This window comes from Heterocephalus glaber, unplaced genomic scaffold (genome assembly GCF_053883595.1).
Source record: "Heterocephalus glaber isolate CG9 unplaced genomic scaffold, H.glaber_assembly_v1.0 deba00000621, whole genome shotgun sequence".
Taxonomy (NCBI): domain Eukaryota; kingdom Metazoa; phylum Chordata; class Mammalia; order Rodentia; family Bathyergidae; genus Heterocephalus; species Heterocephalus glaber.
The window spans coordinates 21,190,803-21,262,891 of NW_028258153.1; the positions used below are offsets into that span (position 1 = coordinate 21,190,803).

Here is a 72,089-nt window from a genome sequence, read left to right on the forward strand (position 1 = left end):
CATTGGTTGCTTAACAGTTTCTCAGTGTTCCAAGAAGTTTCAGTACACATTCCTGTCATGAAACAGCTTCCACCTTCGTCCAAGTCAAACAAAGCAAAGAAATCCTTCTTGCAACATCCCCGCTAAACTGTAATCCATACTACCTAATAACAAAATTCCTTTTAAAACAATATAGCAAAAGGTTTAAGTGCAGACGATTTATGTGCACATGCTTAGGGATCACAAAGACTACCAGGATTCAAGATCTGGCTCTGCCCCTTGCCATTTGTGTGTCATTGAGCAAGTTACATAACTTCTCTAAGACAATTTCCTCATCTGAAAGTATGTGTATTGATAGTACTACCACAAATGTGGTGGTTCCAACTGTTTCAAGAATTTAGCACATAGTAAGCACTTATCATTTATAAGCACTCACTAAATACTCTGTTCTTGATATAAGAAATAGGGCTGGCAAAGCTGGCTGGCGTTCACTCCACAGGTAAGAGTGGGACCTGTTAATTACAAGATCCCCAGGCAATGCCAGGGCCCCATATGTAGAACTTCTCACAAGCTCCCACAAGGTGTGAACAACATAAAGAAGACTGGATGCTACAGAGAACTATATCATGACTTCCCATGATACCCCATGTTGCTTTTCCCAGATGGAGCATGTACTTTTATTTTTGTTTTTATCTTCTTTTTCTCTTGTTCTGTTCAAGTTCACTCTGTAGAGCTGGTTTCTCCCATACCTATTCACCCCTCACTTTTCAAATAAACTTTTTGACACTGTTTTGGCCTTGTCTCATTCAATGTTTTGTTCAAGGCAAAAAGGACCTGGAATACTTTTGATTGGCAAGCCGTTTCTAAAGGAACTACCAGATAACATTTTGAGATAAACATCTCTATTGATAGTAAATTCTTTCTTACAATAAATGGATTAAAATTTTTCTCAGAGTAACACCATAATTCTTTCTTCCTAATTCTGCATTTTAGAAGAGAGCAGGGAGGGAAAAGGAAGAAAGAGAAGAGAAGGAGAAAATGGAAACAAAGCTTTTGTAAATAAGGAGGGGAAGAAGGGTTGAAGGGATGGGAAGGGGATGGGGAGAAAAGAAGAATCAGGACATATTAAGTACAGGTTACAAATTCCCTATGATGAATGTGATCATTATGTATATCAAAAATGTACCAATAAAATTAATTTTTAAAAAATTCGGTTGCTGTGGCAGCTGACATGAATTACTCTGGTTCCCAATCTGGTATCTGGGCAATTCATTTGTTTGGGCTTTAATTCAAAACTTTATATTCATTTCTGTTAATTTTCAAAAATAAAGTCATGAATTACTGACCTGTAGAAAAGTACTAGTTCATAAGAAAAATAATTTAAGAAATTTTCACACACTGAATTCACATGAATAACAAAAAAAGAGAACATTCCCAACACCCAATATTATATTTGTGAAATTCATCCACATCGTCATGTGTGGTGATTTGTTAGTTTATCCTTATAGATAGATAATAGTCCATTATACTGCCTTGTCATTCTCTTAATGGTATGTTTGATAAAAACAATTTCTTAATTTAAAAATAGTCCAATTAACCAATTTTTCCTTTATAATTAGATTATTTTTATATTGTTTAATTTTGCCTATTTCAGAATTATGGGATTGTTTACATTTTCTTTTTAAAAGTTTATTATTTTGCCTTTCAAGTTGGAAGTGGTGACTCATCTACAGTTAAATTTGGGGATATGAGGTAGGGTCCAAGATGTAGTTATTTTCTTCTTGGATATGGTGTTGATGCAACACCATTTATTGAAAAGCCCCTTCTGTGTTGGATTAAATGACTCCTTTGTCATAAATCGGGTAACATGTATATGTGGATTTCTGTTTTATTACTTCAGTTAATTTGCTTCTTCTTGGTCACTACTACACTATTTTATTTTAATCAACCTTGACATATCTGATAATGTTTATCCTCCTACTTTGTTCTGCTTCTAAAACTCCTTTACAATTAATTCTTGGTTCTTTGTGTTTCCACGTGTATTTTGGAATTATCCAAGCACTCTCCACAAAGTAATCTATGGTGGTTTGACTGGAGCTTTTTGAATCCATATACTAATTTGTGTAGAAATGGCTTCTTTACAATTCTGAGCTTCCAATCCATCAGCCTCATCTCTTCCTCTACTTGTTCAGGTGCTCTTTAATTTCTCTCAGTAACATTTGGTAGTGTTTAGGATAAGTCTTGCATGTATTTTATTAAGTTTATTCCTAGATATTTAATGGCTTTTATACTGCTACAAGTGATGTCTTTTAAAATTTCATTTTGTTTGTTGCTGATACATAAAAATACAACTGATTTTATACACATGCTTGTATATATATATATTTATCTTGTTAAATTTACATATTAGTATAATTTGTAGATTGTTTTTAACTTCCTTCGCTTGCAAATGTGTTATCTGTGAATAATGACACTTTGTTTCTGCCCTTCCAATCCTTCTGCCTTTCTCTAATGCATTTTATCTTTCATTTTTAAGTCTAAATTTCAATTGGTTGAAGTAATTTAAATCATGATTTTATAACCCAGAATATTATCTTCTTCCCTAGAAATTTATCAAGCTCATAGAAGATAAACATCCATTCCATGTGCTCCTTCAAATCAGTGTCCAAGAGAAATTTTTAAACAAGAAAAGACTGGAAGCAAAAGAAAAATTTAAAAAGAGGGCCAGGGATTTAGCTCAGTGGTGCCACCACCTGCCTCGCAAAAGCAAGGTCCTGAGTTCAATCCCCAGTACCAAAAAAAGAAAGAAAGAAAGAAAGAAAGAAAGAAAGAAAGAAAGAAAGAAAGAAAGAAAAGACTGCAAGCAACCATACCAATGTCTTTAAAGTTAGACTTGCTTTAAAGTTAAACTAACCATTAATCAGTACTCTTTGGATGCAAACATTCAAACTATCAGGAGATCCACTTAAATGTCTCAGCATCCATTTCTTCATTAGAATATCACAAAATTTTTGTGAAATTTTATTGAAATTCATACAGATTATGGACCAACAATTATCTACTTCTTTTGGCTATTACTATTTAGAAACCCTATATAAAATGTATAAACTTTACTTCTTTCTCTGAATGATTCTATGCTAGTTTTTTTGTAACTATGCTCTAAGTAATAATAAAATGTCTATGCAAAAATTCATTCTAGCATTTAGCTAGGAGCTTATGTTCTCATGGATATGAACTTTTTGGAAACAATTTCTCTCTCCCTTTTTGGAACTTCAAGAACCATAACTATCCCTCCCTAGTTTCCTGTCATGCCTCTTGCATCATTGATGATAATTTCTACAGTCTTACTGTTGCATCTTCATTTAGTATGTCAGCCAGGGTCTTAGCAGGACACACAGAATCCCTGAAGAATAGCATGAAAAGACTTTAATAGAAGAACTACTTACTGGGATTTGGACGGAGTTAAGGAAACACAGACATGTTGAAACATTCAGAGAAGTGACAAGCAAGTAAGACCCTGAATCAGTCAGGGTACCAGCAAGAAATAGATACACATTTGAACTATATTACTTTACTCTAAAGAAAGGGCAACTCTCTGCACATAGATGCTGGCCTTAGAAGAACTCGCTACATCATCACACCCTCCCTCTCTCACCTTTCTTCCCCTCACCACCACCCCTCCAGTCATACATAGATTTATACAAAACCCTTTCAATACTGTAAGTTTGGACTTACCATTTAGATGTAGAAGTCTAGGGCTCAAATCCTCCCTTCTCTGTTTGTTGCTACAATACCCACTTAAACTCTCAGTGTCTCAGTCACTTTATCTGTGAAACTTGAACAGTAATGTCCACCTCAAAGCAACTGTCATGAAGGTTAACAGGGAAGTATATGGGACAGCATTTCATAAACTAAAAAGCACTATACAATCTCCAGTCATTACTATTGCAATTCTCAGCTTCAATCTGGATAAAACAAGTATCATCAAGCTTCATGAGGAGTCAAGTGTTGACCCAGGAAGAGTTCTGGACCAATTTCCAAAATGTGTTACAAAATATGAGTTCCATTAGTGATTAGTAGATACTGGGTTTAGTAAAGTTAGAAACATCGAAGTTGAGGGAGCCACTCCCTTTCTTTCATTCAACTATAAACACCACACAACCCTAATGATTATCCATGTCTAAACTTAGGAAGTCACGATACCCGATGCAGCAGATCATGGACACTAATGAGAGACTGAATCCGAGGCACTGGATTACAGATGTCTGACCCTTTAGATACTAGATGCCAGAGTTATTGAGGGTTCTTCTTCCTCCTCCTTTTTCTCTTTGCTCTTCTTCCTGTTCCTGCTGCTACTGTCCTGTGATCTTCAATAAACATAGCTACTTACTATGAGTTGTACACTTGGCAGTTCTTTCCTTGTTGTGTACAAGAACCTGGACTATTTTTGGCCCAATCAACTTTAACAAGTAAAATATTAAATTTAAAATAGAGGATCAAAATGAGTTGGAAAGCATTGATTTCAACCTGCTTCTTTAATACAAGACTTTTCAAAACTTTAGCATGCTAATGTACACAGTGACTATCTAAGGGGAAAGTTATCTACAGTGTTTCTTCCAATTTTTGACCTTCTGTCCTCTGTCTTTTTGCAAACTACTATCTTTAACAAGTACAACTTTATCTTTTTGGCCCTTCCTCTTGCATCTCAATATTCCTGACTCCTGTTAACCTAGTCCTTGAAACATGCTCTCTATTTTGTTATATTGGATTTCAGTTAACAGGGATAACAAATTTTCTAAAACAACATTTTATTGAAGTAAAACTCACAACTAAACTCACCATATTTATACTGTATTATAAGCAGGAATTCAGGGAAACAAAATGTTAGCAAGAATCTAAAGCAACAAAGATATAAATTATACTGCAGCAATACTTCCCCCTTCCCAATATAGGGCAGAATTTCATGAAGGTAATTAATGAACATACTTGTGTGTATGAAATAAGCCTATGGCATTAAGTCTTAATCACAAATATCTTTACATGCAATTGTTAAAACTTGATGTCTCAGTTACATATTTTCAAGTTATGTAGTAGTTTAGCACAGGAGTCAATATTCAAAGGTTTGCATGTTAGTATAAAAACAGCACATAGTCAGTTTTTTCACTTGGCACATTTCAGACCTCAGAACAACGTAAATGGAACTTACTTCCTTATTTGGGGTATGAAAAAGTTCTAGCACACTCTCAAAGTCACAAATTTTCTGTCTTATGTGTGTGTACTCATATCCTCCTAAAACACACACCTTCTTTCAAATGTTTTCAAGTCTCTATGAGTCAGATCCTAAGTTCTTGGGCCATACCCAGAGCCCTTGCCACCCCCCTTTTTCCCTTTGTATCATATTTACTACTTACAATCCTTCGCATATACAAGGAGGCCACCTAGGTGTAGGACACCTGTGACTGCAGTAGTTGTCTCTCTAAACATCACCTACACCTCCTCCAGCATGACCCCCACACTCCCACAGCCCTTCATGGCTCATTTTTTCCACTCCAGCTAAGCACCCAAGCTCAATCTTGCCCTCATTTATAAATGATCACATTCTACAAAGGCCCACCTAGAGTAGAAAACAGCATTGGATTTGATTGAACGTGAAAACCACTATAGTCACCTGTTTGCTAAGAGTTATGATGTAGTACTCTTTTCAATTTCTGGACCCATTGTTTCCCTCAAAAAATGAAGATAAGAAAAACAAGTGGGAAGGAAGCTTTGTACAGTAGTATAATTTCATCTGCTTTTGCCTTGATACAAAAGTTAGTCAGCTTGAAGAGTCTGAATTAGAAGGGATTTAAAGTTCAAGGTGGTTTAGGCACCTAACTCATAATTAAATGAACCTGTGTACTCCTGAAGAGAACAGGCTTGGAAGCAGAACAAATGAAGTTGGCTTTGCCATTTCCTAGTCACCTGGCCTTGAGCAAGTTATTTAACCTCCTTGAGTCTTGATTCTCTCAGCTAAAAAAATGGAGAAATTAGACTGTGTGTAGGGTTATCATGAAGACATAAGGTAATACAGGTAACATTGTACCTACCACCAGGCAAAAGGCAGCTATTTTATTTATTTACTTATCCAAGTGTTACATACTTTACAAATAATCATCCAGCTACCTTAAATTTCCAATGAGGAGAAACCCATTTCTTCCCTTGTCAGTCCATTCCATCCTTGGAAGTTCCTCCAAAGTACATCCTTGTCTTTGTGATTGCCAAAGTGGGAGAGAGTACAGGTAAGTAATAATGACTAAGAGGGGAGGTTGGAGATTTAGATGGGAAAAGAAAATAAAAATTCAGGTTCAGTCAACTGAGAGTCTGCTTATTAGCTCTGTTCCACATCCACAGCTTTCCCTCTATCCTCCACCCCCAGGTTTATTCAAAGAAATCTGAAAGAATTTGGCTGCCAAGTTGCTAGTACAAGTGTACAGGGTTGAGGATGGTGAATGCTTTGAAACTTCCAATATCCAAACAACACATACAACCTGTAATCAAGGAAAATTAGTAAATGCAGCATGTCTTCCCTAGCATTCCTCAGAAAGCAAATAATGAAATAAAGACTTCCATATAAATAGTTTACTGGGGAGTGGAATCCAGGAAGCAGGAGCAGTGGCCAAGTGACACAAAACTGGGAAAGGAGAGAGCAAATTCAAGAATTAATTACTAATTTAGCCACCACTACATGTGACTTGTTCCTCATTCCCTGATAATGGGACATGGTCTGCAACCTGGAAATAGAAAGGGAGGAGCACTTAACCACTGCTTCTCAATTCCCGTTGGTTAGAAGTTCATACGACAAGACATTATACCTCACACTTGCAGGTTGCACATGTATTAGCTACCTATTGCTGCAAAATGTTGCATAATAACTCCAAAATTTCAGTGACTTAGAAAACGAATGCTCATCTTTGTCACTCATGGGTCGGTGAATTAGCTGGCCAAACTCTGTTCCAGGCTATGAGTGGATTGTGTTTAAGTCTGTTCTATATGTCTCTCAGGCCAGAAAGTCACTGGTACATGTTCTCTCACAGTGAGTGGTAGAAACACCACACCTAGTTAAACAGCATACACACATTAAAAGCCTTTGTCTGCATTCTATGCATTATATTTCACCAGCCAAAGCAGGTCACATACCAAACCCAAAGTGAACAAGGCAGAGATAAAATCTTCATTATTTCTACCGGGAAACACTAAAAATAAAACCACCTGACAATGAGGTTTGATGTATAATTCTATTATAGGGAGGAAGTGAAGACAGAGAGCAGTAATTTAATCTAGTAAGCATGTGTGGGCTCCAAATGTGTTTCTGAGGAATCTGTACTAAAGTATCATCACAGAAGCCCCAGGGCAGAGGAGAGGCACTCAGGGGGCGTCTGACATGAGGTATTGATAGGATGAAACTGTGTGAAGCTGTTTGCCTTGAAAAGGAGGGGAAGGGAGGCAGGCATGGTTGAGAAGATTTGAAGTGATAGGTAAGAGATGACCAAGGCATGCAGTCAACTCTAATATCAATTATTTCATAACATGACAAGGATAATTACTTCATCATATTATGTAAGAAAGAAGTTCCAGTGCTAATGGGAGTTCCTACTCCTGCTTTTCCTTTGTAGATGGGGGGGAAATTGTGTAAATTAAAGTAAGGAATCATTATTCCCTTCACACTGCTACTAAGCTTGGAAGTGGAGCTTAGAAGTATCCTTCTAAGAAGAAATGAGTTGCTAGACCAGGCTCTGATACCAGATAGAGGAATACCCTTAGTATCCATTAAGAGACCAGATCTCTCTCACACACACCAAACTGGGGTGATGAAGTTGAGGGTTAATACTCCCTGGTCCCGTGTTTTGAACAGATCACTTCTCCCAAGCCAAACCAGAACACCTCATTCTTGCCTTAAACATACACTCTTGACATTTTTGAAATGAAAAAAGTGGAGCTTCAATTTTCTTAAATTATTTCTGGGATTTCAAGTCACTGATCCACATTCCATACCTCTGGGCTTCATAAGATGGAACTCACCTCTCTTCTACCAAGAGACTTTCAAAATTAAAAGCAAACTCTCAAGTGTCTTCTCTACAGTATGTCAAACACATGTTATCTGGAAATATATAAGGAGCTAACTGAAATTTTTTGTTTGAATATCAATGACTTTAATCTTATATATCTTACTATTACTTCAACATGATTATGGATTCAAAAATATACACTCCTAGGGCCAGGAAGTTAGCTCAGTGGTTCTGCTGCCTGCCTCGCAAGTGCAAGGTCCCGAGTTCAATTCCTGGTACCAAAAATAATTATATATATATATATGTATATATGCTCCTGGGGCAACCAACAGTAGATTCCTTGACATTTTGTTAATATGTCCAAATTCATATCATTGTGATGACATACAACTTTCTTTCTCAAAATGTGTCCTCTGTATTGGCTTATTCAGGTGTATTTTCCCATAACACGCCTAAGGACTATAATAAATACTATGAAAAAATTGGAAAGATTTTGTGTATATATACTTTTTTTCTGGGAATAAATTTCATGACTTTTAAAAGATTTCCAAAGGGTCCATCTTTATCAAAAGATTATGAACTCTTGAATTTGGTGGTGATTCAGATATACGATATCAGCCAGCCCATAGTACCCCTTGTATGAAAACAAATAGAAAGCAGGATTCATGAAATGTTGCCAGTGAGTGAGACAGTGTGACATTTCTTACGATGAACCAGATATTTCTTGGACCTGTGTTAAACACATAGGGAGCAGCAGCTCAGCTGACAGTGATTTCTCTAGAAAGCATTCCTGTATTCTGTTCCTCTTCTCCCAACAAAAGATTCCTTCCCATGGCACTTAGTCCAAGCTGAGCAGGTCAGAATAATTCCCTGAGATTCTTTAGGATTAAACTGAGAAAATGATATGCTTTTTCCCTCTTTGGTCATTTTTCTAAAATGATGTAGGCCCCCAGGCTGTGTCTACCAAATATGTCTAATCTGGTGGAGAAAGAGAAGGAAAGAATGGAGCTTACATCTGGAAGGAAGCAGAAGCAAGAAGCAGAGAATGAGTTCCAGGAATATGGAGGCCCTTTGGCCCCAACGGAGGTTCCATTGTCCTCTCCCTATCCCAGACATATGAGCTACCAAATCACTTTTTTCTACTTAACCTAGTTCAAGTCACGTTTCTGTCAGTAGCAACCAAAAAAGTGCTGACCTCTTTATTTTCAGTATCATCTTCATTTTCAGGCCACTTCTCAAAAGGAATAGAGGTTTTTATCTTATCATAAAAATTATTGCCGAAGCTGCCTCACAAGAAGGGGACATCTACTCTGGCATATTCTTAGTGGATTCATTCTCTAGCTAAGTGACTTATCTGCACATTTGAACCCAGGAAGAACAGCTTCATACACCTGAGAACAACTGCAAATTGGCACAAGTCATGGGCCTTGATGTCTTTGAACAAGTTGATAAAAGGACTATGTTAAGCAAAATGGTACGAATCTGGCTGCAGAAGTAAATTCCTTGGGCTTGAGATGTTGGCCCAGAGTTGGACACATCACTTATATTTCCTGTTCCCTCACCTATGAAGGGAACAAAATAATAAAGTCAGTGACATGGAAGAACTGTGAAGACTGGATAAAACATATTTGTAATACACATCCTAACTACTTGTCCCACAAGAGCATTAACCATAATTATTATTGTTATTACTACTATTGAAGCTTTAGATCTTAGCTCCTTAAATGCTAGTGTGTGAAAGCTCTACAAAGACACATGACATTAAAAAGGACCCTAGAGGAGAAGCTGAGCGAGTCCCAACACCTGGAAGGAAGCTCTCCAGCTGCCATTCCACACTCCTAGGACGGAGAAGCTGAGCCAGTCCCAGCACCAAGAAGGAAGCTCTCCAGCTGCCATTCTATGCTCCTAGGGTGGAGAAGGTGAGCTGCATGGGTGCCAGAAGCACCCACCCACCCACCCTGTGGAAATGAGGAGACACATAAACAAGCCTCAAAAACAGACTTCCAGATCACCTACAGCAACCCCAAAGGGAAATGCGATGGAACAATCTGATACTCAACCACTTGGACTCTCTGAACTGGCAACAAAAGAGGATCGGGGAAAAATGAAATCAGAAATAATTACTCAGATAATAGCAAAGATTGTGCTCATGGTGCAAGACATGATTAATAAATCTAGAGAGGACACAGATAAAAAAAATAGAAGATCTGAGGAACATGATGGAATCCCAACATAGGAAACAAATGGAATCCATAAAACAAATGCAAACAGATTTCCAGGAGATTGAAAACTCCATCGAAAGTCTGCTCAGCAGAATGAACCAATGTGAGGACACAATTTCACATATAGAAGATAAGAATGCAATTAGTGACCAGGAAAAGAAAAATTGCTTTAAAATTGTGAGGGAACATGAGAAATCAATCCAGCAGTTGCTAGACGATGCAAAGAAGAATAACATAAGACTGATTGGAGTCAATGAAGAAAGAGGAGAGAGTGCAGATAACATAAAAACAACTGCTCACAGAAGTGATGGCAGAAAACTTCCCAAGGAGGGGAAAAGAACTTGACATACAGATAAGTGAGGCATATAGGACTCCAGCTAGCCTTAATCAAAAAAAATCTACACATAGGCATATAATAGTTAGGATTCCAGAAATCCAACAGAAGAACAAAATTCTACAAGCAGTGAGAGAAAAGAAACAAATCACATACAAAGGAAAGCCCATCAGAATCACAGCAGACTTCTCAATGCAAACCCTCAAGGCAAGAAGAGCTTGGAGTGATGTATTTCAAGCCCTAAAGGAAAACAGCCTCCAACCCATATTGATGTACCCTGCAAAACTATCTTCCAAAATGGATGGAGAAATAAGATACTTTCATGATAAACAGCACCTCAGGAACTTCATGAATACCAAACAGGCACTCCAAAAACTTTTAGACAATACCCTAGGAAAAGATAATGAGGATCACAACCCCAGGAAACTCAGCAGAATGAATCCATTGGGTGTGACAAATTAAACGCAAAGGGGGAGAATCCAACAAAAAGAAAAAGTCATGACAAGGCTTTTAAAACTTTTAACTTCATCTCCCTAATGAGTGTATAATTCAATCTTATTATTGTACTGATTAGTATTTTTCTGATTCTCGAGTTGCAAACCTTTCCTTGTGCTATACTGGCTATTTATCTTCTTCTTATGTCTACATTTTAATTGGGTTGTCTATTAATGAGTTCTAAGAATTCTTTATATATTCTGGTCATAGGTTATATGCATTGTACATGTGGTCTGTTTAAGGACTACTTTTCATTTTAATGATGTCATTTAAAGTTCTAAATTTTGAGGGAATCTCATTTATCAATTTTTTTCTTTTATACATCATGTCTTTTGTATCCTAGGTAGTCCTTGCCTACCCTGAATTCATAAACATTTTCCCTTATAATTTCTTCTTAAAGTTCTATACCTTTAGGCATTCAAATTTAGGTTCATAGATCCCTTCAAGTTATTTTCATGTATGGAAATAAAGAGTTGAGGTTAATTTTTTATCTACGGATACCAGGTATTCTAGTGCCGTTTGCTGAAAACACTATCTCTTCCTCAGCTCTTGAATTGAGTTTATATTCTATAAAATGCTAATGTTAAATAATCTTTCAAAACTCAGTGGACCATATATGTGTGGTTCTATTTCTAGATTCTCTGTTTTATTCAAATGATCTATATATCTTTCCTTACACCAACACTGCCTTGATTACTGTAGCTTTAGAAGAAGTCTTAAAATTAGGTACTAAACGTCTTCCAACACTGGTTTTGTTTTTGTTTTTGTTTTTAACTTTTCTAGGTCCTTTGTACTCCTACATAACTGTTCAATTTCAATATCCAATTCTTCATTTATAGCAAGTATACATAGACCTGAATTTTTGTATGTGTGTTATGTTTTCTAATCCTGCTAAATTCAAATACAAATTCTAGCAGCTCCTAGAGATTTCTTAGTATTTTCTCTGTAGATCATTTCATCTACATATAAAGATTTTGCTTCTGCCATGCCAATCCTATCCTAATTGTGTCATTTTATTGCCAGACTATTTTGCTGGGGACTAGGTTTCAAAGTTTAATGGACAGATAAAGAGTAAGCATATCTGCCCTTGTTCCCCACCTTAAGGAGAAAGCATTGTACCTTCTCCATTCATATAATGTGTTCTCGCTGGAAGTATGGAGTATATGTCTTTAATCTGTTGAAAAGGTTCTGTTCTACTTCTAGTCTCCTGATAGCTTTTACCGTGAACAGCTATAGAATTTAGTCCAATACTTTTTCTCCAACTAGTGACTGGATCATATGTCTTTTTTCCTTTCCTCTGTTAAAATGATGACTTTCGGGGGTAGATCTTCCAATGCTGAACCAATACTGCCATCCCTATAACAAAACCACTTTCTACATCCTGCCAGATCTGACTTCCAATAGTTTGTTTTATTAAATGAATTTCTATCTATGTTCATACTTTTTTCTTCTATTATCTTTATCCAGTTTTAGGATTAGCATAGTGTTGACTTCCTAAAATGAGGGGAGAAGTGTTCCTTCTTTTTTCTGCTTTAAATGTTTGATATAATTTATCAGTTAAAATGTTTATGAGCCTGCTGTTGTCATATAGGTAGGTTTTCAAGCTAGGAATATACCTTTTTTAATAGGTGCTGTTCAAATTTTGTATTTCCTCCAGAGTTAGTTTCATTAATTTGTCTTCCAAGGTACTTCTTAGAAGTTGTCAAATTTATTTCAGAAAAGACTTTTGTAATATGCTTTCTATATCCTTTTAAATTCTGTAAAATCTGTGGTAATGTCTCCTAGATCTTAATACTATAATTTAAAAAATGTATAACTGATATTGTGTAACAGGAAGAAAAGGTCTAAAAGAGCAGAGGAATTGGGAGGGGTAGGGGAAGGGAAAAAAGGGAAAGGTAAAAATATGAGAAGAGGAAAAAAAATGGAAACAAGGTCTTTGCAAATAGGCAAGGGTGGAGGGGGTGAAGGGAGGGCAAGGGAAGGGGAAAAAAATAAGAACCAAGAGACTCATGTAATGGTGCAAGATCCCAATGATGAATGTAACTGTATTTTATACCTAAAATGTACCAATAAACTTATTGGGAAAAAAAAAGAACATAGAGAGTACTTAAGTGGACTTAAATAGCAAATTAGTCCCAAGTCAAGTTCCCTGTTCATGAGTCCTATGGCCTTTTCACTTCACCATGTTTTGTTTCATTGCATTTTTATTGATTTGGAATAAAGCTATTTCAAGATTCTTTGACTCTCTTCCCATCTTGAATGCCAAACTATTAGGGAACCCCAACTGTATGGAAAAGGTCTGCATAGCCCAACAGCCTCAAGCTAATAGCCTACCCTGAAATCCTAGCTGGCAGCCAACATTAGCTGCTAGATCATTGAAGGAAGATTCCAAGATGACTCCAGAGACCCTGGGAGAGGATAAACAAGCTACACTATACACTGTCAACCCCTCAACTATAAGCAATAATAATAACAATAAGTTGTTGACTTGAGCCATTAAGTTGAGGATAGTTTGTTAGGTATCAATAGATGATGTAATGGAGGTACAAAGGGCATAAAAATCACCTATCCCTTTGGGTGCTATTCATAAGTAGACATTTGAGAGCCAACCATGATCCATTGCCATGTAATCTGCTAGACTCTGGAGTTGCCCTCAAGGAGCTCTCCGAAGAATAGAGGGACTTGGATGACAAGAAGCTTCTCCTCACAAGGATGCTACTTGCCATAAGTCACACTGTCTTGGCCTCCTGTTCTTCACTGTCTGATCACGACTGTCCTTGCTAAGACCTCACTCAGTCTAGCCCCACCATCCCACTACAACTAGTCTTGCCAAGATCTTGGGATGCTAAATCTAAAGAACTGATTTCATCCCTTACCTTATTTACCCAATGGACACTGTTAACCACACCCTCTGACTTAAAGTTTTCTTCCCCTTTAGAGTAAATGTGATTATTTCTCTTTAAAGTGAAATATATGAAGTAAGTTTTCATACACTGAAAATTGTTGATAGCCAGGGATATAGGGGGAGAGATGGAAGAATACACAAACCAAAGGAACTTTTAGTGAAGTAACACTATATTGTATAAGACTGTAATGGTGGATACATGTCACTATCCTTTTGTCAAAACTCATGGAGTGAAGTACTACTCAGTCATAAAGAAGGATAAATTTGAGTCATTTGTAGGAAAATTAATTAATATTGAGACCATAATACTAAGTGAAATAATCAGAACCAAAAGGTTAAATATCATGTGGTTTCTCTAATATGAGAGACAAAATAATTTATAGAGTAAAATAAAAGAGAGAGGATAAGAAACAGGGAGATAGACTCTGTGGAGGTAGGAAGGGAATCTGGAGAAGGTGTGAGAAGGAAGGACAGGATGGGCAGGGAGTAAAAATGATCAAGATATACTATGAATATGTACTCTAGCCTCTGCAGCCTCAGAGTTGCAAAGGTGAAAGACATCGACTTGAGGTGAGAGCCCCAGAGCATCAAGTTCCAGAATGGCAGTGTGCCTAGGGAAGTTGTTCCTCAGGATTTGGTTCATAGGCACTGGACCCCTACAACCAAAAGAGAAGGAAGCCTGGCTACTGCTCCAGCTGGCAGCAGACCCTGGCATCATCCATGCAGTGCTGGTTTTAGGTGCATGCAGAACATAAGAGTTGTGGGGTCAGGAAGACTTCCACCCAAATTTCAGAAGAAGGCGTGAGAGGCCAGGCGGTGTGCCCCTGAGAGGGCAGTGTGTGAAAATGTGAGTGCGAAGCCAAAGATGCAGTGGAGACTCTAGAAGTTTGGAGAAGCCAGGAACATAGATTGTCTGAAGAAAACTGCAAGGAGGGAGCAGAGGTGGCCCAAGAGAGAAGCCATGGGATCTACAACCACCAGCAGTGCCACAGGGACAGAGCCACCCAAGAGTTCACAACTTGCCACAGATTGCCAGGGATGCTGAAAGTGGAAATGTGGGATTTAATGTTTGCCCTGCTGGATTTTGGACTTTCTTCATTCCCATTCCTTGCTATCCTTTGTTTGTAACTTTTGGAATGGAAATGCCTAAATTGTGTCACTGAATGTTGGAAGTGTTTGACTTTTTTTTCATTTGTACAGGGGCTCACAGCTAAGAGTTTGCCTTAAATCTCAGAGGAGACTTTGGACTTGGACTTTCCAGCAATACTGAAACTGTTAGGACTTTGGCAACTCTTAGAGACGGACTAAAGGCCTTTTGTATAAAGGGATATATGTGAGTCTTTGGGGGGCCCTGGGGCACAATGTTATAACTTATATCAAGATGTCTCTCCAAAGCCTCATATGGTCATAGGTGGGGCTTTTTCAGGGATGCCTGGATCTAGAGTATGTGATGCTAGGATTGATTTATGGTGCAATTCTAAAATCAAAGGCACTAGGACTAAGGGTGTTTGCTACTTCCTCTAAGTAGACTGGATAAAATATAAGGGATGTAAAGAGCTGTGTTTATCCCTTGCTTGTTTTGCTACCCCCCTCAGTGCTTGTTTGCCTTGCCACTTTGCCTTGGAGCCAGCCATGTATGGACTGAAAGAAACCTCTACAAACTGTGAACCAAAGAAATCTTTCTTCCTTTAATTTTGAGTGTCAGGTATTTGTCTCAGCAATGAGAAAAAGTAACTAAGGCAAACAGAAGCCATGCAATATTTAAGATCATGTGTCTGGTAGATTTCATTTAACATTAAGTTTTTTTTATTTAAAGTAAATGATTTTTCTGTGTATAAAAGAAACTGCATGTGAAAAAAGGCAACTAATGTGGCATTTTGGTAAAATATAAGGAAATTAGATTTTAAAAAACAGTTTGATTGGATGTGAAAGCAAAGACCTACCTATGAGTAATTCTGACCAGATTTCTCTGGAGACAATTTCCTGGCCATTTCAGATAAAGACCAAGAGCCCAGGGTCAATTGAGACCAAGAGCCATAATAAACAAAGACAAGTTGTTTACCTTAATGTTGCAGTCACCAGTGCACAAATTATGTGAAAACAACATCATTTAGGCAAAGCAAGAAAAATAAATATATGACGTAAGTGTTTGATTAATTTTTTTTTTTTTGGTACGGGTGATCGAACTCAGGACCTTGCACTTGCGAGGCTGGTGGCAGAACCACTGAGCTAAATCCCTCGCCCAATATTTGATTAATTTTTAAATGTTTTGCTACAGCATAACCACACAGAAAAGTACACAATTCACATGTTAACAGCTCAGTAAATTTTCAGGGTGACTAGTGACCAGCACTCAGTTTAAGAAGCAGAATGTTTTATCTTTCTTAATTGTAATACTCCTCTAATAATTTCAGACCAATAATAGGAGATCCAGACGTGATAAAAACTATATTCCATTGTCACTGATATTTTGGCAACTTTCAGTCTTACTTTACACACATGTTTTAATTTTGCCATTAGGAAGATATACTTGGGAAAGTAGGGGAATAGAACACATTCATTAACATTCTTGTTGTCTTGATTAATGATATCTAGATATTTAATTGGTCTCCATTGATTATACTTGATCCTAAGCTCCACAAAGATTAGGGCTGGGCCTTCCATGACTTCCCCTTCAAATGCCCTTGCTCTTTCAGCGCCTCTGTACCCAGCAGTCTAGGCATCGAGAAGATTTGCCTATCCATATGTTTTCCACCCACCCCTCCATCTAAATTTGGTTGATACTCTTACTCTCTCACATAAGCCCACATTCTTTTTTGGAACACCTACCACAGTCTATAATTACATATTCATTTGTGAGCTTATGTGTTAATGTGTATCTTCCTCACCAATTTAAAAGCTCCAAGGAAACCTACCTGTTCTTTCACCATTTTATACCCAGCCTGTGGCTCATAGAAAAGTATTTGATAAATATGTATTAAATTGAATGAATAAGAAAGTGAACCTAAGCTGGGTATGTAGCTTATTGCTAGAGCCCTGGGTTTGATCCCAACCCTGAAGAGAAAATGAGAGAGAGAGAGAGACAGAGAGAGAGACAGAGAGAGAGAGAGAGAGACAGAGAGAGGGAAAAAAAGAGAGAGAGAAAATGAACAAACTCTAGGGTGATGGCTGACTCACAATCTATTTCCCTATTGTCCCTGTTTGCCTCTGAGAACCACAAGTCTGTGTCCAATTGTGTCATAAGTCACATCTATGTAGATTCCCATAGGCATGTAAAATTCAACAAGTCCAAAGTAAAATTCATCCTCTTTCCTCCCCGTTGAGGCGAACTTTCTTCCCTTGCATCTATATCTCAGCGAGAGTTAGTACCAACTTCTGTAGGACCTGTCACATCCCAAGGGGTGAGGTTACCCTTCCCTCTAACTTCTAGTCAGGGCCCAGTAGACCTTTCTCTCCACCAGGAACCTTGCACTAATTCATCCTTCCAACTCACATCTTGTTTGACATACTGCAACAGCTGCCAAACCACCCTTCACATGCTAGCAAAAAATGTTATCCAAAATTCAAAGCTAATCAGGTCCCTTTTGTGCTTAAAACCCTGTCCCACAAAAATTGGGAGCGTAGAATTAATAGAAGTCTTTCAAAAACAGAAACTTCTGAAGAATAGAAAAGTAGGGTAGAGGACAAAGAAGAGAAAGATTTCATAGCTTTTAAAAATAATATTATTGATTATATATGATAAATAATAATTTAAAATGTATCTTTAATTTGCCAGCCTTTTTATCACTAGCCTTTAGGATAAACCCCTAATTCCTTGGCATAAAGAGTGTGTCTTAGCATGATACATTCCATATAACTAGTCTCATCTCCTGCTCTCTCTCAAAATTGACCTTTTCTCGAGCACCCTCACTTTCTACACCGAGCTCCCTTCATCACTTGGTTAAGCCTCCCTCATCTTTGGAGACTGAGCTAGTGTCACTCCGTAAGTACTCCTGAACCTCCACTACTCCTCTGAGTTAAGTGGTGCCCCATCTTTGAGCTACAATGGCTTCGTATGTATAGTTCTGTCACTCAAGAAAGTCGTGTGAGAAATACTGTATTTGTCACAGCCAGGGAACTTCCTGAGGACAGAGGTTACAACTAACTCCTGTGCCACATTCAGTGCCTAGCATGGAATAGGTGTTTGGTGAATGCTGATGAATGAATAAGCTTAATCTGTCTCTAAAAGGAGGAAGTTACAAACAAAGGGGATAATCCATGAGATCATATATTTACAAAACCAACCATGCAACTGAAAAAAATGGGCAAATATGAGTAGACAGTTCATAGAAAAATAAATACAAATGGCTTTTAACCATCTGAAAGGTGATGCATCTGATTCATAAAAAATGAAATGCAAATTATCTTGATTATGAGATAATGTTTTAAACTATCAAACTGGCAAAGATCAGAAGTGTTGATAGCAATGTGTTAAGAATAAATGGGGTAAAAGACTCTCTCATATGTGACGGATGGGAGCATCTATCATTAGTATCTCTATGCAAAGCAAGTTGGCAATATTTCTAAGGATTAAAAATGCAAGTACTTCTTGAAACAACTCTATTTCCCACAAGTTTGAAAAAAATGTATATTCATTCTAGTCCAGGACCAGATTTGGAATTCCTGTCCACAGTAATTTTTACCTTTGATTGTATATTCCTTTATTGGAATTTAGTATACACTGCCAGTTATTGCCCCAACCAGATAGTAATTTCAGACATCAAGACTGTGTCACACCTACCTCTTTCTTTCTTTCTTTCTTTCTTTCTTTCTTTTTCTCCCTTCATTCCTTCCTTTTTTTCATTCATTCTTTCTTTCTGAGAGTCTCATAATACTGAATAAATATGATTCACAGAACATAGGATATCCCTAGGCCCCTCCTGAAGTTAACATCTCATCCCAAGCCTCTCAGAGAAGACTGGTGTTCCCTAAGGTGTCACTGTCAGAAGCAAAGAAAGGCTGAAAGTCTGAGGATTCAGGCCCGGTAAACCTAATTCGGGGTTCTGATAAGATTTTATGTGAAGAAAAGAGAGTTTCATTTATTGCCAAGGAATGATAAGCAGTTTTTTATTTCTGATTGAACAATACTAGACTAGAATGCAATGCAACAATTTAAGAAATTATAAATGCTTACCAATAGGCCTCCATTTTCCCTATTTGATCTAAACTGGCAAAAACCAAAATAGCTCTCAGATAGTCACCAAATGAAAGATATTCTCTTATCTATTCATTTATTCATTCAGTTAAGATGTTCTGAGCACACTGTCATATTCAAGATACACTTCACTATGAAAAAGTCCATGCCTAAGATTATATCATCTAGAAGTTTATAATTTGGAAAATGCTAAACTCTAAAATAGTTTAATAGCTTCTCATGCTATAATGTGAAGGTGCCTTTCAAATTAAATCTGTATCAAAAAAGTTCACAAAATTTTCATAATTTCTCATCTAAACTTCCAAGTAAATTTCATGGCTTTATCACTTAAGAGAAAGTGATTCATTCACAATTTTAGCAAATAAGTGGATGTGATAGTCCTAAGAAATTATACACTTATTCAAATAATCCTGATTGACAAATCTCAAAAATAAAATATATAAGTCTATATTACTCAGAAATGTGACAAGGGGCAAAATCCAAAGCAATATTTATTTAGGGAAGATAATTTTAGAAGAGCTATAATATGGAGTATAAAAACAACTATAGGAATCAAATTTGAAGTCATTTATTCTAGTCCCTTCATCTACAGCCAATTAGGAGATAAAATGGGCCCTGCCATTAAGTGAAAGTTTCCATGGACATCACAAGAACTAACCCCAAACTCAGTATTTTAAGATCATGAAAACTTGTTTTTCCTCCAAGATCTGAATCAGAAAGTTTATTCTCACATCACTAACCTCACCAGAAATATGTCAAGATAAACCAACCAAATGAAAGTGTCTAAAGATGAGAGAAAGAAACCTTCAGGGATTAAATATGTAGCTCAGTAGCAGAGTGCTTCCTAGCACGTGTGAGGCCCTGTATTTAAACCCTAGCTCTGGAAAAAAAAATTTTTTTTAATTAAAAAAAAAAAAGCACAGAAGGGACCTGGAATACAGAAGAGAAATACTTAAGGTACTAAGAATATTTTTACTTTGTTTTGTTTTTCTTGTTATTCATCCTACATAACTCCCCATTTTGAGATGAGGATATAACTTAATCTATAAAGCTCAGTAAGCAAGTCCCAGAAAGGCACACATTTCTTTGGGACCACAGTAGCCTCTACAAGAGGGCGTTGAACAGAAACAACCTCCCATTTATTAAGCACATGTGTAATTAACTCAAGAGGGCCTGCCTAGATTTCTAACCACTTCAGTAGGGACCCTTGTTGCAGGCCCATGGTGCATAAATGTACACAGTAGCTCCATGTTCTGGAGAAGAACAATCTCTTTGTCCAAACTCAGTGTTTGAATGCTGTATTTGTCAGCTTTCTGTCACTGTGACCAAATACCTGATAATATAAACTTAAAAGGGGAAGATTCATTTTGGCTAATAGTTTCAAAGGGTTTAGTCCATGGTTAGCTAGCTCCAACTGCTTTAAGGCTGGGGGACAAAACAGAAACATTATGTTGGAAAGGTGTGACAGAAGAAAGCTGCTCAATTAATGGCAGCCAGGAAGGAGAGAAAGAGGTCCCATTCCTGTTTCCTTCACTTCCTAATATTGCTATCTGTTGCCATTGAGTGGGAGAATTCTTTCATCAACACAGAAAGAAGTATAAGGTAAAGAGTCAGAAGAGGACTGAGCAAATTTATTGTACAGCAAGAGCAGAAAGCAGCATTTATTGTAAAGTGGAAGCAAAAAGCTCCCAGGCAAATGAACCAGGAAGGGGGCTCAAAAAGGGTTGCCAAAAAGTCTTGGGTAGGAGTTTTTAGGCACAAAATAACTACATTTTAGCCAAGTTGAGACTAATCTATGGTGTTACAATCAGGAAAGTTTTGCATAAAAGTGGGCCTATAGGAGCTCAGGATATGTAGAAGGTGTACTCTTATAAGTACCATTAATTATAACTTTAAACAGAACAAAGACATTCTTTAGAAAGGTATGATTATCTTATTTCTGGGCAAGAAAATCCCACCAATCTAATGAGGCCTTTGTTTATCAGGTCTCCAGGTGTCTGGCCTTGATCATCAAAGCATCCTTCACTGAATGTTTCTGATACCCTTTTTGGCTGGAACCTGCCCTGGCTGCCTGTCTGGTCTATGGACCACCCTCTACCAGAACATTTCCCACAGTTCCCTCTGCTCATGGGCCACTGTCACTCTGAAAAATCTTCTCACGCTCTCACAGAGCCCTGTTCATCCTCAGTGATTACTGTTGGGAGCCTCTTGTTAAGTTAGGATAATGACACCCAAACCTTAGAAAAAGTGACCTAAGTCCAATCATGCCAGCACAGAGGGCCCCATAGTCCATTCTCTCCATGTCTCTTGTTATTTCCCTGCTTCATTACCAAATTATGATCTCATCAGTGGATTACTCAAATGATAAGTTAGGCCTCTGGATCCAATCACTTCCAAAAAGCCCATCAGTAGCCAAGTCTTCAACACAGTGAGCCCTGGGGAGAATATGTCATACCCACACCCTAACAAAGCCATGTACAGAGTCAGCATAAATCCATCTGGCAGAGGCTGTTCAATTACTGACCTCCTGGACCGTTGGCCCGATCATGTTAGTCATCTGACCTTTGGGAGGCAATCTTCTCCTGCTCCTGGCTGGCAGACCAGGATAAACGCTCCATTTGACCCTATTTTTAAATTGCCCAGATGGTGTGAATGGGTGAGTGGCTTGGGCGCCCCCATGTGCTGGGCTGTTTCCAGAAGAACTATTTTTACCCTGGGTGTAACCAGCAGCTGTAGATGGGACTGAGAGGCAGGGACAAGGGATGATGAAAGTCTGGTCAGTGCCTTTCTGATATGGGTAAAAACAATTTCACCAGTTCCCTGTGAAATCCTGAGCCTTAGTTTAGATTGGGGGGTGGAGTTACTCTTGATCATCTACAAAAATGGTGCCTCAGTGTAGACTGATACAATGAGATAGATTGAAAGTCAGGAAGCCAGTCCTGAGACAGCTGCTTCTGGTCTCCACTCCACCCACCCCAAGTTGCATTTGGGTGTGCTATATGCAGAAGAATTAGCAGGGAAATAGGTACTTCTCATTACATGGGACATAGCCATTTTCTCCCTGCCTACTTTAAATAAAAATTAACTTTGTTTCCTTAACTATTACAAGGACTTGATGCCTAGAGAGAGACAAAGGAACAAAGAGGACTTGAAAGAAGTATAACCACAATTCTCAAGATTTTTTAGGCTTTTAGCAATAATTTACAGAGGAATCTGCCATATTGAAACAGCTTTGTATTTCTTTTAACTTCCCATTTCTTCTTCCTAAAATGGCTTTCCCTTGGATGAAGTTCCTCTTCCTCTCCACCTCCTCCTCCTCCTCCTTCTTCTTCTTCCTCTTCCTCTTCCTCATTTATCTCTGTCCCCATTTCAAAACAGACACTTGACACCAGTCCCAAGAACTTTGCACACAAACAGCCTAGAAGGTCTGGAGCTGGAACACAGGACTGTAGCTAAAATTGTGGCTTAGTGAACTGCAGTCCACAGGCCAAATCTAGCCAACTGCTTGCCTTTGTCCACACCCCTTGAGCTTCAGAATAGATCTTTCCCTATAAATTGTTGGGGGGAAATCAAAGGAATAGTAATATTGCCTGACATGAAAATAATAAGAAATTAAAGTAACAATATCCATAAATAAAATTTATTGGAGTGTAAATAGCTCATTTGTCTACATACTGTCTATGGCTGTTTTCATGCTTCAGTGGCAGACTTTTGAGTAGTTGTGGAAAGACTATACAGTCACAAAGCCTACAATGTTGATCATCAGGCCAACATTTCAACTTCGTGGGGAAAGTTGCCAATTTCTGGTCTAAAACTTTAAAGATGTTAGACATGTTAAGTAAAGACATCTTAGAGAAATAAATTTCAGGCAAACCAAAAGGACAAAGGCTAACAAGTAACTACATTAAGACCCAAGTCTCACAATCAAGATTGAATAATTACCCTGAGAAGCAGAGTATAATGAGAAGAAAGGAGAGAGGAGAGGGGAGGAGAAGAGAGGAAAGGAGGGGAGAGAGAGAAAGAGAGAGAATATACTCTGTACACTTTATAAAAACAGAGACTAAACACATCTGCTTTGCCCACCACCACATCCTAAATACCTAGCCTACTTCTCAGGACTGGGGAGATGTTCATTAAAAAGTTGCTGAATGAATGAAGAGGAAGAGAGGAGGGACAAATGTTAAATAAGGAAGGCACGGGGTGGGAGTCAAAGAGGGCTCCCAGCAACAACCTCAAGTTGGTCTGCCCTGTGTAATACATCACAAGTTCCAAAAGTTAGTGAAAATCCCCACTTTGGAACCCAGCTTTTCAATGCTTCCCAAGAGACTGAGGAAAGTCTAAATAACTATGGCAACTTCCCTGATGTTTATTCTAGCCCACCTTTTCCGCACTTTTCCTCAATCAGCAGATGTTCATATACTTAGTCCAGAGACTCAATTCAGACATAGAAGTTAGCAAGCAGAAAACTGAATGTAAAGTGCATGAAATAAACAGCATCATTGTCACTATTGATCTTTGTTAACTGCCTCTTCTTTCCAGAGCCCCCAGGCCCACTCTCTGATCATCCCCTCTCTCTCTCTCTCTCTCTCTCTCTCTCTCTCTCTCTCTCTCTCTCTCCCTCCCTCCCCCTTGCAAGTGACACCCACACATATCCTTCAGTGTTGGCAGAGATGCTCACTCAGATAACAACTGGAGTTCATGCTGCACATTTTCATCTTCATGTGTCATCATCACCATGTAAAACCACAACTATAGGAAAACAAAGCTGTTTGCTGCTCTTCTGTTTCAACTGACATTTCCACCCAGCTCACAGTTTGTTCTTTGGAGACAGAGGAATTTAAATCTGTCGCTGAGATCTCTCTGCCCAACAAAGTCTAAGTAAAATCCAGCATGTCCTACCCTGACATCAATGCATCTTTCCACAGCTTCTTTTCCCCATGAATTTCCAGCACTCCTTACACTTTCACATACTTTAAACAGGCAAATAGAACAGGAAGATGGCCCTTCGGCAGCACATGTTTCGGCCCTCAGCATTGCCCCAAGAATAAAGTCAGCTTGGAAAAGATGATACATTCTTGTATCACCCAAATGTTATCCCAAGCAATTTTCGAGCATTAGGCTAATATTAACACCCTCAAATGAACAAAAAGCATGCTGAGAAAATATGCCTTTTCTGCTCTGAAGCCTTGGCCTGGGTTTCTAAGTACAGGGAGCCTGTGAATCTTTGAAGGGAAAGCACACCTCTGCAGTAGGATGCTAAATCAGAGGAAATAGAGAGGTTCAGTCCTTCAGCTGTATCCCTGAAGAACCAAACCATCGCCAGAAAGGCAAGCTTGCACCTCAGCTCAGGAAACGCAAATGTACATTAGAAATGCCAAGTCACCAAACAAGCCTCCAGTGTGGTTCCCGGGCCCTTTGCTGCTGCTTAGTGTGGTGGTCAGGCTCCCATCGAAATCAGGCGAGAAGTTTCTTTGACTTTTCTACTCATGATCTCTGTTCAGAGAAAATGAAAGAGGACAGAGGATGCTGCTTAAAGGAATCCATCTATTATCAGACTGGGGGGAAAAGTGAACTCAGTGTCATGGACAATGACACACTTCATATGGTTGTGTAGTAAAATTTAGTGGAAGGTCTGTTAGGTAAAGTTGTTTAATTTTCATTTTATTATGTTTTGAACTCATGTATCATGGAATTAGAACTTTTTACAGAACTAGCTTATACAATTTTATTGAAGAGATTTATTTAATGGCTGATTTTTTTTCTTTTCTGGTTTATTTTTTTTAAATCTATCCGTTCCCTTTCCAACTTTTTTGATGTGTCCTGTTGAACAATTCATGAGTGACTATCTGAGTTCAGTCTTTTTTGAGTAGTAGGAGACGTGTAAGTTCATCTTTTTCAAGTGTCAACCAAGGAAACAGGTCGCTATGTGAATTATCAGACAAACTATTATAGCTGCTGTTCAAGGGCCTTCCCTTTTCCACAGGATAATAGCAGTGTGTGAATGTATGTGGAGGAATTAATATAAGTCTGTTTAGAGTTTGCAACTTACTCCAAATGCCACATTTTGTTTGTTGTTATTCTCTTATTTTGAAACAATTGCAAGCTATTAGAGTGCTCAGTTATGACAGGAAAGTGACAGGCAAAGATTCTGATATTTTCTGTCCTCAGCAAGGCATTCATAGAATTTGTTGGGGTAAAATTATTCCATAGAAAAGAGAAGAAGTTCAGTAGTAGGATAAAATTTTAACTATAAAAACATTTTTGGAAGTCTTAGGCTAAAGACATGTTTAACACGTCATCAATAGTTCTCCATTAAGAGAGAAGTAAGGGTCTTCCACGGAAAACCAACTTACTTCTGACTGTGGTTCATTTAACATGACTTGTCAGGATGATTCCTAAACAGTATTAGTTTTTCATACCACACAAAAAATTTCTAAAATGTAAAGGAACTTGCATCTATCACATTTTCTTTCACCAAATTTGGTTATATATATACATATATATACATATATATATGTATATATATATATTTTACCTCACATCTCTCTAATAAGATGAATTGTTAGCCTTATTAACAGGAAAGTGGAAAATAGTACCAGCTCTCCATTAAACCATTAAGACTGACCATTAATTCATAAACCCAAGTGAACTTCATTTATTCAATCAATAAATATTTCCTGTATACCAGGCACTAATTGTAGGCACTAAAGTTGCAGCAATGAACAAAACAGATGGAGGTTTTTCCTTCATGAAGCTAAAGTTTGAGGAACAAATAAATAAGTAAAATACCTAGTATAACAGATGGCAAAATGCTATGGAGAAAAACAAGCAAAGAAAGCAGTCAGGGTGTGGAGAAAGTTAATTAGGGTAGAAGGTAACACTTGAGCCGGACCCTACGGAGGTCAGGAAGCAAGCCAGGTGGATATCTGGGAAGAACATTCCAGACAGAGATGATAGTATATGTAAAGGAGCTAAACCGGAAACATGTCTGTGGTGTTTTGAAGAGAAATATGCCAGAAAGCATGAGTCAACATACCTATGAGAGATACAGATTTTCTGAGCTTCAAAAGGCCTTGCAGATGCCACATACTCACTCAAGCAGGTCTTGAGATCATCCATGCCATTGTTGTTGGCCTAAGTTAATGGGAGGTTTGTGGCAGCAATGATCCTGGTTCTTCATTCATCATTGGCACCATCTCCAACCTCCAGCATGTAATTGAATTTCATACTTTGGGATCAGTCCCCAAACCTGCTGTAGTTCCCATCTGGCAGTAGAAAAGGCTGTAATGAGGGATCAGGCAGCCATTTGGCCATCAACATGCCTATTAAAATAGCGATGCACACTGATAACTTGTTTAGTTAACCTGAGGGAATGATGGATTCAAGACTGCTGTTCAAACTCTCTTGCAGCGCACCCACATTATACAGAACGCACAGGTAAACTCAGCTTGACATCTAAAAGAGGTAAATCATTGGTCTCATGAGAAATTGTGGCCAGAGCCAAACAAAATACCAGAAGTGTAGCTCTCTTGAGGTGAAATTAATATGTGAATGTCTAGCCTTAAAAAAAAAGACTAAATCAGACCTATAAAAGAATTTATCCCACACCTCTTTTAAATAGAAAGCATTCTCTAGATTCATTGCCAAAGTGATGCATATCTGCCCTGAAAGACGATATTAAAGTACAAATTTTAAAACAGACACATGATAGTCTAGTCGTTTTATCACTCAGTACACAGAATGTAATGTACATTTGGCTTCTTTAAATTGGCATACTCAGCCTCAAAAATGTAAGTTCACAATTCCAGGAATACCATTAATTATAAGACTCTTACAATAATAGCAGCAAATGACATTGTTTTCTTTATAATTACCATACCTGGAAATGTAAAAGCATTCAACTACTATTTTTAAATCATTTCTTGGTTCACATTAAAAGTGAAAATGGGCTTTCTTGTATACATTTCTACTTTGGTTCTGTTCAAAGTGAGTAAGAAAAATATCAAGTGTGATTCATCTTTGGCAAACCTACTTTTCCAGTTAGAAAACAAAACCTTTTATTACCAAAGATCAAATTTTTCCATTTAAAAATTATTTATTTGTCTCAGCCCTTTCTAAAACTTCCCAGCTCTATCATTTTCAACACAATCTGATGACTTGGATTGAAGAACTCTATGTGCCAAGAGGCTGGCCACCATCACAAATGCAAGTCTGTACTCAACAGTCCTTTGTCATCCAAGTATTTCTGAGTTTTACCTTCTTTGAATTAATTAAATTCATGGAATGGAAGTCCATTTAAAAATCAACCAGAGTATAATATTTCTTGTCTGGAACAAAAAGATTCCTCCCTGTTTCCTACTCTCCCACATTTTAAAAAAAATCTTAAAACCCTCTTATATACAAAAAGAGTAGAGTAGGGATGCCCTGTTTCTTCACAAGATAAAATAGTCTAAGAAACAGGAGATTGATGGAAATTAAAAGGTTCTTATTTTTTATAGCTCCTCGTAACTTTTAGTTTAAATTTGTGTCATAATTTCCTTCCCTTCTTAGGTCACTGTCCAGTTAAATTTATATATATATATATATATGAGTTAACATCATATGTTTTGGCATGGTACTAAATGTCAAGGACAAGTAATGAAAAGACAGACATAGTCATACCCTCATGGAGATTATAGAAGTAACAGACATTTGTGATCATAATCTCCAGTTTTGAGTTGAAAAACCAGTCTTGGATAAGCAGTGACTTGCCTGAGGCCATTCAATTAGTAATGGGATTTGAACCAGGGTTATCTGCCTCTAAAGCCCAGGCTCTTCTAATGCCCAGATAAACCAAAGTACTGAATAGATGGTAAAGGTTACAGAAGAGACATTTTCCAAGGTTCCCAGGCTTATTCCATCTGACCCAAATTGGAGGCAGGGAAATATCTATGGTCATTCCAGAGTTGAGCCTTGAAGAACCTCTTAAGAACTGTAAATTGTCTCCAAAAACACACTCCAAAATACCCTTCCATGTTGATGGACCTCAAGAGCATATGAGCAGCTAAGCCCACAGAGTTCTGTAACTCTGAATCCCAGAGCACATAAAGTCCCTGTGAAGGACTTCTCTCCAGGGATCCTCTTTCTGATGCCTTCCGGAAAACTTCCACCCAATGCCAGCCACTGCTTAGCACATAGCAAGAATTGTCTCACTTTCTTCCATTCTCTTCTCTTCAGAAAAAGCTTCTTGGAACTCATGAATGAATAAATGATAACATCCCCTTTCCACAGTATCACTGCATCTATCTCCTGGGGATGCTCTGTCACCATCCTGCCTCAGATCTCCACACAGACAATAAAGAGACCAGCTATGCAAAGTTGAAACTGGTATAGTTTGACTGGGATGAGTTTCATAGTACACAACTATTTTTAATACAAAGCAATCATTTCCTGACACATTCTCCATGATGTGGGAGGACTATTTCATCCTTTTGAAATCATGCTGTGAGCATTAACACTGAATTCCCATCAGAAGAAGTGAAGAAAGCAAGTTGGTTTGCTTAGCATTGCTTTGAGGGAATTCCATTGGTCAAAAATTATTAAATATGTCCAGAATTCTTCAAAGACAATGTCTACATCTCCCTAAACTGAGAGAAAAACAGCATTAAATGGGAAAGAAGTGGCTCATTGCATAAGTGGGAAACAGTGTTTTAATGGTTTTAAAATATTTAAGTATCCTTACCCTCTCCCTCATTCTAATCTATCCCTACCATAAACACACATTTAACAAAAGGGAATGATTTCTGTGGAAAGTATCCTAGATATCATACACTGCTTGACTGAGATATACAGGTGAGAGAAAGGAACGAAGCTCAGCCAGCAGCCTGGAAGCAGATTAAAAGACTAACAGAATCCACTCACTTTTTGTTTTCTACTCTAACTTCTCAACCAAGTCAATAAATATATGATAAATGTGAATTTAGGTCATGGCACTGCAAAATTTAGCCTGCCACAGGAAATTTCTTTAACTTCATTTCAAAGTCTCAAAATGATTCTTGATACTTGGTCTAGGGGCTCAGGAAAAATCGGCTTTCATGTCCAACAGGGGCCCATAGTGGCTGGCTACAGAGGAGGCAGTCATTTCCTATCCAGAGCAGTGGTGTTGAGCAGATGGAGGGGTGCCAGCCAGCTGGCTTCTGGATAGGCGTCCATGTCAGGAGCGGTAGGCGGCAAAGTCTCTTGCTGGGGCGTAGGGCTGGTAGTGCCTGCGGGTGGGCCCAAGCCTCCGGGGAGTCATGTTCATGTAGTCACTCTGAAGGAGCCTGGTCCTTTTGCTCTTTATCTGCAGGGAAGAGGAATGTCCATGTGAAAGGATATGGAGGAAGTCACGGGAGGAGTTCTAAGACTTTGGGGACAACTAATCAGAATATCAGCTGTGAAATGATACTGCACACTGGCATTTCTTGAATGTCCTAGACTTGGACTATGACTGACAGCTGGCTCTTGTAAATTAACTTGAAAAATCTTAGTCAAAGAAATATTTTAGAGAAACATACCCATGCAATACTCAATGCTGTCATTTGACCTGAATTCCAAAAGCATAACATACTCACTATTGTTATTTGAATATACAGGGAGGTTAAGTACTTCCATTGTAATCTTATATTGGTCATTTGCTTAACAAGCCATTTTTCCATAGCCAGCCAAAAAAGGACCTTCAACTCCTCCAGAGTCTGGAACAATCACAAATTCCTAACAGTGGAGTCCAAATCCATGAGAATTACTGTTCTGAACAATTAGCTGTGTTCCTATCCCTTATGTCAATGTAATCTTCAAAGACAATAATGTCGCCTATCTCCATCCGACCCCCCCACCCCCCAGGATGAATTTCTACCATGGGTAGGGAACTAGGAACAACCCTGAACCTGGAGCAAGAGTTACACTTACCATGAGTCTTGGCAAAGTTTTTGCTTGGGGCTAGAAACACCATTTCTGGATGAATGTGACAGTAAAACTTGCATGTTTGACAACAGACATGTAAAAATTCTAAAAATAGCCATCTGGATTTTTGGATTCAGAATTCTCTATTATGGAAAAAAAAAGTGCCTATTTCCTGGCACATAGGCTTGATACAATGAGTATGTAGATACCCTGGACATGCATGACACAAATTCCTGAAGAAATTAATGAATGAACGACTTCAGGCCTGGCCTCATTTCCGTTCACTCCGGCATGAGCCCGTCTCAACTTCCTTGTCAAAGGAGCAGGATTAAGTGTCCCCCCAGAAGGGACTTAAAAACACTGATCTCCTACCTCAAAGAACTAGGGCTAGAGGTCCCATTTGACCTAGTATTCCCCTGCTGGGCATCTTCCCAAAAGAATTAAAAGAATCATACCACAGTGATATATGTGCACCTATGTTTACAGCAGCACAGTTCGTAATAGCTAAAACTTGGGAACAGCCCAAGTGCCCATCAACTTGAAACTGGATAAAGATGTGGTTTTTTAATAAAATGGAGTACTACTCAGCCATAAAGAATGGGAAACTAGAGACATTTATAGCTAAATGGATGCATATTGAGGCCATACTCAAGTGAAATAAATAGGACACACATGTGTAAATACTGAATAGTTTCTCTAGTGTGAGAAACTGAAAGTGTAAATAAGGATTAAAATGCTTAAAATGAATAATTGATAATTTGAAATAGGAAGAAAAGGTCCAAAGGGATAGGAGTGGTGGGAGGGGAAGGGGAAAGGAAAGAAGGGAAAGGAAAATTTATGAGAAAAGGAAAAAAATGGAAACGAAGTCTATATAAATAGGGAAGGGTGGAGGGGTGAAGGGCGCATGGGTAATGGGGAAAAAATAAGAACCAAGATACATCATGTACAGGTACAAGCACCCAATGATAAATGTAAACGTATTGTATACCTAAAATGTACCAATAAAAGAATTTAAGGGAAAAAAACCCACTGATCTCCAAGTTACTAAATGCAAGTAACATATTTTTAGTCTTTATCTTATGGAATTCTAAGCAGCAATCTACACAGTTGGAAACCTTCCATATCCACAGGTTCTTCATCTACAGATTAAACCAACTGCAGAAGGAAAACTTTCAAAAAAATATTTTTTTAATTATTGCTCCTTAAACAATACAACTATTTACATAGTGTTTACATTATATTAGGGTATAATAAGTAATCTGGAGATTATTTAAAGTATGTGTAACTATCACATCATTCTATATAGGTAACTTGAGCATCCATGAGGTTTGATATATGAGAGAGTCCCAGAACCAATCCCATCTAATACTGAGGAGGACTTTACTGTCAGTTGCTCCCTCCTTTTGCAACACTCTTTCTCTTGGTCTTCTGCAGCATCTTGATTTTCATCCTTTCTCTCTGGACACTCCCTTCTTTTACAAGCTCATCCTTCTCTAGCTGTTCAATGTTAGGATTTCTCACAACTTGGTCCTTGACCTTCTCCTGCACTGTATTCTCTCTTCCTAGACAATCTCATCCATAATCTCAGATTACTACCTATTCTTCTAGACTAGACCTCAATAACATTTGGCACTCAAAATGTCTAATTTGAAACTCAAGATATTCCCCTGGGAATCTGCTTCTCTCTCTCAGTGTTTCTCATAACAGTAACTGAAACTATCATGTATACAGTTGCCCAAGATGACCTTCAAAGCCTCGTCCGTGACATCTTGAGCTCTTTTATCAACCCTGTCTCAGGGAACAGGTGGCAAAGTTTGAAGACATTTTTTGGTTGTCACAACAAAAAGAGATGCTACTGTCACCTAGTGAGTAGAGCCAGAGATGCTGCTAAGCACGCTCCTGTCCACACGGCAGTCTCTACTACATCAAACTATCAAGGGCAAAATGTCAATAGTGCCAATACCAGAAAATTCCAAGTTAAACAGTCTGATCATGAAAAATAATTGGATGAAAAGAAAGCAATTGATACAGAATATATCATGATATTAATACTGCTTGACCCTCTTGGCCTAAACCCAAAGATGACTGATGATTTGAACCTAGACACCTAAAAGGATGGTGTTCCATCCACAGATGTAAAGCAAGACAGTGGTAGTAGTAAGAAGAGTAGATTTGAATAGCTATAAATTTAGCCTCAGTAATTTTGGATTTGAGATAATAGATGGATTATCTTCCTTGAACTAAAAAAAATAAAGGATAGCAATATTCACACATAATTGAGGAAATCATTGAGATAGAGATATTCATAGAAACCAAGAATATGGATGATGCTGCTCTTCAAATACCTTGGTTCTACATTTCTTATATAAGTAAAAGACTAGAACTCCTTGGGAATAGGGTTGTAGCATGGCATTGGTGAGGCCAAAGAAATGTGTTCCCCCAAATAAATATAGAAGACAATACCTTAGGAAGCATTTTTAGTGCTTTGAAACATTTACTCCAACGCTCAGGAATCCCTTTGCAAAATCTCTAAGTGACAGATCTTGCCTCTGGCCACTCAAACAAGACTATAGCTGGTAGAGGGGCCCCACTAATAAAGATGTTTTGACTCTGGGCTATTCTAGATCCCATATAAAGGTGATGAAAGATCCACTGCAGTCAGCTCCCATGCTTACCCCCACACTGTTATTAGATGGTAGATTTAGCTAGCTTCACTTTGACTCTAAACACAACAGTAGGATGAAAATGGCACGTGCATGCTGAGAATGTTATTAGTGTCCATGTGCATCTAGTATATGCACGTAAGTGTGCACAGAGTAAAAACTTTGTGTCCATGTGTCTATATTGTCTAGCCCACCTCTTTACCAGTCAACATCTATTAAAGGTATGTGATTGCAAGACCACTTCTCCTTTTCCCTTCCTTCCAACTCTTCCTTACCCACTTGTTTCCTGGGAGCTGCAGCAGCACACAGGGCATATGTAAAGCAACAAACTGAAATGTTTGGTCTTCAAGAATCTGCTGGATTTAAAGACAGATACTGCCTGTGCACACACTATCTGCTTCCCCACATTGCAGTCTACAGGGAGAAAGAAGACAATATTTTTTTAAAGGTTCCTTTAGACTGAGAAAGGGAACGGGTTTATAAGCTCAGCTGAGTGAATGGAGAACTGACTGAGAATAACAGGTGCTAGTTTATGGCAGCCTGACCAAGAGAAGCTTTTTATTTACTCAAATGTCTTCATCAGGTCAAGAACAGAGATAGAATCTACAGCTGCTCCCAGAAACCCACTCAGTCTAAAACTGCCTCCAGTAGCACATCCCAGGCCCTCAAGAAGTTCCAGAAAATAGCAATTTACACCTAGGCAAATAAACACCAGCCAAAAATAGGATCCCAGAAAATTACCCAGGTAATGGCTAAACTCTAGGAATGTTTACTGGCCTAGGGAACCTAACTTATCAAGGTTCCTGTTGTTTAGACAGGAAAAGATGAGCCCAGGGTAAAGCTGCTGTACTAATCTATGAAATGCAAATGTATTTTTATTTATACACTTTGCTCAGAGAATACAAAGACCTAGATTTCTCATTAAAATGCAGGATGTTCTTGTTAGATTACTGACTACAAGAGCCCTCAGATAACAAGACCTGCCAAGCACTGATATTGCCCAGTCCCAGGGAGCTTATGAGACAGACCAAAATGTTTTCTTAAGACAAAGCAAGATGAATCTAACAAGAATTAGTAGTGCTGCCAAAGAAAAATAATAGCATCTATGATATGTTTGAGTTGAAAGGGAGAAGCTTCTTTTGTGTGATTCCAATTGCTCAGCAAATTAGTGCCTCATTTTAACAACTGACGTTCTAATGCATATTTACAGTAAGTTCTAGGTGATGAGTAGTGTCCTTTGGCTACTGAAAGTTGCAGCAGTTTCCAAAACTACTTCCTGCAATGCTAAAAAATTAATTTGACATAGATCAGCATATTAGAGGTGCACCTTTCCTGGAAAGGTACTCAAAGGGCCATTGCACCTGGCCTTTAAGTTAGGAAGTTAAGATTCCCAAGGAGGAGATTGAAAAGTCATATAACAAGTGTTAAAGCAAAAGGCCAGGGATTATGAAAAAAAGAACTAAAAATTCTAAAATTTCAGCTTGGTACAGTGGCACATGCCTACAATCTCAGCACTAAGGGAGGCAAGTAGGAAGACTGAAAGTTCGAGTCCTTTCTAGGCCACTTAGCAAAACCCTATCTCAAAATAAAAAGGGCTGAGATGTAGCTCAATAATAGAACATCCCTGGGTTTAACTCCTAGTACTGAAAAAATTCTAAAATCATTGGCAACTACCAAAGAGGATCAAAGCTGGAATTTACCTGGGACGAAGACTCCAAGTTTCAGAAAGATGAAAGTACTTAACTAATATTAGAGGCAGAGCTTAGTCAATATCTTTTCATACTAAACCCCTCTCCCTCCATCAGAATTGGGCAACTTGCAGAAGCCCTGCCAGGCAAATTCTCAGATTGATATCTAGTATAAAAAAAATCATCAAGAACAAGCAACCACTCTGTTCCCTGCCTGGCAGAAGGTATAGGTTAGGCAACAGGCAGCCTGACAAATGTCCATCTGCCCCTCAGGGTCTTCTAAAATGTAAGGAGCAGATGGGACAACCAAGAGACAAACTTTGGTAATAAGCCAACAAGAATTTAGATGAATCTAAGGTGGGGTGATAGCATGACTATGAATCCAAGACTGTCCCCTGCACCAAGGCTACATAGTACATAGGATGCTTCACATGGTATTGCCTCCTGAAATCACTGACCATCTGTGGCTTAGTTAAATATAAGAATTGTGCCTTAGTAGTGAGTATCATACTTCAAGCAGGCTTATTTAAGTCCTTAATTTGGCTTGCATGTGGGTTATCCATTTATCAATCTATTAAGCATTCATTAAGTGCCAAACATACTTAACACTAAATAGCTTGAGAATAACAATCGAAATAGTTCTTTCTCCTTGAGAAGCAAACATTTCTCATTGAAGAAGTTACTCATACACACCTAACTTCTAGAAACAATTCAAAGACAACATGGAAGCAATATGTGAGGTATTCTGTACCACACTGTGTACAATAACAAAGAGGTTTCTAAGGAAAAAAATTCTTACTAATGAGGTCCCTTCTTAACAGTGGGTATGTTTGGGGCCAGGGATTTAGCTCAGTGGTTCCGCTGCCTGCCTTGCAAGCACAAGGTCCCAAGTTCTATCTCTGGTACAAAAAAAAAAAAACAGAAAGAAAAAAAAACAGTGAGTATGTTTATCAGAATGTGTTCAAATCTGGGCCAAAAGTTCAACATTGAGGAAAGTAAAGAAAATTACATTAAGTTCATTGTATGAGCATTTGCAAAAACTAGCAAACTCAAACTCAGTAGTGAGATCTCAGAAAAGTCTAACTCCTGCTATAGTTTCATAATGACACCACCCTCCGCAGCCTCATACAATCCAACTGCTTCAGAGGAGACAAAAATTATGACTGAGATAAACAGATATAGTTTCTTCTAGGTTTGAGTATACAATTTCAGTAGCCGAGTTTCTCATGAGTTTTGACCCTGAACCAAAGCTGTTCATAGTGTTCAACTGCCTACCTTCCTGAGTTGCCTAAATTTTTATACCTTTGCATGCATTTGTTTGTGTGCCATAATTATGTTAAAAAGTGGGAAGAAGAAAGGTAACAGTCTTTTATACCCTCATCCTAATTTGACCATTCAGCCTCTTATTTTGTTTGGCCACCTACTCAGTGCCTTCTGGAAAGTGGAACTCACATCAGGTTTTTACTTCAGATAAAGCGGAACAGACTGAAAGACAGTCTACTCAATCCTGGCAGGGCAAATAAAATAATAGTAATCACGTGTTAAACAGAAAACAAACCACCCAGGCAAAATTCTTGATTTGTTCAGATTGCATGTCCAGTGGAAATGTTACATGAAAACAGCGCTGTTTCTCTTACCCAATACAAATAAAAGGCCATTGTTACTACCACACTATAGAAAGCCACGACTCCTCCAACCACTACCACTGTCCAAAAGGGCTTAGATTCAGGACACAGGCGAACACAAGGATGCGGATGGTGCCTCTCTGAAAAATAGAAGGGAATGGAATAAATGGTAAGGGAAAGGCTGTTAAGCACATTTTCCTCCTGAACATCAGAGAACAATGGTAAAGAAATAAAAATATGCAAATTTCATTAGTTTATCATGTATAGACTTGTTCTTTGAGGCTTATCCATCCCTACCACTGACAATGATCTTTTAAAACCATTGCTTCAAGGGGGTACACCCCTAGAGTTGCATTCCCCTGACTTTGTTGAACTCATTGTGTTTAAAATAGAGACTTCCTCAGGCCTTAACCTAACCCCACTATCTTCCCTTATCAGAAGATCCTAAAGTATATCTTTGAAAGGAGTTAAATGATGTACATGTTTTAAGCTTTAAGAAAATCATCTATGTTCTATGACAGAACACTGGGCTAGTAATCAGAAGACAAATGTCTAGCTCCAACTCTAACAGGTTATATAATGACAGAAAAGTCACTTTATGTCTTTGGGTATCACAAAGGGTATGGGAAGAAACCTAAAGAGTTCTATGCAAAAATCAGATAAAATTGTAACTACAAAGAACACCAAAAGAAAAGAAAATTCTGTAGTCCATTAATTTCTAATCTTAGAGGCCCATCAAAATTATCTGAGGAAGTCTGAAAATATAACAATATCCAGTGCCCCTTCCTCAATATACATTAATTACATCAAAATGTCAAGGTTGAGCACAAGCATCAGTTTTTTTCTTAAGCCTACATACATTTTATAATATGAAAAAAGAACTGATAATTACTGAGTCCAGGATCACTGATATTCCTTCCAGTTGTAATGTAAATGATATACTGTGTGCATATGCATATATTATAAAATACTATCCAAAAGTATTATATTATGTATATGGGAAAATGTTTTACTCTTAGCTTACAAAATTAAATGTTTTTAGGCTTTGACTTTATCTAACCAAAATATTCTGCCTGGACATCATAGATATTAGAAGTCTGAATAGGACTTGGCAAGAAAAATATTCTTTCATTAATTTCCTCTATTTCACATTATTTAGCTTTTGGTGTTTTTCCAGCACAGCTCTGTTCTGGCATAGGAGGAAAATATGTATTAGAATTATGCTAGTATTAAATATAAAATCTAGCATCATTTCTTATTTATCATTATACAAGAAAGAAAAGCTGCAGTATATTCACAAAGTGTACCAGAAAATCTATGTGACCTCTCTCATTTGTAAGTGTTGACCCATTGCTTCTTGGCCTTTTGGCTAAGATCAAGTGTAGTATCTGTAAGTGTTGACCCAGTAAGCTGTATTCTTCTGAGCTTAGGAATCTTAGAATATTTCTCCCCAATGTTTTCAGATGACAAAAGCTCAACATCAACTCCAATCATTCATGAATACTATTTAATAATATTGAGTTTGGTCTCATAAAAAAGTTGAGCAACTTATCTAAAATCACTGAGCTGTTTAATAGCAAATGTCATTTCCCTGGTGTTTAGTCCAGCACCCTTAGTATGTTTCAGGAAATGGAAAGGTAAATAACAGACCAAAGACACAGAGCACAAAAAGAGAATTAACTTGAAATATGACTCATTCTTTGAGTCCTGATCCATTGGACCTAGCTGCTTTTTGAAGGGCACCTGGGCTTGCATTTTAATGCAAACTTTTTTCTGCAATGACCTACTTGAATTAAGAATAATCTTATGTTATCTATTCCTATAGACTGACTGTAACTGCATCTCTCACTCTCCCACTGGATGTCAGTGAGAAAAGTAAAGATATTCAAAATATAACTTTGAAGCCAGGCATGGCAGTGCATGCCTGCAATCCCAGCAATCTGGGAGGCTGAGACAGGAGGATCACAAGTTTACACCCAGCCTGCGCAACTTAGCAATTTAATGAGACCTTGTCTCAAAACTTTTTTTAAAAGGCTGAAAGTGTAGCTCAGTGCAAAGGCTTTGTGTTCAATTCCTAGTACCACAGTAAAAAATTTGAATATATATATATATATATACACATACATATACATAAATATATCTTCGAATCTTTTACTTTGAATTTTATCTAAAGTACATGAAAACATTTTTTGATATCATGATTTGATATGTCTCTATTAGTATGAAATCCCTTGAGACCATTGCAGCTTTACAGTGGTCCTGGCCTAGTTTTCAGAGCTGCAGCTGAAAACCATGGTGTTGAGGTGGTACAAGGGTAAAGTTGCACGTTACCTATCACATGGATAATGGTTCCATTGCTCTTCTCATCTAGGTAAGGAGGAGGATACATGACCTCAATTTTGCAGAAGTAAATATCTGTTTGGTTAACGAACAAATTCCGGAGGTAGAAAGTCACTGTTTCGTTGTCCAAATTCCCATCACAGTTGAACCCTGTATTTGAGTGAAACTGAAGTGGATGGGAGAAATTCCCATTCACGACACAGACTTCCACAGCGCTATCCACACCCTTGTACAGGGATGCCCGGAACTCCTTTGAGAAAAGGTTGTAGGTGTACTTGCAGCTAAGGTTGACCTCATTGTCATACACCACAAGCATGGGTGACTGCTTCACCAATATCTTGTTTTCTGGGGAGAAAAAGCATTAAAACAGGATGATAAGAATCATTTTTTCCTGATACAGTCATTAACCAAACAAATAGACCTCCAGCAAAGCCTTTCTTTTTTATATTTTCACCTTCCTTTGAATGGAACAATAGAACATATTTTCACCTGAAGGCAAAATGTGACTTTCTGTTGACAGTGAGCACCACAGCTATGCACTCAGAATTTTTGAATCCATATTAAGATTCCTAAGATGTTGATCATGCACTGATTTCCTGATTTAGCGATGTACTTGGAATAACTTTAAAGCCTGACACAGACATACAAATAGATTTGTTTTTAAGTAGTGAGACAGTTTTTTTGTTTGTGAAGGAATTAAAAATTTTTTCTGACAAAATAGATTTTATTTTTTTAAATTAATTTTATTGGTACATTTTAGGTATACAATATAATGACATTCATCTTTGGAAATTTGCACATTTACATAACGTCTCTTGGTTCTTATTTTTTCCCCCTTCCCCTGCCCTCCCTTCAATCCCTCCATCCCTCCCTAAGGAATTAAAGGATTAAATTCCCATTAAGGAATTTAAAAATTTTGAAACATTTTGACTTTTTATTGGCTATTCCAAGAGTGGCTAAAAAGGTAAGAAAAAATGTAAATCAAAGAATTCGCTCTTATTTCTCTTCTATAGCAAATTCAGAGAACAGCCTCCTCAATAAATTTATATATACTCTTAAATCTCAGAGGATGGAACCATGAGAGTTATCTCTCTAGTCAACTTCTACCTTTATATTACCCAAATAAGAGATCAAAGAAGCCAGGTGTTATGACACATGGCTATAATGCCAGCGCTCAGGAAGCTGAGGCAGAAGATCTCAAGATCAAGGCCAGCCTGGCATATATGAAGAGACATTGTCTCAAAAAATAAAAATAATATTTTAAAAAGATTGAATAATCTGGAGACTATCTAATTCAGTCTCTCACTTTAAAGGCAAAGAAACTGAAGCTATGTTATAGCTCCAAAAAAGAAGAGAATATATTGATAGTTTCTTACTTTATCTGCATTGCTGGCACATGACAAAATAGTCCTTTTTTTTTTTTTTAATAAATGGCTATATGAGACCTAGAAATATTAGGTAGTATAAAAATCACTGAGAAAATGGTGTGTAAAGCCAGAACTAAACAGCCACTCAGCCACACCACCTAAGAAACAGATCACTTAAGCATTAACAATCAAACTTGGAACCAAAAGATGCTACAAACTTCTTTCTAAAACAATTTTTTGTCTTTGATTGAAATTTCAATACAGACATTTTCCTATTGTTTTAGGGGTATTATCTGCACATTTGCATTTTAAATAAAAGATCATTTGAAGCAATACCTAGACTGAAAAACCAAATAGGACCAGACTCTATTAAAATGAAATTTACAATTTAATCTGGGTTTGAATTCATGTGGGATTTGTGGGGAGTTATTTTGCTTTTGGTTTTGCTTTGGGTAGAAGACAGCTGCATAATAGAATTATATGCCCAACAGCTCTTTGTCTAAAGTACCAGGGACTTTAAAAGGAAACCTATGTTCAGGTCCTCCCACTCCCAAAAATTCTGATCGAATTGGTCTAGGTTGGGATGGTGTGGAGGGGAAAGTGTTGATACTGTTTGTTTGTTTGTTTGTTTTTTCTTTATTGTTTTTCTTTCCTTTCATTTTGGTAACAACTTCATTGAGATATAATTCTGGAGCCATAACGTTTACTCCTTTAATGTGTAAAAGTCAATGGTTTTTATTTTAGTATATTCATAAAATTGTGAATGTATCACCACTATCTGATTCCAAAATATTTTCATAACCCTAAATGGAAATTTCATATTCATTAGCCGTTATTTCCATTTCTTCCTCTCTCCAACCTCAGGCAAACACTAGTTTACTTCCTGCATCTATGGATTTTGCCTGTTCAAGACATTTCATATAAATGGATTCATACAATATGTGACCTTTTGTATTAGGCTTCTTTCACTTAGCATGTTTTCAAGGCTCAGCCAGTTACAATATGTATCAGAACTTCACTGCTTTAAAGACTAAATAATATTCCACTGTATAAATATACCACATGTTATTTTTCCATTCATCTCTTTTTGGCTATTACAAATAAGACTACTGTGAATGTTTGTGTAGAAGTTTTTATGTGAAGATGTGTTTTACATTTTCTTAGGTATGCACCAGGAGTGGAATTGCTGGGTCATACAATATAACTCTCAGTTCAACTTTTTGAGGACTTGCCAAACTGTTTTCAAAGCAACTGCATCATTTCACATTTTCACCAGCAGTGTGTACAGGCTGCAACTTCTCCATCTCTTCACCAACCCTTGTTATTGTCCTTCTTTTTGATTATAGCCATCCTCATGTTAATGAAGTGGTATCTCATCATGGTTTGATCTGCATTTCTCTAATGATTCATGATGCTGAGCATCTATTCTTGTGCTTATTAGCCATTTTATATCTTTTTTCAGAAATTTCTATTCACATCATTTCCCCATTTATAATAGGTCTGTCTTTGTATTATTGACTTATTGGAATTTGTTGATATTTTTGACATATAATGATTTTGTTTTTGGTATCAGAGATCAAACTCAGGACCTTGTGCTTTCAAGGCAGGCATAGTGCCACTGAGCTAAATCCCCATTTGTTGATAATTTTGAAACAAGTTCCTTGTCAGATATTACATGATTAACAAATATGTTCTTCCAGTATGTGTGTTGTCTTTGGCAGTGCCTTAAAAGTTAGAATTAAGCCGATTCTAATATTCAGTTTAAAAACCCTTGGTTGCCAGACTCATTAAACCAGAATCTCTGGATGTAAGACCCAGGACATCAGTACTTCAAATGTTTCTCCAGGTAATTCTAAATTGTCAGTCAGGTTTGAGAAACAGTAGTCTAACAGATGAAACATAACTGTCTACTCTCAAATTCATAGATTTCCACAGGCATTTCCAACTTCATTTCCTCAAACAAAATCACTCCTAATTGGCCAGATCATTTAAGTCAACATCCCAAGAACACATACAAGTGGTTTCACTTCTAAACTCCATCCACCAACTTCCTAGAACCACTCCTATCTTAGGGGTCAAGACAATTACTGCATGTATCACTCCTTTGCTATTTGGTCAGATTTTACCTTTTGAATACCTTTTGCTTTGTATTCTTCAGTTTGTGTATTTTTTTAAATTCATTTGTTTTCCTCTAAGCCCTAATTCCCAAGCCACTTGAGAGCAAGGACCACATGTTACCCTTCTTTAAAGAATACCACAAGACTAACAAGAACCCATTAAGTAATTGCTGAGTGAAAGATGGTGACTTGACTATATTGTTCTAAATGGTAGCTCAGTCTCACTACTATGCCATTAAGTCCTGTTCAAAACCTGTGTCTCAACAACTTTAGCCTCATTTACTATTCATCCAACAAATACTCGGTAAAAGCCCTGGAAAACCTATCTTGATATGAAAATCTAACTTGTTTTTGTTTAGATTTTTTTCCTTTTACCTAGAGTTGGGTCAGTTCTGACTGAAAGGGCAGGAAATGCCAGCAAATCACTCCCTTTTCAGGGAATGCAGGTTGGGTATTCATATTTCTACTTACTGAGTACCTCTGGAAGTTGTTTCTGTTGCTAATTATTTGGATTCTAATTTGAAGGGCATCAAAATTCTTTCTGACCTGCCTTTGAGAACTGATATAAGGAAAAAGATGAGAAAAGGACTTCTCTGTGGGGATTAAAGGGGGGGGAGTGTGGACAGGGAAACTGAGTGAGGTTGGAGAGAAACCCCCAGATGGCTACCCATCTTGGCCTCCTCCTGCCAGCACCCACAGCCAGGTGGAGAGAAAAGAGGGCAAGCAAAGGAGGAGGAGCCCCAGCACCCAAACTCTAGTAGTTTGCTTAGTGTGTCTTGTCTAACTCAGGCTGTGACATCTTCTCTAAACACACATGGGAGATGAAGATTGATTTCCTAAAAATGAACTCCTTGGGTAGCTCACAGTCTGATGGGGGTGGGGTACAGAAACAGACAACTAGCACAGTGATCTGCAGTTTCTGGGGGCAACTGGGGAACCAGCTAACGATCTCTAGAGATGACTGCTGATCTGAAATGTGAAGAAGGATGCATATGTTGATTGGACCAACTTTTACCAGGTGAAATTCACCATGGATAAATCTTTGGGGCTGAGGACAGGTGGAGAAGCGTGTGTTGAGGTTGAACGTGAGTTAGGGTACTGTGAGGAGGATAAGATAAAGAGGAAAAGAGAGCAATGTAGGCAAAAAAAGATAAGGAAATGAGATAGAATATGGCCGAGTAGGGAATTACAAGGTCCTCAATTTTGCTGGGTCATGAGCTATGGAAGACAAGATTAGCAGAGCAAGCATAGATAACAGCATGATGGGCTTGGGCCCTCTCCTTCAGGTGACAGGGACCCACTGAAGCCTTTTAAGCATAGCAGTGGGTGTGCACAGCCTTTGTTTTGTGTAGATTACTTAAGTAAAAATGGGACAGGTAAATTTGGAGGGTATAAGACTGAAACAATGGAGATCAGTTAGGATAGAGTTATAGTAGTCTAAGCAAAAGGTGAAAAGGACCAAAATATGGTTTTAAAAAAATTGGATGAAGTTGAAAAATATTTACAGGCTAACATTTGCAGAATTCTACATTGTCTGAGGAGTGGCGAGTGAGAAAAAAGGAGTTAAAAATGACTTCTTCAGGCCACACAAACCAACCAATAAGTAGTTATTTTCCTTTTGTCATCTTTTTCTTCAATCATCTCCTCTTCATTACATTACAAAAAATAGACAGCTCAGAAACAAAGGTGAAGTCTACACATCTTGGATTTGAAGACATACTTCCAACCTCAGAGATCACTGCAAAGAAAGTATAAATTATGTCAGGGGTTACTAGGAACACAGTTGACTCCCTTAGAGCTTATTCCAGTGTCTGTCCTTTCTCTGAGGGAGAAGCAGTAGTCTCTCTTCTGAAACTATTTTCCTCCAGAAGGTATAATACATATGAGGAAATAACTGGAAGATAGACTTGTTTCTGTCCAGCACGGAGTCTCTAAAACCTTAGTATTATTGCGATCAGTTGGATTTCTCCTGAGCCCATTTGATCTCAGCACTAAAAATCAGCAACTGCCTCAAGAAGGAAAAATCCAAAACCCCTGTATCAAAGCTGGCTGTACCATATTCCATATTCTCTTCATCCATGGCATATCCCTTACCTGAGGGATGGAAGGAAAAATGCTTTATTTTGTGATGTTTTATACTAACATTTTGTTTGGGAAAGCATTTGAAAACTATTGATTATATAGCTATTTGGTGAAAAAAGACATCTAATTTACTCTTAATATTAATGTTTTCCTCTCTCTTTTGATAACATGATGATTTTTAAGTTAGCTGATCCTTAAACATGAGCATTCAGCTGAAAGTTTGCTTACTCTTTGCTACTATGTGACTGCCTGCCTCCTACTCTAGAGTTCAAGCTGGTTTCAGAGTTGGCTGATAAAACCGCCTTTTTCAATATTTATATTCTTATACCACTTGCTCCCACCTTGGATCATGTCAATGATTCAGAAAAGACTAAGTCAGAAACTCTCATAGGACATCAAAATCTACATCTGCTTTGGAGAGAAATTTATTTTGGGTGATAAACAAAGATAACTAGTCCCTCTAAGTAATATTGAATATGAGTGAGCATTATGATTTCCAGTAGACACAATAATTTTTATTCCTCTTCTCTTAAAATCGAGCATTCAATACTTCAACTAATTTAAGGATGTATTATAAAATTTAAGGACATATCTAGGTTCAGAAGAACCTAGAGAAATATTTTGCTTCTCCATATGACTGCTTGATTCCTCTTTGCTTTTCCTCTTTGCTAGGAGTGGAAAGCATGCTTTTTTGTCAGCTATTCACTTAACAGAAGATTAAAATCCAGACTATATGAAGAACTCAAGAAATTTAAAAACAAAAGAACAAGAAATACAATCAATAAATGGGCAAAAGGTATGAACAAAAGAAATATAAATTATCAATAATTATATGAAAACATGCTCAACCTCTTTAGTCATCAGGGAAATACAAATTAAAACTTCATTGAGAGTCCATCTCTTCCTAGTCAGAACAGCTGTACAAAAAAATAACAAACGCTAGTGAGGATGTGGGGGAAAGGGAGCTTATGTACACTGTTGTGTACACAAATTTAAATAAGAACAGCGACTATGGAAATCAGTATGGGGGTTCCTCAGAAACTAGAATTACCATATGATCCAGCTATCTCATGCATAGGTAGGTACCCAAAGGAGAACTCAACATACAAAAGAGACACCAGCATACCCTTGACCATTGTGGTACTATTCACAATAGCCAAGTGATAGAACCGGCCTAGGTGCCTGTCAACAAATGAATGGAGAAAATATGGTATATATACACAATGGAGTATTATTCAGCCACAAAGAAGAATGACGTCCTGTCCTTTGCAAGAAAATGGATGAAACTGGAGGTCATCATGTTAAGTGAAATAAACCAAACACAGAAAGACCAATATTGGATATTTTCTCTCATATATGAAAACTAACAACAACACCAGACCTCAATAACCTGGAAGTAGAATAGGGACAATTAGGGAGGGTAGATACAATCAAAACACAATACACTGTAGTTATATATGGAATTGTCACAGTCAGACCTAATCATTCATACAGTTAATATGAGTTAGTAACTTTTTTGTAAAAGCAAAAGGAAGCCATTGACGGTTGGGTCCAGTTTTTTAACCACCCGATATATGTGGGACATAACAAATACCTGATAAAACACTTGCAGATTAAAAACACACAAGTGTGAGGGCTGGGGATTTAGTTTAGTGGTTCCAGCATCTGCCTTGCAAGCACAAGATCCCGAGTTCAATCCCCAGTATCAAAAAACACACACACACAAGTGTGTACACATTTACACACAAAAAAGCATACTTCTTGGGCTACTTTGGTATCAGCACACCAGTCCTACCCCTGTAAATATTTTATTTTTCTTTCGTGAGTGGTTAGGCAAGGTTTACTTCGGTCAAACTTACTGAGTTAAAGTGTTGGCCTATCAATTATACTTGCTCATGATCTCAAAAGATTGGCTTGACTGACATTTCTCTAACTGAATTGACAAGTTGTTTTGATGATGAATTTAGTGCTTTGCTTTTCAAAGCCTTTCCTAGCTGCTAAACTAGCTAAAGGTGTGGGGACAGGAAGCAGTAACCTCAAACCTCTTTCCCTCACAACTCCTGCTTGACAACAGGCAATGTAAAGAGTAAGATGGGAGGTAAGAAGGTGCTTATCTCCTCCTTATGAGTGAGATAGTGAGAACTAGAAGACTTCTCACAGATAGTCTGTGAATCTTGTGATATACCCTACTTCTGGAAGAGATTGAACATTGTTGTGCTTCCCTGGGGCGGGGCGGGGGGTTGTTACAAAAAAACACCCTCTTTCCATTTCACCTATTGTAAGTGGGTCAATTACTATATTTAGTAACCAGGTCAGCCTTCTGCACAGGTGGCGTGGATAACCACCTCCAAGGTGTGGTTGCTAGCATCAAAAAACCTTGACCTTAAAGGATGCTCCGCACCAGTTCAGTTCATGCTTGGATTTCCAAAGACGAAGCCTAAAATACAATGTACAAAACATGTTCGCTTAAATTAGTAACTCTGGCCTACATTTATAGAGCTATAAAGCCTTGTGTCCTATTTATTTCATTCATGATCCATATGAACCTGTGACATAAACAGACAAGACAGTCATCCTTAAACCCATTTTCCAGATGGAGCAGTGATGTGAATGAAGTCAGTGAGTTGCTCAAGTACTAGGCAAAATGGTTTCAGGGCAGATAAGTGATGCTTGACACTTGAGTTTATGCCTCATGACAGATTGTAATCTACTATTTTTTCTCTTTCTCTGACATGTTGCATCAAAATTTCAACACGGTTTCAGTGGTTGGTTCTAGATCCTCTCAAAACTGGCTTGATGGAGAAGATGGTACTGAGTGTCTTTAGTGAGAATTAGGGTTACTATCATTGAGTGGAAGAGTAGATGGAATGGAAAGCAGACTTGACCAAGAGAGATTTCATTTTCTCCACCATTTTGATGGAGTTCCATCCTGTAAAAACATAGTCATCTGGAAGGAAACTTTGGAGATGATCTAAGCCAATCCCTTATTTTATAAAAGCAGCTGAAAACAAACAAAAAAGTAAATGACTCTTTGAAAAAGGTCTCACAAATAACTGATGAACCCAGATGTAATTTATTTACTTAGGCCTCTAGGAGTAATACTTTAAATCATGAATAAATAGAAAAGCATCTTCGTTCATTCATTTAGATTGAATTGATATCATGATTATATTTAAAGAATGTACATTTCCAGACTTTTTAATATGTAATGCACCCAGTAGTTCCTCCTTATCCACAATTTTGCTTTCTTCAATTTAGTTACTGGCAGCCAACCCTAATCCAAAAATATAAAATGGAAAATTCCAGAAATAAACAATTCATAAGTTTTAAATTGTGAGCAGCATGATGAGATCTCACTTCGTCCTACCAAGCATGTGAGTCATCCCTTTGTCCAGCACAGGTACAGTATATATTCTACCCTCCTGTCAGTCACTTCGCTGTCCTCTGCATTATGTGTTCAAATAACCTTGTTTATCCACTAATGGCCCCAAAGTGCAAGAGTAATGATGCTGGCAACTTAAATATGCCAAAGTGAAGCCATAGAGTGCTTTCTGTAAATAAAGATGAAAGTTCTCTACTTAATAAGGGAAAAATGCATGCTAAGGTTGCTAAGATATACCATAAGAGTGAACCTTCTATTCATGACATTGCAAAGAAGGAAAAAGACACTTGTGCTAATTTTCCTGTTGAACCTCAAATTGCAAAAGCTATAATCACAGTGAATGATAAGTACTTACATAAGGTATTAATTTATAGGGTGTGGTCTATGGCCATTCCTCCCTGAACATGCCCAATCTCCTCTAATTCATAGGGTGGGGTTTGGTACTCTCCTGAGGTTTTGGGTATCCACTGGGCGGTCTTAGAACACATTCCCTGTGGATAAGGCTAAACATTTTCCTTACAACTTGAAAGACTTCCTGAAGGTCATAGATGGGTCCTAGATAAAGGCTACCGACAATATAGTCACATGAAATGCCTCTTATAAATTATTTCCAATGCATAAGCACTAATTGTACTGCTGCAGCTCTTCCATTCCAGTTTGACCAAGTGTGCAAAAGAGACATTAGTGAATATATAAAGTCATTTTTCAGTCCTACCTTCCCTGGACAAATAGTTAACTTCAGGGATTCTGTGAATTATAACTGTTTGTTACAACATTCCATCTTTCCTTTTCTGTATCAAAAGCATCATAGAGAAATAAAATGACACAGAGGCTCACACATAAGTGGAGTAAGCAGCACTCAAGACTGAAGTTTATATTGGGAAGCTAACAAACAAAGAAAAAACACAATACATGTTTAATTAGCAATGTGATTTTCTTACAGAACATTTAACAACTTCATGGGCTTCCATTTATTCATATCACCATCAGAGTTTCTCTTGCAGTTGACGAACCCAGGTTATAAGATTCTAATCATGTTGTTTCCTTCTTAAAATTCTGACAGAACAGAAATTGACAGGTTAAGTAGCAACCAAAGAAAATGAAAGCTTTCTACTTTCAGCCATCTTGCCCTGTGATGTTTGTGCACTAATTGCCCTGGCACAGAACACCGCCCTCCTCACCAAAAACTGGCTAAGTTATAGAAACTTTCCTCTGAGTACAGTTCCTGCTTGGACCTTCGATACCCATGGCCTTCTGACCACTTGCTCCTTTTCAGGGTTCATAAGGGGCAGACACCCCCACGAGCCAACTCAGTGTTTGCTCTGCAACCTGTCAGACAAACTGTGCTTTCTGGGAAGAAGGGGACTCAAATGCCTGTGGTAACTCCGGTGACTCGGGCTTCATTAAATGTCAGAAAGAGGAGCACAAAATATTCACTGGACTACAGCACCTTGTGCCATCCTCTTTGAGCAACTAAGACAAAATCAAAGCTACTAATGATCTATCATGCTTTGAATAGCCCCAGACTCTGAAATTTATATTAAAATGAAGAGAAAATATACAGGTTAGTTTCAAAATAAGTTTGTGGTAATTTCATCTCATTTTCTGTTGACTGTTGTCATGAAACTCTCCTTATTTTCACAAGGATTATCGACTTAAAGTCCAAAGATTATTTTAAAAGGCTTTGAATCAGTATGATATTCATGTGTCTATGTTCTCATTCAGGATTCCAACAGAAAGCACAGCATATTCAAGACTGGGCAATAATAGGAGGGTTTATTTATGAAAGGTTGTTGTGTTGGCAAAAGTGTAAAAAGATAGCAGAACCACAAGGGGTAAACCACCTATGGTTTGTAACCACAGAGTTATGACCACCCTTAGATGTGAAGGGGGGAAGGCATAGGGAAGTTACCAGAGTCAGAAAGAAATAGAATGGCAAAGAAGAGGTTACCATGACTGAAGCATGACTTCTTTTAAGAGAAACAGGACAACCAAACAGCCCTCTCCTAAATTGTATAACTATCAGCTCTGTTAAGCACATTAACTCTTATCAACAGAACATAGGATTGTTAAACAAAACCCTTAATTCACATGAGGAAAAATTATTATATGTAACAATAAAAATTAAAATAGAAGCTTGACTAATAAATTTACTAAACAAATTTCTTTAGGCCAGCACTATTCTAAGACACACCTTTAACCTGATCTGTGTTCCTACACAGGCAGACACTAGGGTTTAGAGGACACTTGTCTTTGTCATTTCAAAATGTTATTGTCCTACAAGCAACTGTCAGAAAGTAACTCAGAAGCCAAATCTGTCAGCAAAAAGTCCCATTTGAGCACTGAGACTTAAGGCATTAATTTTGAGAGAGTAAAATTAACAAATCAACCAATGAATACTTTCTGAAAAGAAATTTTGATTTATTGAATTGTTCTTTGATATCCTGGCTTCTTCCATAACAGCCATTCATTCATTTACCAAACAAACAATGGGGTCTAATGTAGTGGGTTCTTGGGAGGTAGAAAGAGGTAAAGTCAGAGCTGCTTCCTCCTAGAGCATACTTCCCATCTTCAAAATTCCATGGTGGACATTTTAGATGATATAAGTTCATGATTGTCTTTACTGTATCTATCAATTTCCGTTTCTTTTTACTGTCTCTGTTTTGTTCTCTTCTACTTTTTCTTAACCCTGTGAAGTCTTATCTTCCTTCTCCTATGACTCTCCCTAAACTCAGAAGTCCTGCTGGCCTCTTTCCAACCCATTCTTTACTTCTCTTTCCCTCCTATGTGTAATGCTATTAGCCACTTTCTCTTTTTGAAACTCTATTATCCTTTTACTTTAGTGGTATTTCCTTAGCCATCTCTTCCTCCCTCTCTAACCACATTCTGTGTCTCCTTCACTAATCCTCATCCTTTTGGTTGACACTAAACACAGGTTATTCCAGATCAGTTTGACTCTGCTTTTCTGCAGTTATACCCTCTTCCTTCTACTATTCTACTATTTCCATGCCTTCAGCTTCATCCCAAAGATGAAAATTCCTAAATGTCTTCTTATTGTCCAAGTTAGCTGTTTCAACATGACTTGAAAATAAAACTTGAACTTCTGTTATCAGAATTCAGTCCTTTGTTTAACCTAACTCTATCCTACCTCTTGGGGAACCACACCTTCTGACACGTCATCTGTTCCCAAATCCAGAAACAGTATGCATGATTTAGCATTCTTATTAATATTGCCTCTTCCTCAGGCAACATAGCATTGGTAAGAACATGAAGACTGTCTGGATTTATATACTTACTAGCTGTGTGGCCACAGGCCAGCTGCTCTACCTACCTCATCTTTCAGTTTCCCTGTCTATGAAATAGTATAATCATAGTAACCACCTCATAGGATTTAAGGGAAGAGCAAATGATTCAAAATAGGGAAAGCCAAGTAGAACAATGCCTGGAAAAACATAAATGCAAAATAAACATAAACTAGCATTTCTCTTAGCAATTTACATCATCCATTCAAATCCTATCTACCATTAAAGTCCAGGTCAATTCCTGCTCTCAAAGACTTACTGTTCTACATTAATCTTATCAGAGTATTTATCTTATGCTTCCTCACTTTGCTACTAACTTCTTCATTTCCTTCTTCACCAAATATTTGTTGAGTACTTATATGCTTCCAGCATTTTGCCTAATACTGAGATTATAAGGATGAATAAGACATGATCCTACCCTCAAGGACATCATAATCTAGTAGGAAAAAGTAGATGTGTCAATTTGCAGTAACATTTTTAGGAGCCTTTAGGAAGAAAGAAGTTTTCCATTTAGGGTCTCAAAGGCTTTCAGATGAGAGGTAAAGAGAACATTCCAGATTATAAGAATAACTGATAGAAAGTGATTATGGGATCAAAAATACCTTGAAGCAGGGTAATGCCAGATGTTATCATTTATCTGTTTCCAGCTATTGTATCATGTTATATATAGTTTTAGCAACTAAATTGTAAAATCCACAAAAGCAGAAAGAATTCAATTACACAAGCAGTTTTGTGTGTTAAGACTTTGTTTCTCCTCTTCTTGCATTTCCTACTCCAATAGATATTAAAATATGAGAAATTTGATAAATATTTTTAAAGCGAACAAAGTCTTCATGGGACTGCTTCTCATGAATGCACAATAAAGACGGAAGCATCCAGAAGTAGCTTTCTCAAAGAGGTGGATCTTGCAGCAGAGAACTAAAGAGAAAGACAGTAGGGTCTGGATGGGCAGAAAGAGGGAAAGAGGGTATTCCAAGAGGGAAGAGCTCCAATAAGGCCATCAGGGAGAGTGCAGGTATATAAAACAGTGAAGAATATTCATTATTGGAGCTGAGGGTCTTATATTGGGGCATGAAAGAAGATAGTTTGGATAAATTGATGGGACCAAACCTAAAATGTTCCAAAATGCCAAGATGACCTTTGCAAGGTCATCTTTCTGTCAGTGTCTTCTGGAAACCACCAAAACAACTAATTATATGGGGGCAGGGTCTATGTTCCTTCCCATCTCTAAACAACTGGTTGACTTCTACAGTTCTCTGGGTAGTTCTGTTTATACTTTTTTCCCATTAAATAAACTGGTGTGAATAGATTATTATTCACAATGGTCCTAAATTAAAAGTGAAATAATTTTAGAAATATTTCATAATTCTCATTTTTACTTACTTTAATCTCAAAAAAAGGGTTCTTTTAATCTGTCACAGAATCCAGGCTAATGTCCTCCACACACTGTATATTCAATAGCACATATATTAACTAAGCACCTATCTTGCCAAATTATAAGAAAGAACTGGAACTTTAGAGAACAGGAACCTACTAAAATCTTGTTTCAGGCATTCAGAAGTCTCATGGTGGAGGGACATTTTTCTCACATGTGCCTGTTCTCATCCACCTCTGCAAGAGACTGTGGATCAGAAACAGAATCAACCTGACCTTAAATTACATGCCATTGTTATTAGCAGTGTTCACTATCAAAGAAGATCATCCATTAGAAACTGCAACTATGTAAGGTGATGTTCTGACACTTTATCCTGTGTCAAGCATCTCTGTGCGAAAAGCAAAACTTTCTACCTTTTCAGCAATTAAAAATAAATTCAAGCAATTAGATCAGAAGCCCAAGGTGAACTCTGAGTAATTCTGAGTGACATCATCAGGAACCATTAACCTGGTTATCTTGTCAGTCAGAGTCCCCAAGATAATGAAGATGATGACAAAGAAAAAGATGACATGATGGTAATGGTGATGTAGAGATAAAGGAGAAGCTCAAAGTTAAGTAAGAAATTCTCTGCCACCTTGCAGCTGCTCTTCTAGCAACAAGAATATAAATACACATAATATGCATGATGACACACAAACTAAAGTAAGACACCTATGAAATTACTACCTATGGAATTACTAAGGCCTAAGAAATCTGCACTCTTTTTCAGAGCCTCTCCCAAGCAACTGAGCAGTTTTTTAATCTGATCCAGCACACTTCTCTTGAGTATTCAGTCTGAAAAATGAGAATAACGACTTTTTAGGAGCCAGAGATAGTTGGCCCTGTAGCTTTAGGTACTAATTATCATGCAACAATTCTCAGACTAAAAGCTCTGGGTATGTTGAGTATTTTGTTCTTTTGTAGTTTTGTATTTGTTAGTTGGTTGATGTTGATGTTAATACCACATCACTGGCCAAAAAAAGAGTTCAAGAAATCACCATAAAAGAGACACAGATACTTCTCACACAGCTTAGAAAACCAGAGACCACTCCAGTCAGTCACAAAACTACCTAGATGTTTGGCTAATCTCTTACAGAAAAGAAAAAAAAAAGCTCCAATCTCTGTGAATAAATTTCTTGGAGAAAAAGGCAAACAATAATTTAACTGAGATAAAGGGAGAAAAAGATGTTATCCTTTACAATGACTTGCTGCGAAATAATTGTGCTTGCAAGGGTACTTGCCCTCCGAGTTTTAGACAAGAAAGTCTGAAATGAATTGTGGTCCTCATCAAGACTTATACTAGGTGATATAAAGAGCTGCTGTTTTAGAGATGATAACCACAGATGGAATTTTCTTCTGAGATGTCGGTGGTATAAAAATGTTCAATTTGTAAATCTCAGCACATTAATGCAGGAAATACTTGAAGGAAGATATCCACACAAAATAAATACCTAATGGTAATGGGTCGAGAAATACCCCATGAACAAAGAAGAAAAATATTGAAAAAGGAAGCTAAAGAAGGCTTTAGAAGCCTTGGCTAAAGAAGGGGAGGCAGTGAGACCTCCTTCCCACTCATAGCAAACGTTTGAATGTGAGCACTTCAGAATTACAATCATAGATTCATTTCTACTTCTAAGCTATTTGCGGCAATGACTCATTCTATTTCCTGGAATTGATATATAGATGTTAACTTTACAGTCCTTGCTGGATGATTACCTTAAAAGAAAGAAAGAAGGAAAGAGAGAGAGAGAGAGAAGAAAGGAAGAAAGAAAGAAAGAAAGAAAGAAAGAAAGAAAGAAAGAAAGAAAGAAAGAAAGAAAGAAAGAAAAGAAAGAAAGAAAGAAGGAAGGAAGGAAGGAAGGAAGGAAAGAAAGAAAGAAGTAAACTCTCAGGTAATGGTAGTAGAGTAAAACAAATTATTAAGCAACGTCCATATTTTTGAAATATCCATCAAATTTACTTCAGATGATAAAACATACAGTTGATTTTCTTAGCAGTCATAAGAACTGATTACTGTGCATCAGAGTCCATGTAACACAGCAATCTGTTGATTGCATTGCACTTTTCAATGTTTATCTTTTTACCTTTCTCTGTTAAGCCCAGCCCTAAAGCAACAGTAAACTGAGAGAGAGAAATTACTTCTGTGCACAGCTATCACATTGGAGTCATTTGATGAAGATTAAAGTTTTTAATTACTTTGCTTGCTGATATGACTTTTTCTTAAATGACAATCATTTTCCTGCCTTCTGTGCCTCTCTCAGAAAAAGAAGTGCTAGGGAAATGTAGCAGCACTGGAGAAATCAATCATCTCCAAACTGGTCACTTCGACAGTTTATCTGCTAAGTTTATCTGGGGAGAAATGAAAATAAATGCTGTCATGGAAAAAGAAGTGTTGTTTTGGGTTTTTTTTCAGACTGAATAATCAGCTTGCTAAAAAACAACTAATGTGGGCTAAAAACATATGACCAATACCATGAATTATCTACACACTCCTACCATCAATCGCAAATCATTTTCCCTTTTTGTGGCTGCTGATCCAAGCTAGACTCATATTCCAAAGTCCAACAAAATCATTTCCTATGGACTTTAGTTACACAATTACTCATTTCTTATAAAAACATGTAATTTAAGCAAAGAAATAAGATAAGTTAAGATTTTCTCCCTCTTCCTAAATCACATTTCTTTAATTTAGCCATAATGATCTTCCTACCGCATCATCCAAATTATGAAAAGCTCAGTTGGGGTTAACCTTCATGGAGTATTTTAAACTGTGCTATGAGCCAATGAGTTAAAATGATTAATAAATGGAATATAAAACTTCATACACACACACACATACACATACACACACACATCAGCACAAATATGGCAGTGGTTTCTTACAATTCTAGAGAAGACAATGATATTTTGACCAAAGAATTTCCTTATCTACAATTTTTTCCTGGAGGATAGGCACAAAGAAAGAATGAAAATGACATGGAAGGCTTTACATCATTGATTAGAATGGATCACATGTATCATATGCTGTAATCAACTTTCTCATAAGTTTTCTTACTGGAAGGGCATTTTAACAGTGCCCCAACCTCACCCTCCTTCATTAAAGGGCACTCAGCATCAAATCCTGAAAGTTACAAGAAAAATGAGTTGATTTTTGAAAAATAAATGTATCCCAAAGAAAGGAGAAAACAAATGCTCTGCATGTGTGAAATCTGCAATGGCTTTGTCTCTATCCACCCCCCGCCCCGGGTAATGGTGAACAAACTCAAGACCCTGCTCTTGCAAGGTAGGCGTGGTGCCACTCAGCTAAATCTCCAGGCCTCTATCTCTCTTTTTAATAAATGTTCTGACATAAAAAATACAAAAATTGCAAAGAAAATCTTTAAAAGAAAGTGACTAAGTTCATGAAAAATATTTGTCCACAAAACACAACAGAAAAGCATTCTGTGTACAATTACCAATGCTAAATAGTTTTCATTCAGGGTAAGATGTCCCTTTATCATATAATAAATTAACATACTTTAAATATTTTTTTAAAAAATAAATGATAAAGTTTCTTTAAACGTGAAATTGAAAAATCTTTTCAGAATAAAATTTAAAGATTCTTGGTACCAGATACTAGGGCATAATTTATCACCAGCTCATGTCTTTCATTATATATCAACACCTTTTATAAATATACACAATTCATGCTCCCCAGCACATCAGACAACAAAATTGATGGGTATATATGTAACTATTGTATTTCTGCCAGTTGGGAAATTATACTCTTTGCACACACACGATGTTTAAGAACAGCACCAACAAAGATGCCGACTCTTCACCACTGAAATAAAAGAGAAAGAAAGCTGAAGATATTGGCACTGCACGGGAAATTTTCCCCCTCCAAGAGAAAATTAACTGTTCTTATTTAAAACATGTTCTAATTTTGAGCCAACCAAGACTCTTTTCTAACTCTAAGAACAAGTTGAATGAAATATGACACCAGCTCACTAAAGCAAAGGGATTTTTTTTCTTTTAGGAATTCTGATTTTCTGAAGATGATGTTAGCACAGATTTACCCTGTTCTGTGAAATTACAAGTCTTATCATGCTGGGTAGAAAAGCATACTGGTGAAGAAGATGGGCTCTGGAGTCAGATGAAGGTGGCTTGGACCTGACATCAACAACTAGGACCTGTATATCCTTGGCAGATTTCACACCCAGGTTTCTTCATCTGCAGTTGGGATACTGTAATAACTATCTTCTAGTTGTGAGTTACTAGGGCGATTACTGTAATAACTGTCTCCTAGTTGTGAGAACTGAATATTGCTCAAAGTAAGTGCTCTATAATGATAGATGCATCATCTTTTTCATCATCATTATTGGGAACTTAAAGGATTTAATCTAAACAAATAATTTCAACAAATACTGAAAAAACACTATTATTGGTATTTATGTTGCACTAGCTTCTACAGTGACTCCAGAGTTCGTGCTGGCATTCATTTAATTCAGGTAGACACAATAATTCAACAGGCACTGATCCTACTTGCCTTCTACTGACCACGCTAAGCATTTCACATGGACTATTTCATTTCATCTTCACAATGACCATGACATGAGGTTTATTATCATTCCCATTTTACAGATAAGGAGGCTGAGATTAGAGAATTTAAATACTAGTCTAAGTTTGGCAAGTAAGAATTGGATCTGTGATATGAGCCCAGCCAGCCAATCTCAATTCAAAGCTTTCAGAGCTAACCTGTTTGTAACAGTTTTCTTAAATTATAAGGGAAAAACTATAGGTAAGCTAAAAATTCATAGGACATTATCAATTTGTAGCTAAATAAAATTATATTCCCTTCCAAAACATTTTTGTTAAAATACTATGATGTATTCTGCAAATCAGTGAGTTTCTAAATAACAAGTTTCTAAATTAGAACAGAAGTACATTTCAAATGTGCTCAAATTTCACAGGTTATTTGAAGGTTAAAATCAACCATGCTGATTGCAAGTACACAAATGAAAAGCTTATAAGAGGAAAAAAAATCAAAGTCATTTTTACCTGCTACTTGAATTGAGGGGATGAAGTTGAGAACCAAGAGCAGCAGCCTGAACATCATTGTCCTCACACAGACCAGGGCTCCAGCCCCTCCTCCCCGAGGAACCCAAATGTGAGGTGAGCTGCAGACGCACCTGAGTCTCAGTCATCCACAACCTCCGCCAACTGACTTCCCTTAGGGCACATGATCAAGGGACTGAAGCCACAAGGCATTGCAACTTTCACACAGGATATCACATTGTTTTGATGACTTTAGACTTCTACATTAGACTACTATTTCTACACTGCTTTGATGACTTTAGACTTATTTTAAAAGCAAGCCTTTTCTTGTCACTGAAAAAGAATACTAATCACTGTATGTGGAATTAATTTCAACTGTTGGGTAGCAGAATTCTGAAAAGGGGGCACCTGAAATCCGCTTGAGAGTAACTACACAAAGCAGTTTTTTTAAAACTAGGAATTGAATTCACAGCCTCACACTTACTCTGCCACCAAGATACATTCCAACCCTATTATTCATTCTTTCATTCATCCATTCATTCATTCACGACAGGGTCTCACTAAATTGCCCAGGATGGCATCAAACTTTCAGTCCTTCTGCCTCAACAAGGTGTTCTAAAGGAGAAAGAAAACCTCTTGCAGAAGAGAGATTTTTATAGGATGGGAATTGATTACGTCAAAAATACAAGAATTATATTGAAAAGCTGGGAAACAGTATCTGTGTAAGTGCTTTAAAGAGTTTTTATGAACATTAGAAATTTAATATTTCTGTGGGTCATAAGGTAGCCCTATCAAGAATTTAGCACACATTGCTTGGTTTCTGTCAACCCTGCCCCAACTGATTTCCAGGAACTGTGCAAAAGACACTCAACTTGCAACTCTCCATCCAGCTGAGTGTCTGAAAGAGGCTTCCCAAGCACAGAGAATGTCAAAAACACCTGAAGTTCTTAAAGGGATGGAAAGGTAGTGAAATACTCCTTGACATTTCATGCTGTTTGCTGTCTCAGGGAATCACTCAAGGTTAAACCACAGCCTGCAAGAGCTCCACTGAGGCCCATCAGTGCTCCTCTCTCATGTGGAAAAGAACATTCTCCCAGCAGGGCCACTCCTAGCAGGGCCTCCTCTTCCAGCACTTCCTTCTATGTTTTGTACTCATTACCCTTCTCAAAACTTCTCCAGTAATTTGTTTCTCTTTTCCAATTATCTGAGCTTTATATAATTAGCATAGTTTGTGGTTTTGTGTATGTGTTTTTCAAGATAGTTTGTATTGCTTTTTATTCTAACCATAAAAGTAAGATATATACCATATTTTAAAAGATTAGAAAAAAAATAAATATTAAAATGAGTCACCTATAATCTTTCCACCCTGGCATAAATGCTGTTAATATTTTGATCTGTTACCTTCCATTTATTTGTTTAATAAGATTTTGACATATTTCATATCATGTTTTATTTTACTTTTGGACAGTTATATACTATTATCTATTATATGTTACACATTCTCCCATATGATTTAAGAATTTATATTTATAAAAATAAATTTATTTTTTAACTGGTACGTAAAAATCATACATATTAATGGAGTACCCTATGATGTTTTGATACATGCATCCATTGTACAGTGTTTAAATCGGGTTAAGTATATCTGTCTCCTCAAACACTTAGCATTTATTTTTGATGAAAACATTCAAAATCTTTTCTGGCTTTTTGAACTGTACAGTACATTATTTTTATCTGCAGACACCCTACCATGCACACTAAAACTCCTTGCTCCTATCTATCTATAACTTAGTTCCCATCGATCAACCTCTCTTCATCCCTACTTTCCACCCTACTCTTCTCAATATGTGGTAACCACCCTTCTAGTCTCAACTTCTGTTTGATCAACTTTTTAATATTCCACATGTGAATGAGATCAGGCAATCCTTGTCTTTCTGTGTCTGGCTAATTTCGCCAAACATAGTGGTCTCCAAATCCATCCATGTTGCTGCAGATAACAAGATTTCACTTTTTATGAGTGAATAGTGCTCCATTGTGTACATGTACCATATTTTCTTTATCCATTAATCCGTTGATGGACACTTAGGTTGTTTCCATTTCTTAGCTACTGTGAATTATGCTATGATAAAGATGGATGTGTAGGTTAGATGTCTCTTCTTACATACTAATTTCATTTCCTTTGAGTATATACCCAAAAGTGGAGATTTCTGGACCGTATGGTATTTCGTTTTTGTTGTTTTTTTTTTTTTTCAGTAGTGGAGATTGCACCCAGGTGCATCCTCAGCTCTTTTTTATGTTTTATTTTGAGGCATGATCCTTTTTAGTTTCTAAATTGCCCAGGCTGGGCTCAAACTGCTGTGCTCAAACTTGCAATCCTCCTGTCTCAGGTCACAAAGTGCTGGGATAACAGGTGTGGGCCACCACATCTAGCTCTATTTTTAGTTTTTTGAGGAGCTTCCATAATCTTTCTTATAATGGACATGCTAATTTATATCCCCACCAACAATGTGCAGGAGTTTCCTTTTCTCCACATCCTTACCATCCTTTTTGTCTTTTTAAAAATAGCTATTCTGACTGGAGTGAGATGGTATCTTGTGGTTTTGATTTGCATTTCTGTGATGATTAGTGACGTTGAGCATTTTTTATATACTTTTTGGCTATTTGTAAATCTTTTGAGAAGTGTCTCTCAAGATCTGTTGCCCATTTTTTTAATCAGGTTATGTATTAGTCAGCTTTCTCTTTACTGCACAAAATATACAATATTCATAACTTAAAGAGGAGAGGCTTAATTTGGCTCATATTTTCAGGAAATTCAGTCCATGGTTGGCTGGCTCCAAGACAGAAACATCATGGCAGAAGGATGTGGTGGAGTAAAGCTCCTTAGTTGCTGGTGGCCAGGAAGCAGAGCAGGGAAACAGCACTAGATAGAGGAACTTGGACTGGGAATAGACACAAAGAAGTAAAAGTGAATTTCAGAGTCTTTACCACTTATTGCTCTTTGGCTAGAATATTTCTCTCCAATTGTCTAAGTAAATCACACTCATCCTTCCAGGGTCAGAATAAATAGGACCTCCTCAAAAGTGCTTTCTAGCCATCACACACACACACTACATACTTCCAACCTATTTAAACCACGTTTCTCTGCTATTATTTCCATGATGCTCTCTTTACCGCATGTTCAAATGTCATGAAAAAAAGTATCTACAAACTTGTTCATGTTAGGATTTATTTAGCATCTGTGTCCCCCATCAGATTATAAACATGAAGGTAGAATCCAGGTCTCTCTCATTCACAGCCATATCCCTCTGTCTAGCACATACTCAGTGTTCAGTAAGACATTTACTAAAGGAATGAAACACTTCACATTGCTCCCTGGACCCCCAGTCAATGTGGCTGCAATTGTGTATATCTTTTCTGGTACTCTGACCAGGATAATCTTGCCCTACATCACTTCCTAAAGAAAGAACACTAGGAATACTCCAGCTCAAAATGTTCCTTTTTACTAGCTAGGACTTCAGCACTGTATTCCTGTCTATTCCCCCACACTGAGCTGTGTGGTTGACAGTGCAGGAGATTCAAAGATCCACTTCCTTTACAATTTATTTATCTTACAGCCAAGACCAGAGTACATTTAACCACCCAACATTGCCCTCTCCTCTCTCCTGAGGCCCCTGTGGATCCCCTACGGCCCTTGGGAGATGGGAATGCTTTCTACACAGAATTCATAACTAGACTCAGTTTATTATTCTGAATACAGAAGAGAAAAGATAACTGACTTGAGAATTCCAGTGGCTAAAAGCACAGGACTTGAAGTCTCACAGCTCTAGGAGCAGGAGTTGTTCAAAGTCCAATTCTAGCTATCTGCTCTCACAAAGGCATGGCCTCAATTCCCCTTATATAAAATAAGGACAAAAATTGTTCATTTGATATCTCGTTGATATGTCACACAGTGAAAATCTCCCCCACCCTAAAATGGAAATAAGATTTAATGAATCTCCATCTCACACTTCTTGTAAAAGCTGAATAAATGCTTATTGCATAAATCAGAATAGATCACTGAATACATGTATGGTATACTTATGTAGGTTGACTTCACTTTACAGCATGAGTGCTGCCAGAACCCTGGTTTAGAAATTAGCTTTATATTCTTCCTTGATACAGAATCCTTCAGAAATAACCTATACCATTATAAGCTACAAAGTATCACTGAAGAAAGCTTCAAGAATTATAGTTGTCAAGCTATAAGTTATTATAAATTGTCAAAGAAAAGCCCTGTGGCTGCTTTGAAACACAGCAAGCCTACCAGGATAGTGTCTTCTTTAATCTAAATTCCAGCTAGAAAGTTTCCTTTCATTCTCATTTCTAATTTTCTCCAATGCTCTGCCTTACAGAGGTTCTAACGCTTATAAGGTGATTGTGGAGGAAAACCAAGTGAAGCCTGAAATTCTCTTTGAGCTTTTTAGTATAATTCCAGCTGTTCATATAAAAAATCATTCCAATAATAGACAAAGTTGAAGAAAGCTGTATATAGTACCACAAACCAGTAGAATCAAATTCTTAAGGAGAAAATGATGCCAAATCTAAATGAAATGAAATTTTAAAAAAAATATTGATCATATTGATCAACTAATTCCACTGAGTAAACAAGTATTTGTAAAAAGATATATCTGCAGGAACAATCTTCAAGGTTTTATCAAAGATTACACAAAAGATTTGGTGATGAGGCCGGGGATTTAGCTCAGTGGTTCCACCGCCTGTCTCAAAAGCACAAGGTCCAGAGTTCGATCCCCGGTATAAATAAATAAATAAATAATCGGTGACAAATAGCTTAAAAACCTTTTGGCCACTTAGAGAGGCATGCCTATCACTCCAAAACAGTAAGGCTGGGGATTTAGCTCAGTGGTTTTGCTGCCTGCTGCATAAGCGCAAGGACCAGAGTTTGATCCCCGGTACCAAAAAAAAAGCAAAACTCCAAAACAGGAGGTAAAAATTTTTCTGGCTTCCAGTTTCCAGGTATTATGCTAAATGCTATGCGTGTTTTGACTCATTTAATCCTCACTACAGCCCTAGGAGGTTGGCAATGACATTATCTCCATCACATAGATAAAGAAACTAAAGCTTAGGTTAAATAGTTGCCTACAATGACACATTAAGGTGTTTTGTCTGTTTTGTGTTGCTACAACAGAATTCTCCAGACTGTGTGATTTATAAACAAAAATGTATCACCTTATAGTTTTGAGAAGTCCAAAATAGAGGGGCTAGCACTGAGCAAGGACCTCCTTGCTACATTATCCCACGCTGGAAGGGCAAAGAGATCGGACTCATGGCCTCAAGGCCTTTTATGAATAGCCTTTATCCATTCATGAGGTGGAGCCTTCCATTGAGGACCACTTCCCAGCACTGTATACTTTTGGGGTACATCTTCAAATCACATGACAACAGGTTCATTCACTTGATAATGTGAAAAATAGCAGGAGAGTAGAACCATTAAAAATCGAGAAACAGCGCTAGCAATCAGACTTCAGCTAAGCCATTACAAGAGAGTAAACTTACAATTCTTAGGATCCAAAGATATTGTTATCAGAAAGTGCATTGTTCTCAAAACCCTATTTTTATGAAAATCTGATGATGTCACTGAGCCATGTTCTTTTGGTCCCACTGAAGACCAGCTGACTTGCATTGCTGGCATGACACAAAGGTACCAAGGGCTGACTTTTAATTTGTTTAAACCACTTGGACATGCTCTGGAAACAAGAAGGGTAATTAAATATGATTGGAGTGGGAAGGGCAAGGTGAGGAATGTATTCCACTCGGCATCTTGTACTGAATCTGCTTTGACCCTATTCCATTCCCAGTTGAGCAATCAGTAGAATGGTAAGGAGGCAACTTTTGACCCCTTTGGGAACTGCAGTCCTGTCCTAGCCTTGGGAAAACTGACATGTTTGGTTTTCCTTCTTTTGGAACAATTTTAAGAGACTCCATCCCATATTGTTTAGACCAACACCTCCAGGAAATAGAACTGTTAACTTCAACATTGCTTTCAATGGTCTCTCATGTTACTGTTCCCCATGGGAACTACTCATCCTCCCCTTTGCTGTATCTCTCTTCCCCTCTTCCAACCAGTTCCCACAGTCACTGAATAAGGAAGGTCAGTTTGAATACATCTGTCCATGTCTCTGGAATGTCACAGAGGAGTAGCAGCTGTTGACCTCTGTTCAGAACACATTATCCTGTTTGTCCCAAGAGTACCTTGGGCGAATGCCAGCTATATATATACAATCTCTACTTCCTATGGGGAATGTAGAGCCAGGACAGTACACTCCCCACACTTGCTCTGGTAATGGTATAAATGAAACCTACTTTCAAGTACTGGATCCTATTACTGCTAATAATAGTATTAATAATTATAATAATAATCATGGCTAAAGTTTATTAAGAATTTACTACGTGCCAAAAGAGTACAAACTTTTTAATCCTTAATTTTGCCTTTAAGTTTTAGAAAAAGCAGTATTTTTCTTTCTCCCTGATACACACACACACACACACACACACACACACACACACACACAGAGTCTTTATTAACTTCCCATAGGCACAGATGATAAAATTGAAGATTGTGAGCTTTCTTCTAGAAATATTGGAGGGATTTTTTTTTCAAAAACGGGAATTGGGAGAGGAAAAAAAGCTAAAGCTGGGACATTACAAGATATCCAACAGTATCCTTCGTTCTTTTTTTTTTTTTTTTTTTTTGGTACCGGGGATTGAACTCCGGTCCTTAGCTTGCGAGGCAGGCGGTGGAACCACTGAGCTAAATCCCCGGCTCCAACAGTATCCTTGACGAATGAAAGTAAAGAGCCTACACCCTAAAGCAAAGTTCAGACCGATCTAGTACAGTATTTATCTAAGAACTCACCCAGGAACACCTCATGATCCCACAGCACATAACATAGCTTCTGTAATGTTACAAGCTGCTCGGATTTGGGCTGACCAGAACCTAGCTTATCATTCTGTTCAAAAAGGACCCAGAATTGAGATTGGAAACACAGGAAATCTCACCCCCTTCAGAAGTCTAATGTCAGATGATTTTTCCTGCTATTGTTCACTGTGTAACATTTATTCAGCTTTGCTAGGCCAAGTTGTGTAAGGGCTCTTCTAGAAAAATTAGAATTGTTTAGCTGACTTCTAAGCAAAACAAACAAGGGCAGAAATGACCTAAGTGCCTGGAAAATGCACTTGTTCACCTACCAAACCTGTGTTCAGTGACTTAGAGAGCTCGAATCTGGAAGAAACACTGAGGAACAAGACTCTAGCATTCCTGGAGAGGCTTTCCAGAGCAGGGATGATCTGGAGGATTAGCAGGACTGGGCAGACCAGCAATGGGCAAGAAAGGGCCCATTCTTCCAGTCAAAAGACACATACTAGCAAAAGACTAAAAATTCATGAAGACCACAGAGCTCAGTATGGTTGGGACCAAAAGGACACTTAGGAAAGGCACCCAGCTGGCAGGTGTCCAGGGCCAATTGTGGTATGCTTCACTGAGTTTGCTCCCTGTATTGAGCTCAATGAAAGAGCTTCACAATACCAGGCAGCACACAAGTCTACATTGCTGTTACTGATTTAGGAGGCATCTGAATATCAGATCACTACTTCAAATAGGTTTAATCTCATAATAATCTCTAATAATAATATAAACAACTTAAAATCATAGTAATTTCTAATAAGACAGTTTCTAGAGCTAAATGACAATGCCAGTAGAACTTATGGGACACAATGAAAGGAGTCCTAACAGAGAAGCTTATCATGGTAAATGCCCACATTACAAAAACAGAGTGACCAGTGCGGCACTCAAACCTTCCCAACATCTTTACGACTCTATTTAGAATAATCATATTGATGAAATCGTAATTCATGGTTACATTTCAGAAAATGATGCATCATACATTAACCATTTAAAGGTCACTTAAATAACAAAATATTGTATTTGTAAAAGACCTGTACAATTTTAAAACAATAGAGATTTGAACCTTTAAATGTGTGTGCCTTTTAAAGGATACATTTCTAATATATTTGAGTGATTGCGGGGGAGTATGAGAATACTGTTCTGTATCATATCAAAGAGCAAATGTTTATTACAAAAAGGTTCTTTTATTATATACCATGTAACAGTGTAAAACAGTGTCATATAGACTAGAATGTGTAAAGTAGGCCTTTAGATATGTTGCCATTATGCAGAGATAGTTAAATGAATTAGTCGATTTGGATGAAAGTTGTTTCAGATTTGTTGGTAGAGAACAGTAACAAAATGATTTTTTTCAGAAAACATTTAATTTCCTCAAAAAAATAAGTTAAATATTTTTAAATATGTGTATCTAATAGTGCAAAATGGAATAAGCATCATAGTGTATAGAAAACTGAATTTGACAACATTAATGAATAAATGAATGATGATTTTTTAAAAAAACAGAGTGAGCCCAAATGAATTTACAATGCACCTCAAGGTCCTAAGAATAATCAAAACCAAAGCTACTATAAGGAAATATATAGATCAGAGCAGAAGTCAATAAGATTGGGATAAAAAAATTGAAAGAATTAGTGACTCAAAGAGTTAGTTCTTCAAAAGAAAAAACAAAATAACAAGCCTTTAGCCAATCAACCAAAAGAAGGAGAGAAAAGACCCAAATCAATGCAATTAGAAATGCAAAAGGTGAAACCACAACACACTCCATCAAATTCAAAAAGATTACTAACAATTACTTCTCAAAACTGTGCACCGATAAAGAATTCAGAAGAAATGGATAGATTCATAGATGCATATGAATTACCAAAACTGAACCAAGAAAATTAATTTATTTTTTCATTGTTTATTGGTACATTTTAGGTGTATATTATGATCCCATTCATCACTGGGAATTTGTACCTGTATATGATATATCTTGGTTCTTGTTTTTTCCCATCCCCCTTCCCTCCCTTCTACCCCCACCCCCCACCCCTCCTATTTACAAGAGCTTTGTTTCCATTTTTTCCTTCTTTTCTCATTTTTTTCTTTCCTTTCTTTCTTTTTCCCTACCCCCTCCCTAGCTCCTCTTCCCCTTTGAACCTTTTCTTCCTCTTTCACATTATCTATTGTACATTTTGGTCCTCATTTACAATTTCAGCTTCTCACACCAGAAAGACAATTTGGTATTTGCACATGTGTGTTCTATTTATTTCACTTAAGAGTATGACCTCAGGCTGGGGATTTAGCTCAGTGGTTTCGCCTCCTGCTGCGCAAGTGCAAGGACCCGAGTTCATTCCCTGGTACCAAAAAAATAATAATAATAATAATAAAAGAGTATGACCTCAAGGTGCATCCATTTAGCCATAAATGTCTCTAGTTTATCTTTTTTTTTTCTTTTTCTTTTTTTGGTACCAGGGATTGAACTCGGGACCTTGCTCTTGCAAGGCAGGAGGGTGGAACCACTAAGCTAAATCCCCGGCTCTAGTTTATTATTCTTTATGGCTGATTATCACTCCATTTTGTAAAAAAAAAATTAAAAAAAAAATTTTAACCCCCCCCACACACACACACATCTTTATCCAGTCACAAGTTGATGGGCATTTGGGCTGTTTCCAAGCTTTAGCTATTATAAACTGTGCCTCTACAAACATGGGTGGATATATACTGCTGCAGTATGATGCTTTTAATTATTTTGGGAAGATACCCAGCAGGGGAATAGCTGGGTCAAATGGGACCTCTAGTTCTAGTTCTTTGAGGTATCTCCATACTGATTTCCACAGTGGTTTCACCAGTCTACACACCCACCAACAGTGGAGAAGGGTTCCTTTCTCCTCACAGCCCCACACAGCATTTGTTATTGTGAAACAAGAAGATTTAAAAACCCAGACTAATCCAATAACAGGGAATGAAGCTGAAGCAATATTAAGAAAATTTAGCAACTACAAAAAGCCCATCTCTGCTGAATTCTATGAAAACTGCATGGGACAATCTAACACCAATACTTCTCAAGCATTTTAATGAAACTGAAAGGGGAGGAGAACTTCCAAAGTCATACCTGGAAGGTAGCATTACCCTGATTCCAAAACCAGACAAGGATCCAAATGAAAAAGAGAACTAAAGACCCATCTCTTTAATAAATATAGATATAAGAATCCTCAACAAGATACTGGCAAACAGAATGCAAGAAATCCTCAAAAAGATCATACATCATGACAAAGTAGACTTCATCCGAGGGATGCAAAAATGATTCAATATACACAAACCAATAAATGTAATACACCACATAAATAGAAGCAAGGACAAAAATTGCATGATCACTTCAATAGATGCAGAAAAAAAGCCTTTGACAAAACCCAACATCCAGGCTGAGCATTGTGGCACACTCCTGTAATCCCAGCATTTGCGAGGCTAAAGCAGGAGGATTGCCATGAGTTCAAGGCCAGCAAGAGGTACCTAGTGAGTTAAAGGTCAGCCTGAACTACATAGCAAGACCTTGCCTCAAAAAACAAATAAATAACGACAACAAAATCCAATATCTTTCTTAATTTAAAAAAACTCTGAAGAAAATATTTATAGAAGGACCATTTCTCAATTTGATAAAAGCTATTTATGACAAACCTACTGCCAACATGTTAAATGGGGGAAAAGTTGAAAGCTTTCCCTCTAAAATCAGGAATAAGATCCAGTGCTTCACTCCGCCGGTCGGCCAAGCAGACTGAGGCTCCTCGGCTGTGTTCTGATTCCTGCCCACTGCATGAGGAGGTCCTGGTAGTGGCTTGGAGCCCCGCCTTCATCAGGGGGTCCGCTTAGCCTCTCGGACACCTGCAAGGTCCAATTCCATCCCCCTCACCCCGCCCCTCCTTCCAGCTCTTCTGCTACTTGGTCTCACACTACAGAGGCACAGGGGATTATACTTCACATAGTTATATGTGATAGATTAATAACTACCACAAATTGTCATTTTCTAAGCTGTGCCTGATGTTATGGTATTGCTGATTGTAACATTTGGCCGAACATGTTGTGTTTGATTTAATCAGTTTTCCTTCCTGGTATAAGGAAAAAATAGCCTCAGAGTCATTAGAGCCTCAAAACCTAAACACAAGCCATATCCAGAAGACACCTCTGAAAAGCTATCATTCCACAAGGATTTTAAACACAAGCAACAAAGATACCTGCATTAAGCAATTCTGAAATATCAACTCAGGAATTAAACCAAGGATAATACCAAAAACAAAAATCAGAAGACATTTAAGCAAGGCACAAATGTAGGCTTCCACACCACAAAAAGGAAATTCTGGGGGAAATGAGGTGGAAAAGTCAGATAATCAACCACCTGGACACCCTGAACTGATAGCACAGGAAGTAACAAAGCAGATACATGAGGCTCTAGGAAAATTCAAAGCAGAAATAATCTCCCAGATAAATACAGAGATGGTGAGTAGAGTGAAAGACATGACTAGAGGCTCTAGAGCAGAAACAGACAAGAAAATAGATGAGATCAGAAACATGCTGGAAGTCATGAATGCCCAGCATAAGAAAGAAATGGAAACCATGATCACTCAACATAAGAAAGAAATGGAATCCATGAAACAGATTCAAACAGATATTCAGGAGATTAAAAACTCCATTGAAAGCATGCAGAGCAGACTAAGAGAATCTGAAGACAGAATATCAGATGTAGAAGACAGGATTGCAGTTAAGGACCATGAAAACAGAGATTTCTTAAAGATAGTAAGGAACCATAAGAAATCAATCCAACAGCTACTAGATGATGCAAAGAAGAATAACATAAGACTGATAAGAGTCCACGAAAAAACAGGAGAAAGTACAATTGACATAAAAAAACTGTTCACAGAAGTAATAGTAGAAAACTTCTCAGACAGAAGTAGAGAATTGGACATACAGATAAGTGAGGCATATAGAACTCCAACTAGCCATGATCAAAAAAAATCTACACCTAGACATATAATAGTTAAGATACCAGAAACCCAACAGAAGAAAAGAATTCTACAGGCAGTTAGAGAAAAGAAACAAATCACCTACAAAGGAAAGCCCATCAGAATCAAGGCAGATTTCTCAACACAAACCCTCAAATAAAGGAGAGCCTGGAGTGAAGTATTTCAAGCCCTTAAAGAAAATAACTTCCAACCTAGACTGTTGTATCCAGAAAAATTATCTTTCAAAATCAATGGGGAAATTAGATACTTTCACAACAAAGAACACCTGAGAAATTTCATGAACACCAAACCAGCACTCCAAACAATTCTAAGCAATATCCTAGAAAAAGACAATGAAGGTCACAACTCCATGAGGGCCAACAGAGAGAAGACACCACATAAGGTAAGGCACTAAAGGGAAAGGGGGAAAAATAAGAAAAGAGCCAACAACAATAAAACATCATGGCAAGAATGAGTGAATATCTCTCAATTATAACTATCAATGTTAATGACCGCATTTCACCAATCAAAAGACACAGACTGACAGAATGGATTAAGAAGCAAAACCCAGCAATATGCTGTATACAAGAAACACACCTAAATCAAAAGGAAATTCACAGACTGAAAGTAAAAGGATGGAAAACAGTTTTACACATGACAGGATCCCAGAAAAAAGCAGGGGTAGCAATTTTATTTGAAAAGTAGATTTCAAACCAAAACTAATTAAGAGAGACAAAGATGGTCACTACATCCTTGTGAAGGGAACAACCCAAGAGGAAGTGATGACAATCCTAAATATTTATGCACCAAATATGAATCCCCCCAACTATACAAAACAAGCATTAATGGACATGAAAAACCAAATAAACAGTAACACAATTGTAGTGGGGGACCTCAACATCCCTCCATCACAAACAGACAGATCATCTAGGGAAAAAACTAACAATGAAATTCTAGAACTGAACCAAGCTATTGAACAAATGGACTTAATAGATGTTTATAGAGTGTTCCACCCACAAAATCAGAATACACATTCTTTTCAGCTGCACACAGGTCATTCTTCAAAATAGATCACATGCTAGCTCATAGGGCAAATCTAAGTAAATGTAAAATAATTCAAGTTATCTCCTGTATATTATAAGACCATAGTACAATAAAATTGGAGATCAATAACATAAGAAACTGCAAAACACCCACAAACACATGGAAATTGAATAACACTCTCCTGAACAACCAATGGGCCACAGAGGAAATTAAAGAAGAAATTAGACAGTTTCTACAAGTAAATGATAATGCCAGTACAACATACAGGAATCTGTGGGACTCAATGAAAGCAGTTCTACACGGGAAATTCATAGCAGTGAATGCCCATATTAGGAAAACAGAGAGAACTCAGTTAAATAACCTAATGCAGAACCTCAAGCTCCTAGAAAAAGAAGAGCATAACAAACCCAAAGCTTGTACAAGAAAGGAAATTATAAAGATCAGAGCAGAAATCAATGCAATGGAGACTAAGAGAATGATACAAAAAATTAATGAATTGAAGAGTGGGTTGTTTGAAAGAATAAATAAAATTGATAAAACCTTTAGCCAACCTTATCAAAAAAGGAAAGAAAAGGCTCAAATCCATGCAATTAAGAATGAAAAAAGCAAAGACCCAACAGACCCAGCAGAAATCCAGAGGATCATCAATACGTACTTTGAGAACCTGTACTCTAATAAAATGGAAAACAGAGAAGAAATGGACAGATTCCTACATACATACAAATTGCCAAAGTTAAAGGAAGAAGATATAGAAATTCTAAACACCCCAATAACAATGAATGAAATTGAAAAAAAACAAAATTTACCAACAAAGAAAATCCCAGGTCCTGATGGCTTCACTGCTGAATTCTACAAGATGTTTAAGGAAGAACTATAGCCATTACTCTTTAAACTCATCAAGGAAATTGAAAGGGAAGCAAGGCTTCCAAATTCTTTCCTGGAAGCAAGGGTTACTTTGATTCAAAACCCAGGGAAAGACCCAACCCAAAAAGAGAACTACAGACCAATCTCCCTAATGAACACAGATGCAAAATTCTCAACAAGGTACTGGCAAACAGAATGCAGAAGGTCATCAAGAAGATCATACACCCTGACCAGGTCCGATTTATCCCAGAGATGCAAGGATGGCTCAACATCCATAAATCAATAAATGTAATACACTATATTAACAGAGTCAAGGACAAAAACCATATGATCATCTCAATAGATGCAGAAAAGGCATTTGACAAAATCCAGCACCCATTCATGATAAAAAACACTACAGAAAATTGGAATAGAAGGTCTTTATCTTAACCTGATTAAGGCTATCTATGAAAAACCAACAGCCAACATCATACTAAATGGTCAAAAACTGAAAACTTTCAAGCTAAAATCAGGAACAAGATAAGGATGCCCACTATCACCACTACTGTTCAATATTGTTCTGGAAACATTAGCCATAGCAATTAGACAAGAGAAAGAAATAAAAGGAAAAAAGATAGGAAAGGAAGAAGTTAAACTGTCATTATTTGCTGATGATATGATACTTTACATAGACGACCCAAAAAACTTGGTCAAAAGCCTTCTAGACCTAATTGACAGATTCAGTAGAGTAGCTGGATATAAGGTCAATGCTCAAAAAACAGTAGCCTTCTTGGGGTTTTTTTTTGTTTTGTTGTTGTTGTTGGGGTTTTTTTGGTACTGGGGATTGAACTCAGGTCCTTCTGCTTGCGAGGCACGCAGCGGAACCAACAGTAGCCTTCTTATATGCAAATAGCAGACCCATTGAGAGAGAAATTCGGGAAATAATTCCTTTTACAATAGCATCTAAAAAACTGAAATATCTAGGAAACAACCTAACAAAGGAAGCAAAAGACCCCTACACTGAAAACTAGAGCACTCTAAAGAAGGAGATAGAAGAGGATATAAGAAAATGGAAAGATATCTCTTGTTCCTGGGGAGGAAGAATCAATATAGTGAAAATGACCATACTTCCAAAACTACTATATAGATTCAATGCA

At 37.5% G+C, this 72,089-nt stretch overlaps 1 protein-coding gene and 1 pseudogene across 1 annotated transcript; one reads left to right on the plus strand and one right to left on the minus strand.

Moving 5' to 3' along the window:
• Positions 1-26,881: 26,881 nt before the first annotated feature.
• On the minus strand, positions 26,882-57,298 carry Cd28 (CD28 molecule). The gene is made up of 4 exons (XM_087206263.1): positions 57,115-57,298; positions 38,402-38,755; positions 36,083-36,210; positions 26,882-29,495 (listed from the first exon to the last, which is right to left on the minus strand). The coding sequence occupies exons 1-4, from the start codon at positions 57,170-57,172 to the stop codon at positions 29,367-29,369; spliced, it is 669 nt and encodes a 222-aa protein (XP_087062389.1). The 5' UTR covers positions 57,173-57,298; the 3' UTR covers positions 26,882-29,366.
• LOC147829386 (U2 spliceosomal RNA) lies at positions 37,420-37,508 on the plus strand (annotated as a pseudogene).
• Positions 57,299-72,089: the final 14,791 nt, after the last annotated feature.

What these genes read in the sequence shown, in the direction of transcription:
- Cd28 (XM_087206263.1), bottom strand. Translation starts at nt 57,172, where the DNA reads ATGATGTTCAGGCTGCTGCTCTTGGTTCTCAACTTCATCCCCTCAATT. An exon ending in AACCATTATCCATGTGATAG is followed by an intron (nt 36,211 to 38,401) that starts GTAACGTGCAAC and finishes TCTATTTTTCAG; the next exon opens with AGAGGCACCATCCGCATCCT. An exon ending in TGGCCTTTTATTTGTATTGG is followed by an intron (nt 29,496 to 36,082) that starts GTAAGAGAAACA and finishes TCTTCCCTGCAG; the next exon opens with ATAAAGAGCAAAAGGACCAG.